Here is a 60,948-nt window from a genome sequence, read left to right as displayed (position 1 = left end):
ATGAATGACCTTGAGTCGTCTGATTTCACTCCATGCTTCATCTCGCATAGTTATGCGAGAGTAACTACAGAATCTGAGAATAAAATTTCAGAAGAGTCTGTATAGGAATTTCTTATGAGGAATATCTGCTGGAAGGTCTTATCAATAATATTACTTTGCCAGGAGAGGTAATCATTCTCTTATATAAGTAAGTGTTTAGATACATTTTGCATCTAGATTCATGCGTGACAAAGTTTTCAAGAATGGTAACACCAGAAGTATACCACGTTATAATTGGTAGCTAAATGATTTCATAATAACCGAGAAGAAAGTGGAAGAAAATTGCTGAAGCTAAAAGTAAATAAGGCATCTGGGATGAGATGATCAATCCAATTATATTAATAAAAGAGCAAAAGACGTAAGCAAACCTTCGGTAATAATTATCAGGCATCTTTTGAAGGGGAGGTTCCTAAAAATTAGAAGTATGCAAATGTGTCTCATATTCACAATGAGGGATCAAACGGTTATATGAGCAATTATAGACCTGTAGGCTTGTCAGCTGTTTCAGAGAGAAAAAAAAATATAACTATTGGTTAAAGAAGCATTGCAGGATCGCCTTAATAGGAATGGAATTATATGAAAATCACAGCATGGGTTTGTAAAGGGAAGATCCTGTCTGACCAATATGATTAACTATAACGCAGTAACAAAAGAAATGGATGTACACAATAATTTTGATATCATACATTTAGATTTCAATAAAGCTTTTGACACCGGTCCACACTGCTATACAAATTAGTGCACTGTTGCACTAGAGGAAAACTACTTCTATAGATAAAGGAATGGTTGAGTGGCAGAAGATAGTGGATGGTTATAAATGGGAAGTGCTCTTCTTGGACTAATGATAGTGGCCTAGTCCTTCAGAGCTTAGTACTTGGCCACTTATTGTTTCATTAACAATATTGATTGAGGCATACCGAGATTATCGTCGAAGTTTACAGATGACACAAAGGCTGAGAAGATACTTAATGAACGCATACTGCTGCAACAATACCTAAAAAATTAGGTAGATGGGCTATGAAGTAGCAAGTTTAACATTGATAAATGCAGGTAATGCATATGGGTGGCAGTAATCTCAAAATAACATACAATTTGGACGGTACTAACTGAAGGTGGTGGAGAGTTAATTGTACAGTCCGACATAAAGTTCTCTGAGAAATGCAGACAAGCTGGTAGGACATCTCATGGGGGTTCTGCTGGAATTTTTTTTTTTCCCAGCAGAGCTGGTAAAATTTCTGATATACAGGAATTTTTGCAGGCATTCTATATAAATAGGAGCCCTCCTTCGCATGTAGCACAGTGGTCATAATCATCTATACCGGATGGAAAAGGTCTGGATTCGAATACAAAACGAGAAATTTTAAGGGCTAAGACCGACTAATCCGTTCTCGAATTAGTCTGCCTTAGCCAACAGCAAAGTGGCGAAAGGATAGCGTCCATTACATTAACAATATACTGATTTCCTATAATCTCAGTTGCTTCGGGAATTTTGAGAAGAGCGATAAGACTGGCCGTTTGCAATTTTTATTTTTTTTAATCTAATTTCTTTTTCTTTTAAATTTATTTTTATATATATATTTTTCTCTTTTCTTTTTTTAAATTTTATTTATTTATTTTTAATATATTTTATTTATTTACTTTTGTGTAATTTTTTTCTTCTATTTTCTTTAGCGGCTAAAGAAATAGAAGAAAGTCTAGGCAACTTTTTTTTTTTTTTTTATTTATCTTATTTTATTTTGTATAATTTTACTTCACCTTCATTTTATTTATTTATTTTATTAGCAATTTACTTTTTTTTTACTTTGTATCTATATATATTTTTATTTTATTTTATTTTTCTTCTTTTTTTTAATATTGTTTTATTTTATTTCATTATTTTCTTAAATTTAATTGTTCTTTTTAATTTTTTATTTTTTTCTACTCTTATCTATAATTTTTTATCTTAGTTTATTTTATTTTACTTTTTTTTTAATTATGATTTTATTTATTAATTTTTTTTCTATGCTGGTACCCTAAGTTTGGATAACTGTGGGTAAGGGATTTGTTGGCACCCACTGGTATAGCACTATCTCCAGTGGGTGCGGGACTTCGCCCTCTTCAGGGCAGACAAGATTGTAATGGTCTATCTCCACTTGGCTAAGGACATATCTAGTTGTGGCCCATCTCCTCGTGGTGTAGACGGGCACCGGACACGCTTTCCAGGAGATCGCCTGCCCTGTGGCAAAGAGGCCAGAAACAACTAAACAACACATAATATACACAAACATAACACTACACGTTTCTGGCCGCTCTACAGAGTTTTGTATTATCACAGAGTAACAGGGCGGAGATGAACTTATGTTCCTGGAGCCGCTATACAGAAGATACTATACATGTCTACATACATGGCCGTTTGCCAGCTTTGTCGCATTAGCATTAGCTTTAGTAGAGGCAGTACCGTATCCAGGAATCATCGTAAGGGGTGGTGGGGGCATGACGACTAGGTTTTTGAGTTTTTTTTTTTTTTTTTTTTAGATAGACCTAGGAACACTTATACGCATACACTTATAGGCATAAGGGGACATATGCTTCCTCTGCTCCCCTGAGTAGAGGCATATGGTGCAAGGAAGCTAGCTTATACAGCACCAGCCATAAAATAAAAAAAAAACAATCAACTTCCCATTTCACCCATCCATTCGCTCCAAAAGTTTGTCCAGTTTTTCCATGAATTTATTCAAGCTATCAACTTCCACAACGTTATCTCTACTGGAAAATTCCTATGAATGCTTAATGAAATCCTTTTCTCTGTCCTATTACAATACTTATCTACAAAGGTAACGAAATGACACCCTGTTCCATCTGATTGAGTTACGTCGGCAGTTTTGGTTTTCTTATTTAATTCATTAGTTTTGTTTAAGGATTGTGTAACAAAATGACTCCCTGTTCTATCTGATTGAGTTACATCGGAAGGTTTTTTTGTTTTTTTTATTTAATTCATTAGTTTTTTGGAATGTGTATGCTTCAACTTTTAATGACAGGTACGTTCATCATATCTTATCGTTACATTGGGGAAATACCATAGAGATTTCTTATGGGTTTACCGAACACACTTTCTAGGAAACGGATTGAAATTTCATTCAAAGCTGTAACACAGGTGACTTCTTACTGCTGAAGAACTGGAAGTATTGCGAAACTTATAAGGTAGTTATAATGTGGTCAAGGACGAATTTATCAAAGTTTGATTTGCTGTTTGAACTCAATAGAGGGCGCTGTAATACAATGTGTTGGTTATGGCAGCTGTAAAAGTTTACGTTCGGACAAGTACAGAGTATCTTAGGTTCTGTGTTCAGAGGTTCTGAAAGCGTTTTGCTTTCAGTGACCAGTACGGTAACATACATAATTTCTGTGTGATTTCTCTATGGAGTTTGTGGTCGGTGGTGTTGCTGCCTGCTGTGCGGGGGTCATCACTAATCCATTGGAGGTAGTGAAAACTCGATTGCAACTGCAAGGTGAACTTCGAAGTCGGGGACATTATGCCGTTTATTATCGTAATGCTTTTCATGCATTTTATGCTGTAGCTAAGTCAGATGGCATTCTTGCTTTACAGAAGGGGCTTGTGCCAGCACTTTGGTATCAGCTGTGTATGAATGGCGTTCGTCTGGGAACGTTTGATTATTTGGAGAAGTGCGGTGTTACTCATGCAAAATATGGAGAGGTTAGCTTTTGGAAAAGTGTAAGCGCTGGAGCATTTGCAGGATGTGTTGGTGCTGTCGTCGGTAGCCCGTTTTATATGGTAAGAATTATTTCATTTCAGGTTAGCTAAGGCACAAATCAAGTAGTATTTTATATCTCTGTACCGGATTATAGTCAATCGATCTTAACACATTTGGTTATTATGAGGACGTCAACCACAATATATGTCAGGGATAGGATTATTCAATCACTCTTTGTATGCGAGTTAAGTTTAATTGCGTTTACATGACTGAATGATTATAAATTTATGAGTGGTGTGGCACCATGCAAAGGTCTTGTTGAACCAAATTTACAGTATTAGTAGTGACAAATGATGCAAGAGAGCTTATGAAGCATCAGCCAAAAAGAAAAAAAAAATTCCCATATCTGTCCATCCTTCCAATGATTTTTCTACTTATCCCTTTACTTCATTCAAACTGCCCACCTCCACAACAGCAGATGGAAGTTTGTGCCAAGAATCAATCACCTGCTGGCTGAAGGCAAACTTCCGTACATCTATCCTGCAGCCATCCTCATAAATCTCATTAACCTTCTCTGCAGCTGTTACAGAGATCTACTTCCTTCCTAAAGTGAGGCATCTAGACCTGCATGGGGTATTCAAGATGTGGCCTAACCATTGGCTTGTACAATGTGATAATCAGCTCCTTATCCCTGCTAGCAGAGTTCCTGTATCTCATTGACAAAACCCCATGAGCTGTCCTGGCACTTGTCTGCACTGCTCAGAGAGAACTTCACATCTGACTGCACAGTTATGTATTTATTAATTTTCAACTGCCATTTTTCAGCCCATCTGCCTAATTTTTCTTCATCTTGTTGCAGTCGCTTACCTTGATTATTGTTATTAACCACCCTGCCAACCTTCATGTCATCTGCAAACTTAGACATTAAGCTTGATATACCTTTATCATTAATAAATATATAAAACTACATTGGACCCATCGCTGAACCCTGGAGGACTCCTTTGTGGACTAATGTTAATAATATTAGTCCACAAAGAGCAGTGTCCATTAATAACCACTCTGTTTTCTTCCACTCGACTAACCCTTTATCTAGAATAGTAACTTGCCCGTAATGCCACACTGCTCCAATTTGTACAGCTGTTTATTATATGCAACAGTGTCAATAGCTTTCCTGAAATCCAAGTATATGATATCGAAATTATTTTTTGCATCCAGTTCTTTTCTTTCTGCATCATAGTATCCAACCAGATTAGTCAGACGAGATCGCACCTTACCAAATCCATGCTGTGCCTGTGCAGAAAGAAGTAATACAAGACCATCTAGACAGGAGTGCAGTTATACTGCACTCCTGTCTAGATTACTTATTTAGCCGATGACTCCATTATTTTCCCTGGAACAGAAACCAAAATAACTGGTCCAGTGGTTTTCAACCTTTTTTTAATAACGGCACCCCTAAGTAATTTATTTCATTTTGCGGCGCCACTACTCAATTTTCTGCCTGTTAGATCCGATTCTCTCTCTGCATATATATATATATATATATATATATATATATATATTACAATAATATTTATTTATAGTTATTACAATAATATAATTATAAAAATTACATTTCATAATACAAATTATATGTATACAGTACATATATAATAAATTTATTCTTTATATAGAGGTACTAAGTAAACATCAATTATAGATCACCACAAAATTAAAAAGATACTGTACGCTTTTTATAATGAAATAAACATATAAATTTTAAAAAATAATAATAAGTTTAGTAACTTAAACCCAAATTACGTGGCACCCTTGGAATGTTGTTGCGGCACCCCGGTTGAAAACCACTGAACTAGTCTGTAATTACTCCTGTCATCTTTTGGACCCCCCCCCCCCGCTTTGTGAAGAGAGAGGAAAAACTCTCTTCACAAAGAAGGATCAAGTTTTAGAATGAATAAAGTTAATTGAGTTTTCTTTTGTAAGGAGAAGATAACTCAGTTAACTTTATTCATTCTAAAACTCTACCCTGTCTCTTTTTTTTTCTCACAAAAATGAATCTGCCAATCATGCACCCATCTTTAGCAACAATAAGATTTTTAAATAAGTGCACATGATGCAACCTAGTGGTCGATGCACAAATGCAGCAGCATTCAGTTCAGTATGGTTTGGTCCCATGGGACTGCTAAATACAGTTGATGATTGTATTTATTAGCCAAATGATTAGTTATAAGCTTCTCTGACTTAGTGATTGTGCCTGAATATAAACAGAACATATATCTCTACCTAACTTCTAATCTTTCTTGATGTAGCAGAATTCTGTTACCACCTTAAGATATAGGTAGTCTGTGGCACTGGTGCACATAATTTTAGAGGACCTGAAAATGAGGTCACTGGACCCTAGATAAACAGTAATTTCATTGTTCTGGAACCTGTGCAACCTTGAGGCTGGAGCAGTTGTGCCACCACACTTTGGTAAATTCGATCATATCTGTAACAGAAAACTTCTGGGAATGCACAGAATTATATTATCACTGAAAATTATTTCTCTTGCACTTTTCTAATATATATATTGGAATTATGTCAAATGACATTTAGATTTAAATATTGGCTAGATTTATATATAACTAGCGGGTTGGCTGGGGTCACTACAAACCTGATGCTCCGAAGTATTACCATAATTTTAAAAAAATAATATATTTATTTATTTATATATATATAAACTGGCCTCCGTAGCCGAGTGGTCAAGAGCGGGAGTGCAGTAGCACATGCTGTTTGAGTAGACCGGGATTTAAGCCTCTGACTGCTAAATACAGTCGGTCTGCCAACCCGCACTGGACCAGCATGGCAGATTATGGTCCATTTCCCTCAGCATGAATTGTTGAGGAGGCTTTCATCCTGCAGTGGGTTGATAAGGGCTGCAGTTTATTTACTGCTGCACTGTGCATTTTGGAGCACTAGACATACGATAACTTTTGTTATTTTCCTTTTTCTGCTTATTTTTGCTTCTTAACAATTGTATATTACTACTATATATATATATATATAGATAGAGAAAATCTTTATTGCAACCTAAGAAAAAGATGGTTACAGAGAATTTAATGTTACAACCGACCTGTCACAGTAGAAGTAGTAATCATTGCTTTATTTTACTTAAATATTGAGTTTAAAATTAATAACAAATATATAAAGTTATGAGATATGTAAATTGCAAAATTATTAAAAGTATTTTGTTCAGAAGAGCACAGTTTTTAAATTGTTTTATTTATAAGAAAACCACACATTCGGAAGTACGTACAGTACATATTAATGTCTGTTCATAATGTTTAGCATTTTTTTTTTTTTTTTTTTTTTTGCTCTGCATTAATACAAAAATTCAGCTTAGTGTAATCAAAAATATGTCATTTCAGATTGTGCCAAGTTAAATTTTAATTATTAATTCTGATTTCATTTTCTTTTTTTTTTTGTCAGTTGAGTGAACCACTTATGGGAGTGTTTCTAGTCTTCAAATCATGAAAAAAAAAAAAAAAAGGAGTAATCCTTTGTTGTTGTCCCCATGCATTTGTTCAATATGAGCATTTTATTTCATCCACAAAAAAAAAGTTAATTGTGATTGTTGGAAAAAAGTTATCAACTTTTTTTGGAAAAAAAGGTGTTTTTTCTTTTGTGTCTGTGTGAAATGGTGCTGATATGCTGTATTAATGCACATCAACAGTTAACGAGAGAGAGAGAGAGAGATCATAATCTTAATCAGAAATGTGGAAAATGTAGAGGGTGAGATATTGAATTTCTACATATTTTTAGAAAACTTTCATGGAGTGTCTCAAATTAATGTCCCCATAATTGTATTTATAATATGGGCTACATAGTGGCATTACTAATTTTCAGTAAAGTTTTTCTTTCATTGTGAACCAGTACATTTTAGATACAAGTTGACCTTGGAAATAATTCATTATACTGAATTTTTTGTCAAAGTTTTTACATTAAAAGGAGTTGTTGTTATTTGGTTTTTAGGAGTATTAGCAACTAAAGCCATATTGCTCTGGGGATATGTGGGGGTCATTCCTTGACCTTTCTGCATCCTCCGTATTTGGTGGCCACGGGCTCGAACCCTGGTTTAATCAAGAAGCGTGTACTAAGCACTGCTGCTCCTGCCCACTTGGCTACGAAGGCGCCATTAAAAAGAGACTTACAAAGCTCTGATAATAAAGGAACTAGTAATATTTTTATTAAAATGGTGTTGTTGTAATGGGATTTCAATGTATAATCATGTCACAAATTTTTTCCTCTGCATTGAAAAAAAATGGGCTTTCAATTTCATGTTGTTGTTTTTTTTTCTAAATGGCTGCTAACCCTGTGCAAATTAGAAATTTATCCTAGTGTGGAATATTGTTCCCACATTTTGCAGTTATCATCCCAGATATTTTCATAAGCTTCCTTACCTTTTGTAGGCCTAGTGGGTGACCTTGAGTTACCCATAGTTTTCCTCCCCGATATAACTTGGCAGTTCTGTTTGATTCCCATTAGTTGCAAAGCTCAACTTAGATGTCGAGGCTGATTATTATTATTAGCAGCCATATGGTACAAGGAAGCCTGAGGCTTATACTGCACTAGCCAAAAAAAATTTCTGAATTACCCCGAGAGAGAAGTAGAAGGGAATCACCAAGAAAGAGAAGAATGATAATATCCAGCTCAGGAGGACCCTGCGTGTGCCAGCCAATCCCATACTCACCAGATGAGAGTCCCTGGGGTTGTTATGATAGACATCCCATCATTCTTGCACATTCTGAGAGTATGCTTCAGGTTCTGTAATGGTGTTCTGAAGTTGCTTTGGATTTATCATCAAGAAATTAATCATAGCATATGGTAACCTGTAACAAGGAGTTTTCTCAGCTTTCCCTAAGGAACTGCCTGCCTTAGAGTCATTTGTTGCTATATCAGATAACTGATGAAATCAGTAAACGAGTTGTACATTTATATTGAGACTCCAGAATTAAATCTGTCATATTTGACACTTGGATCTAGGGATCATATGAAATGAAGGCTTAGCTATCTTTCAGTAATTTAAACATAATAAAATGAAGCCATGCAGCATTGTCACCATACAGCTAATACTAAGGGTTGAAATGGAAAATTTCACATGAAATGCTTTCTAATAAAATATATTTTTTAAACAGGAATCCTTTCAAACAACAAATTTCAGGTAACTTGGTTTCATATTCCATAAATCATGGTGACAGGATTTGTTTATGTGCTAACAAGGTGGTTCCTAAACTTCTGTTGCTCCACTCAGTCAGTACCGTATATGATGTGTTACTTGGCTGGTGCCTCTCTAATTTACTTTGTTTCTGACTAACAGTTATATTTTTTCCTTAAAAGTATTTTAGATTTGTTTGCATAATGCAAACAGGATCTCAGTTATCGGTTGATCCAACCACTGCTCATCTCAGTTGCCCAAATTATTTGCTGTGCGATTCCTTTTGCCTCAAAGGTGGTACTTGTGCATATGTCCCTTCCAATATCCCCTGTCAGAGACTTAGTAATTTGGAATCTCCTCTTTTCGATCTTCTCTGGCTTAAAATCTCTCTACCTCATTCTGTCAAATTCATCTGTTGTCTCTACCGTTCTCCCAACTCCACTAATCACTTGGAGCTCTTTGGCTTCCTCTCTTTGCAACTTGATTTTCTCTGGTCCAACTTTCCTAACAGTGAGGTAATTTTCCTTGGTGATTTTAATGTTCACAAATCCAGGTGGCTTCTGTTTTCTAGTCACACAATTCACTTGTAATTTGCTTGTTTACAATTCTTCAGTTTCATTTTCTGCCTACACCAATGCTCGCAACAATTGTAAAGCAGTTATTAATCAGTCAAAACTAGATTTTGAACAGGCTAAGAGTAGAAAATTTGCTTGTTGCCCTAATGGTAACTGAGCATTCTGATCTCTTGCCAAAGCTATTGGCTGCAACTTTTGCCCACCTCTGTCAAAACCAGATGGTTCTATTGTCACTTCAGCCAAGGATAAAGCTGACCTGCTAGCATATCATTTTTCTTCCAACTTGTGTGTTAATGATCTTGGTAAAAAACCTCCCACCATTCCCAACACTTTCATTCAATGCCTCCTGTGGTCTTCCGTCAAAAGGATGTCAGAAGGATTTTGATGAATCTGGATGCTAAGAATGCTCCAGGTCCTGATGGTATTTCTTCTCTTGTCCTCAAAACCTGCACTCCTGAACTTACTCCTGTTCTTTGCCTCCTTTTTTCACTTTCTTATTCCAGAGGTACTTTTCCTTCTGCTTAGAAATTTACTCATATCCAGCCAGTTCCTAAAAAGGGTGACAAATCCATGCCATCCAATTATTGTCCCATTGAATTTACTTCTACTCTTTCTAAAGTAATGGAGAAATCAATTAACCACCAACTCTTTAAACTATTTAGAAACCTTCCATCTGATCAACGATCGCCAGTATGTATTCCGTCAGTGTCGATCCACTGGTGATATTCTGGCTTATGTTACCCATTTATGGACGAATTCAATGGAAAAGTTTGGTGAAACACAAGCAGTTGCTCTTGACACCTCAAAGGCTTTCGATCGTGTTTGGCATAAAGGTCTTCTAAACAAGCTTCCATCGTATTGTTCGCCAACTTTGTTTTTGTAATTGGTTATCCAGTTTTCTCTCTGACTGCTCACTAAAGGTCATGGTAGATGGCTCTCTATCTTCTAACTTCTCCACTACTGCTTGTGTCCCCCAAGGTTCAGTTCTTTTCCCCTACTCTTTTCCTTTTGTATATTAATGATCTTCCACTAACCAGAAATCCTATCCATAGTTTTGCTGATGATAGCACATTGCATTCCACTTTCCAGTTTGCAAAACCTCACCCTACTCAATCAGCTTCAACTTCTCTAATATCTGCTACCAATTCCTTAAATGCCAATCTCCAGGTAATTCTCCAGTGTGGCAAAGACAACTTAGTTGATTTCAATCCTCCTAAAACTCAGTCCTGTCTTATATCTCACAAAAAGGATTCTTCTGCTCCTACTCTTATCTTTGGTGACACTCTGATTTCTATGCAAGATGATATATCTCTTTTGGGGATTACCCTAACTTCTAATCTCTCTTGGCACAAGCACGTTACTAATATTGCTTCCTCTGCATCTAAAAAACTTGGTTTTCTCTTTCGCTCTTGGTGTTACTTTTCTTCCAAATAGCTGTTCCCTCTGTACAAATCGCAAATCCACCCTACCATAGAATATTGTTTGCATATCTTGACGGTGCTCCCAAAACCTCTATCAGGCTTCTAGATTCCATTCAGAAGAGGGCAGTTAGGTTAATTAATAACTCATCTCTAACAGAGTCTCTCCACTCTCTGTCTCATAGACATACTGTTTCGGCTGCATGCCTTTTCTACAGATACTTCCATGGGCACTGTTCTGAATTGGCTTCTATAATTCCCGCTCTCTCTCTTTCAAAACAATTCAAACACGTGCCGCCACTAGCCAACATCCATTTACTGTCCAACTTCAAACTTACTGAATCACCTTTTCATCTTCTTCATTTATTCATTCAACTGTCAGTTTCTGGAACAACCGTCCTTCATATATATTTCCTGAAAATTACAGTCTACAGAAGTTCAAGTCTAATGTCAACAAATAAATTTTTTCATCTTCTCACCTCCAACCCATGCATGGTACTGAATACTCTAGGTTCTAAATACCTCTCTTACGTGGGGTTTCATAAAAAAAAATAATGCTTTCAAGATTACCATGTTTTGCAGTAGCAAATGAAGGTGTGACCTAGAAAGACAGTTGACATTTTATGGACTTGTATATACGAGATATGGCAGCAAAATGTCTGCACTGGTACATTACAAGGAATACAGAGTGAAAGAACTCAAAAATAGTTTTATATTTATTCAAAGTGTTCACCACCCGATTGAATGCACTTATTATATATTCTAAAAGTTCTGAAAAGAGTCAGCAAAGGTGCACAAAGTGATGATGTTCAGTTTACTGCTTACATTTTTCTTTATACCCTTAACATCCTCAAATCTCTTTCGTTTGAGGGCAGTTTTCACTGTGGAAAAAAGGAAGAAGTCTGCTGATGCTAGATCGGGAGAGTATAGTGGGCGGTTGATCTATAGTTCCATGTTTCATCAGAAATGTCTTCACTAGTGCAGAATGGGTGGGAGCATTGTTGTGCAACAAGAACCAGTTGCCTTTACCTTGAAATTGTGGCCTTATCATCCCCAGAAAATGCTCTTCAGTAGTCGTTGAAGCACCTATACATAGAATGACTCTCTCCTTGAGGTACAAATTCCTTGTAAATTACACCCTGTTTGTTGAAAAACATGATCAGCATAGTCTTGATCTTGCACTTCTGTAAACCAAATGTTGTTGGTCTTGGTGATGAGCTCCGACGCTGTCTGTAGATTGTACTAAAACATCCAACACTCATCTCCAGTAAAAATATACAGTTAGCATTAGTAGAAGCATACAATGCAAGAAAGCAAGCTTATGCAGCATCAGCCAAAAAAAACCAAAAAAAAAACCCCCTCCCATATCACCCCTCCATTCGTTCCAAATGTCTGTCCAGCTCAATCTTAAATTTATTTAGGCTACCAACTTCCACAACAAAAGATGGAAGTCTGTTCCACCAATCAACTACCTGCTGGCTAAAGGCAAATTTCCGCACATCTATTCTATAACTGTCTTTCTTCAATTTGAATTTCTGCCCTCTCAGGTTCTTAATCTGAGCAAGAGGAAGAATCCCATCATCATTCAGCTTGCTCATCCCATTCAAGACCTTATACACCTCAGTCAGATCACCTCACAGGTGCCTACTCTTCAGGCACTACAGTTTACAGAACTTAAGCCTTTCTTGGTAAGAGCACTCCTTTGTTCCCATTACCAATCTTGTTGCCCTTCTTTGTACTTGTTCTAGCAACTCTACATCCTTCCTAAAATGAGGCCTCCAGACCTGTACACTGTACTCTAGGTGTGGCCTGACCATTGCCTTGTATAACGGGATGACCTCCCTGTCCCTGCTAGCAAAATTCCTTTATATCATTGACAAGACTCCACGATCTGCCCTGACAGCCCGTCTGCAGTGCTCAGCGAACTTCATATTTGACTGCACAATTTCCCCCAGGTCTTCTTCACTTTCCACATTCCTGAGTGTAGTACCACACAGTTGGTGCATTTCTCTTGGGTTATTGCTACCAATATGCAGTATGTTGCATTTGTCAATGTTAAACTTCAGTTGCCACTTCTCAGCCCATTTGCACAACTTATCTAGATCCAGTTGGAGTAGCATACTGTCTTTACTGTTGTTAACAACTCTGCCAACCTTTGTATCATCTGCAAACTTGGACATTAAGCTTGATATATCTTCATCAGTATCACTGATAAATATGCAAAACAACAATGGGCCCAACACTGAACCCTGGGGAACTCCACTAAAAACATTTGTCCACGAAGCGAAGCGCAGTGTCCATTGATTACCACACTTTGTCATCTCCCACGCAATCATCCCTTTATCCATTGTAGCAACTTAACCTTAATGCCATACCTTTCCAATTTGTACAGTAGTCTCCCATGTGAAAGAGGAAATTAAATTAAATACAGTTGAGGAAATTAAGATTGTCTTGACAATTCTGAATGAAGTCCACTTGTGATACTTTTAATTGCTTTTGCTCATCTGAGAGTCTGTGTGGCACAAATTTTGCACAGACCTTTCTTTTCCCTAAATCATCACACAGAATTTGATAAATCATCTTCTTATTCATATCCAACTCATCAGCCATCATTCTGAGGGTCAAAAAATGATCTCTTTCCAGTTCCCCAAACTTTTGCAACTCTGTCCTCATTTTGAGAAGTTGACAAACACCATCTTCTTGGGTCATTGCAAACATCTTCACATCCATCTTTGAACCATTATTCCATTCAAACAACTTATTCCAGTACAACTTAAATGTTCATCACCATAAACAGTTTTTAATATTTCATACATTTCTGTTGCAGATTTTTGTGTTTCAAGCAAAATCTAATATTCATTCATTGCTCTATTGCAAAGTTGTGACCCTAAACGTTAACTCTACTAACAAAACTGGATATTGCTTGCAACCTGTCAGCCTACTGGACAATCTCTGTACCACCCATCTTTTGGATAAAGTTTGAGCTACAACATATCACTTCTTTTTATTTTCAAACTCATCAAACATGACTGCAAAATTACTGTTCTCTGAACTTTATTGTCACACCTTTTATATCTTGTTTCCTTACCATTTTAAAATTTTTTCCTTATTTATTGTATTGTCAATCTTATAATTTTTACATTGCATAAATGGAAAAGGAAGTTTTTGTTTCATTTTTGGCATATTTATCGTTCTCTCCATAATCCCCTAATTTCAATGGGACCTTAGTTTTGCCAATTGTGGTTTTGCCATACCACACCATCCACTTTTCAATGGATGGTGAGAGATTAACATAGTTGAGTACATAAGACATTACCTATGCTTATAATGAACCAGAATGGCACCTTTTGTCCATTTAAAGTCCTGGGTAATACTAATACTTGTTAACGGTGGACTTGGAATTTCTGTAGATAGTAATTTTCAGGAAATACATATGGAGGGATTTTGTTCCACAACCTCCCTCCATATTTCTTCCTCCATTTCTCGTGGAGGAAGAAATAATGGGAGTGATCTACTAGAATTGAGAAGTTTGAAGTGCTGAGACCTGATTTTGCTAAGTAATTCTCAAAAACTGTCTAATGCACTATAAATTGATGTGTAAAGACTCCATAAAGAAAAAATGCATCAGAAACACTGCTGGAGACCTGTGCATTAGATATTTTTTTTTATGTAAACCCCGATGCAAAAAAAAAATTGGAATCTATAGTACTTAATGCCATGTGTGGGTTGAAGATTGAGATGTAAAAAAAAATACTTGTTAACAATGAATTTGAATTTCTGTGAATAGTAATTTTCAGGAAATAGATATGGAGGGAGGTTGTTCCAGAAAATGAAAATTGAAGGAATAAATGAGGAAGAAGAAAAGTTCGTTTTGTGAGTTTGAAGTTGGACAGTAGCTGACTTTATTGTGGTACTTGTTTGGAGGGGGGGGAGAGCGAACTAGCAAGCGAGACTTATAGAAGCCAATTCAGAAGAACAGCGGCTGTGGAAGTATCTATAGAAAAGGCATGAAGTAGAAACAGAACATCTCTGAAAAAGAGAGTAGGAGGCTTTGTTAGAGATGGGTCATTAATTAACCTAACTGCCCTCTTTTGAATGGAGTCTAGAAGCCTGAGAGAAGTTTTGGGGGCATCACCCCAGTTTGTTCGTTGTTATTTGGTTTTTAGGAGCATTAGCAACTAAGGCCATATTGCTCCGGGAATATGCGGTGGTCATTCCCTGACCTTTCCGCATCCTCCGTATTTGGTAGTGATGGGCTCAAACACCGGTCTAATCAAGAAGCGTGTGCTACACACTGCTGCTCCTTCCCACCTGGTTACGGAGGCACCCTTGGTGATGGCAGCAGCCATGTGAGCCGGTGCATTGTCTGATAGAAGGTGGACACCTTTGGTTAACATTCCACGCCTTTTCACCTTCAAAGCATCGCATAACTTTTTCAAAAGATTTCTGTAGTATTCTCCAGTAAGTTTTGAACCATGAGGTAGGTAATCTGTCAGGATAACCCCCCTTCTGTCCCAAAACATGGACAACATCACCTTCTTCACAGATGGAGTTATCTTTGCCTTTTTGGGAGGTGGGGAGGAGGTGTGCTTCCACTACTTTGACATGTCTTTAGTCTCCAGATCATACTGGTACGCCCAGCATTTGTCATTTGTCACCAAACGATCAAAAAAAAGTTCTCAGCATCCGCATTACACAAATACAACAAACAGTTGGCAAGAACATTGCATTCAAAGTCATGGCAAGAAAGTCATGTTTCAAAGAGTTCCAAGTGATTAGTGGAGTTGGGAGAATAATAGAGGCAACAAATGAATTTGAGACAATGGGGTAGAGAGATTTTAAGCTAGAGAAGGTCAAAAAGAGGAGATTACAGATTACTAAGTCCATGACAGGGAATATCGGTGCAGACATGTGCATAAGTACCACCATTGAAGTATTAGGAATCATACAGCGAATAATTAGGACAACTGAGATGAGCAGTGGTTGAATCAACTGATAATTTGGATTCTGTAAAAAAAATATACGTGTGTCTCTTGGAAGACTATAAGTGGAAATGATCATCATTGAGATTGAAACTGAATGAATTTTACGAGGTGGTGCATTGGTCCTTGCAAATTCATCAGAAGAAAAGAGCACTTTTAGTTCATTTTTCAATTGAACATAGTCCAAAACTGGTCTGTAGAAACCCTTTAATTTTTCTACAATACCATTAGGAAATGGTTTTTGCATACTGATCGTATCTTTCACTACAAAGTAGTTGAAAAAATTCAAGTTTCAAAAGTGAAGAACATTATTCTTCCATCTCCAGGCAGATGCAGTCGACTATTCTCTGCTAAAACAGCAACTCAGGACACAGCATTGAATTGGATTGCTCTACACAATAGCCAATTTTAACCAAATACTACTAGCAGGTGCTGTTGTTTCAGCACACACCTTACTATGCCTTACTGGCCAGTGTGAAACCATGGGAATCCCTTGGTTTCAAACTAGCCAGTGACATGATGGCACGGCAGGTCAGATTCTTAGCCTTCCTGTAACCTGCTGCGCCATCTGTACATCTGTTTAAAGGACTCAAAGGTGTCCATATTCGGGACTGCACACCCGAGTATCTTAACACGAATGTGATACAATGTTTACCGTATGCAATGCGCCAAACTTTCTCCTCATATGAAAACATGGTATACGGAATTTAATTTTAGACACCATGCGAAACCTTAGGAAAAACTTAGTTTTATTAGGAATAAATCCAAAATATAATATTTGTTACATTGCAGTTGTGTGGGTGTGCACTGCACACATAGTACACCGTAAATATATGCCCCTGACTGTTACCCATATACAGTGCCTTTCATTTGTTAAACTTCAGTTGCCATTTCTCAGCCCATCTGTCTAATTTTTCTAGACCTTGCAGCAGCTTAATTCCTGCCATTAACACTTTGCTGACCTTTGTATCATCTGCAAACTTGGACATTAAGCCTGATATAATATACCTTCATTAATCATTAATAAATACAGAAAAAAACAATGTGTCTATTACCAAACCGTGTGGAACTTCACTAATATTATTAGTCCATAAAGAGTAGTGTCCACTGATAACCACACTGCTCCAGGTTGTACAGCAGTCTTTTATGTGCAGCAGTATCAAAAACTGCTGAAATTGAAGTACATTTTATATGATATCAAAATTATTTTTTCCATCCAGTTCCTTTGTCACTACATCATAATATCCAATGAAATTGGCCAGACAACATCTCCCCTTAACAAACCCATGCTGAGACTGAAAATAACTGCACTCCTGTTTACATGGTCCTGTGTCATTTCTTTAACCAGTGACTCATTATTTTTCCTGGAACAGACATTAAGCTAGCAGTTCTGTAATTATTCATGTCATCCATTGATTCCCCCTTTATGAGTTGGGAGTACGTTCACACATCTCCAGTCCACAGAGACCTCTGCTGAATCCAAAGACTCTCATAATTATGGCTAAGAGTTTGCTGCCTCCCTTAATGTTTTTTATGTTTAACTTGGACAATTTCTCTTCCACTTTCCTTTCGGTTATTACAAAATTGTTTAACTCCCTGTTAGAGTTTGATAAACTTCTGTCATCCACTCCCCCAAAGAATTCCTCATGTTTGAATGTAGATGCAAAATACCAATTCATTTGTCAGCAGCCTGAGCAGGATCATCAACAATTAAACCATCGATATGTAGTGGACCAATGCGATTCACCCCCTTCTAGTGATTACATAAGTAGAAAGAACTAGAATAAGAAAGAACTCTTTTCTGTTTTCTTTGTATCCTTTGCCAAAGATTTCTCATAATCTGCCTTGGCTTGCCCATCCTTTGTTTACTGCAGACTAGTTTATATCTACCATAGGCTTCTGTATTATCTGATAATTTATATGCATCCCATCCATATAAAAAAGCATTGGCTAAGATAGCAAAGAATAGGGACAAGGAATTTTTCATGTATGTGAATACAATGAAAAAGAAAGCTAATCAGATTGGAACCTGGGTGTGGAAAGTCTTAGACAACCCAGCTGATGTTGCAGATGAATTAAACAGGTACTTTGTGTCTATCTTTACTGGAAAAAGACCCTTTGTGCTGAGAAGAGGCTGTGCAAGTATGGCTGAGTCATATGAAATTAACGATTTCGAAATTACAGATGACACTTTGCTAGAAGAACTTTCAAGCATAAGTTCAAATAAGGTTACTGGAGATGATGGCATATACACAGTAATTTTGAAGGAGGCTGCCAGGGAGCGTATTGAACCACAGAGGTTAATTTCGAGGGCAACTTTGGATTGGGTGGGGGAGGGGAATTCCTTTTGATTTGAGACGTGCCAATGTATTGCCAGTACATAAAGGTAGTCTAAGGGTGAAGTTTGTAACCACAGACCAGTTAGCCCAAATTCAGTGGTAGGAAAAATTGTACAGGCACTGATTAAGAGTACAATCCAGGAACATTTAGATAGATATAGCATTCTGAAGGACACACTTACATGGCTTTGTTAAGGGAAAATCGTGTTTAACTAACTTAATAGGCTATTTTGATGCAGTTACTCATGAGCTGGATAAAGGGAACAATTTCAACATAGTTTATTTGGATTTTAGCAAGTCATTTGACTTCGTTCCTCATGAGAGGCTACTGTATAAACTTGAACAGGTTGGGATTATTGGTAAGATTCTAAGATAGATTGCTGGGTAGCTGCTGGAAGAAGGCAGAGGGTTGTGATTAATTAATATTCTTCAGAATGGTGTAATGTCAGGAGTGGGATCCCCCAAGGAGCGGTTCTTGGACCACTGTTGTTTCTCATTTTCATAAATGACATTGATGAAGGGATGGAAGTATATTGACAAAATTTGCTGAAAACTAAAGATTTCTAGAGTTGTTAATGATCAGTGGCAAGCAGCACTTCTTCAGGATGACTTGAACAGACTTTAAAGATGGTCGGAGAAGTGGCAACTGTGTTTTAATGCTACTAAATGCAAGATCTTATACTTGGGGAATAGCAACCCCCCAAATAAATTATACACTTGGTGGGGTTGAATTAAAAAGAGTGGAGGAGGAAAGGGATCTGGGAGTTACAATACGGCAGATATGAAGTTTTCTGAATAGTGTAAACAGGCAGCCAGGAAAGCCCATGGTGTCCTGTCGATGATTTATTGAACATTATCCTGTAGAGATAGGGAGGACAGTGTAAACAACTCATAATCCCACTGTATAAGGCAATTGAAGACCACATTTGGAATACTGCATTAAAGTATGGAGACCTCATTGGAAAAAAGACATTGAGGTTCTTTAAAGGGTCCAAAGATGGGCAACTCGAATGGTGAGATTGGCTAAAGGATGACTGTACAAGGAAAGACTCCGATTATGCGGGCTACAGAGCTTGGTAATTAGGCACCTCAGAGGTGAGGTGATTGAGGTTTATAAGGCTCTGAGAGGGATTAGTAAAATGAATGAAGGTGGAATTTTCACTGTTATAAAGAATTCCAGAACTAGGAACCATAAATTCAAATTACAGGCGTTCAGTTTTAGATTAGATTGTAGGAAGTTTTCTTTTAGCCAGCGAGTTGTTGATTGCTGGAAAAAGTTGCTCTCACAGGTAGTTGAGGCTGATAGTTTAAATAAATTCAGAGGTTGGCTGAATAGTTACCTGTATGAGGAGGGAAACATATAATTTATACTGTCTTATGTATGTGTTTTTTTTTGTTTGTATTTTTTTTTGCCAGTTCAGCAAAAGCCTGTGGCTTCCTTGCACTAATGGTGAATACTATTACTAAGTCAGGATGACATAATTTACTCCCTTGGCTTATTTAGGATGCCCTCATGAAATAATATTAGCATTACTAATATTATTTCATGAAATAGTGCACACAAAAATCCTCATCCAGGTATGATCATTATGTTTTAAATAGGAAAATATTAAATACAGAAAACCAAAAATTAAAATACATTTTATATTAAAAAATACAAGATAATCCTATTCATGATTATTACCAATGTTCTTCACTGGATTCTTTTTTATTTGGATTTTCTGTTTTATAATGAAGTTAAAAAGTGAAGTTGATTTATAATCAGTTGCTATTTGCATAATCACTTTCAATGCAGAGACTTCCCGTGTTTTCTTTGAACATAAAATAGACACAAGATTATATATTCAAAGAAAATATTATTTATAAATTGATATTATGTTGAAGAATTGGAAAAAAATGATAATAAATAAATCTATTGGCACAATCTTCTGAGTATGGAAAGGATCCAGGTTTAAATTCCGTCTTGACAGGATAAACTTCTTTTTTTTTTTTCCCCGTAATGTGGCCAAGCTGGTCAGTCTCAGGTTTTTCATCCAGCAAACCCATGAAGCATACGTTATATTAGCATTAGTTGAGGCATGCAATTCAAGAAAGCAAGCTTATGTGGCATCAGCCAAAAAAAAAAAAACCTCCCATTTCACCCATCCATTAACTTCAAATGCCTGTCTAGCTCAGCCTTAAATTTATTTAAGCTATCAGCTTCCACAACAAAAGGTGGAACTCTGTTCCAGCAATCAACTACCTGCTGGCTAAAGGCAAATTTCTGCACATCTATTCTATAACTGTCTTTCCTCAATTTGAATCTATGCCCCCTCAAGTTCGTAACCCCTTCTAGGCCTTATACACCTCAATCATATCACCTCGCAGTTTCCTAGTCTCCAGGCACTGCAATTTTCAGAACTTAAGCCTGCCTTTCTTGGTAAGAGCATGCCTTTGTTCCCTTCACCAATCTCTACATCCTTCCTAAAATGAGGCCTCCAGACATGTACACAGTACTCAAGATGTGGCCTGACCATTGCCCTGTACAATGGTATAATTGCCTCCTTGTTCCTGCAGCAAAATTCATATATATCATTGACAATCCTCCAAGACCTGCTCCGACAGCCCAGCTGTAGTGCTCAGCGAACTTCATATCTGACTGCACAATTACCTCCAGGTCTAAAATTCTCTACTTCCCAGAGTGTAGTACCACACAGTTGGTACGTTTCTCTTGGATTACTGCTACCCATAAGCAATACTTTGCATTTGTCAATGTTAAACTTCAGTTGACACATCTCAGCCTATTTGCCCAACTGTCTAGATTCTGTTGCAGTAGCATACTGTCTTTACTGTCGTTAACAACCCTACCAACCTTTGTATCATCTGCAAACTTGGGCATTAAGCCTAATATACCTTCATCAGTATCATTGATGAATACACAGAACAACAATGCCGACTGGGCTAGCCAGGTGGGTAAAGTGCCTGCCTGCACTTTACCCAAAGGTCGTGGGTTCGAATCCCACCTTGGGCTTGGATCAGAGTAAAATGCAAAAACTTTGGGAGTTGCATTATGGCCACAGAAGCTGATGCACCAACAACTAACAAAAAAACAACAATGGCTCCAGCAGTGAACCCTGGGGAACTCCACTAATAACATTAGTCCACAAAGAGCAGTGTCATCCCCCACTCAACCATCCCTTTATCCATTGTAGCAACTTGTCCTTAATGCCATACCCCTCAAATTTGTGCAGCAGTCTTCCATGTGCAATAGTATCAAAAGTTTTCCTGAAATCCAAGTAAACGAGGTGGTACCCAAAATGTATTTTTAAAATAAATTAGTCTCACCCTGGGTCTTATTTGCCACCATCACCTTCAAAGTAGTCCCCTTGAGAGTGTAAACACCAATCCCAGCACTTCTCCCATGATTTGAATGCATCTTGAAAGTCATCATCTTCGTCATAGTGTTCTGCACCGCCTTCGATTTGGTTTGGATATCCTCTACATTGTCAAATCTTCGACCCTTCAACTTGATTTTCATTCTTGGGAAAAGGGAGAAATTGCAGGTGGCTAATCTGGCGAATAAGGTGGGTGGGGGATGATTGTCATGTTGTTGGATGCCAAAAAGCTGCACCACAGCAAGAGATGTGTGGGCTGGCACTTTTTCATGATGAAGGACCCAATTCTTTGTATGCCACTTCTCTGCATGTTTCCTGCTGACTTCTTCCCTTAACCACCTCAGAACATTGCAGTAGAACTTTGTGTTGACAGTCTGACCAGGAGGGAAAAATTCCTTATGGATAATCCCGTCAATATCCAAAAAACAGATCAGTATGGACTTCACATTGTTCCTCACTTGTCGGACTTTCTTCAGAAAGTCCGACAAGTGAAGAGAGAGTCCAACAAGATCCCACTGTGAAGTGGGCTCTTCCACTGGGATGACTGTTGCTTGGTTTCTGGGTCATACCCATATATCCAACTCTTGTCACCAGTGACGACTGTAGAAAGGAAGTTTTGATCACTACTGACCCATTCTTGAAGATCTCTGATAACTTCCATGCGATGCTACTTTTGGTCTTTGCTCAGTAACTGTGGCACGAACCTGGCCGCAATCCTTCTCATATTCAGCTCTTCTGACAAAATCCACTGACGTGCCGTATGATAGTCCTACATTACCACAAATGCCATGGATGGTCTGCCTGCGGTCTTCATGGTTCGCTGCCTGAACGTTTGTGGCATTTTCTGCAGTGGCGCTCAATGATGGATGCACAGAGCAATCGTCATCATCATTTGACCTTTTTTAAAATGGTTACACCAGTAGTAGGTCTGCATCTGGCCTAAAGCATTGTCACCAAAAGCTTGTTTCAACTTCTTATGGGTTTCTGCTGCTGTATCGTTAAGAACCTTGATGCAAGCATGTTGCTCTCTCACATCAGCCATCACAAACTACGCAAAACACAACACCAAAGAACTGCACATAAATATTCAATGACTATATCCAGCCCGATGCCACGTGGCACACTGATTCACAAAGGATGTGTGCAGTGTTACCTAGCGCTACAAGTCCGTACTAGATGTGGTTTTCGTGCAACATTCAAATTTCAGGAACTTTTGGGTAGCACCTTGTGTGATATCAAAATTATTTTTTTTTTGATCCAGTTCCTTTGTGACCACATCATAGTATCCAATCAGATTGGTCAGACAAACTATTACTGCAGTCTTGTCTAGATGATCCTGCAATGCTTCTTTAACCAGTAACTCCATTATTTTCCCTGGAACACAATTTGAACTAACAGGTCTATAGTTACTTGTCACCTTTTGAATCCCCTTTGTAAATTATGGATACATTTGCACACCAAGTCCAATTTACAGTCCAAGGGGACCTCCCCTGAGTCCAAGGAAGCTCTCATAATTATGGATATGGGTTTGCTTACTTCCTTTGCTGCTTCTTTTAATGTAACTGGATAGATCCCATCCACCTAAGGTGCCTTCCTTATGTTTAACTTCAATTTCTCCTCCAGCTCTCGGTTATTACAAAATTGCTTAGCTCCCTTTTAGAGTTTGAATACTTGTGGTATTCAAACCTTGAATAGCTCCTCATGTGTGAATGTAGATGCAGAATACTCATTCAATTTATCAGCTATCTGAGCAGGATTATAAATAGTCGAAACATCTATGTTAAGTGGACCAATCTGATTCGTCCCTTTCCTTCTAGAGTTTACATAAGTAAAGAACTCTTTGCTGTTTTTCTTTGCATCCTTAGCCAAAGATTTCTTGTAATCTGGCTTCACCTGCCTAATCTCCTTTTTGACTTGATTACAGACCAGTTTATATCTGCCATAGGCTTCTGTGTTGCCTGATAATTTATATGCATCCCATCCATTTTTCTTCTCTGCCATGAGTCTCATTAATTTATCTGACATCCATTTAGGCCTAAACCTTGAACAGTATTTCTTAGTTATTATGAAAAGCCTAGTAGCCTCCAAGATTAAGTCCCTGAAAGCTTCCCATTTAGAATTCACTGTTGGTAACATCATCAGTTGATCCCACTGTGTAGAATTTAAAAACTGTCTGAGACCACTGTAGTCATCTTTACAAAACTGAAAACCCTTCCCTTTACCCTTTATGGTAGTTACATCTTTAAGTAAATCCCACATCCGTACACTGTCATCACTGTCACCCAGTGGTTCCTTTATCTGCAAATTCTTAATGCATGAATAATCACTGCTGATAATCAGATCAAGAGTATTCCTCCTGTAGAGTATTCCTGTAGAAAACAGTCATCCAATAAATCTATAAACGTCTTTTGTTAGTGTGCAAGTGACCAACCCACAAGTTCCAATCAATATCTGGAAAGTTAAAATCTCCCCATTATAAGACATTCTGATTTACTGGCCCACTCTATTTCTCTGCACAATTGTTCATTATACTCATCAGAGTGATTAGGCCTATAACGCACACCTACTCTCATTATGTCACACCACACTGACTCAACATTGCATTGTCCTCCAATGTCAATTGGATGCACTTCCTTAGATTTTGTGTTTCTTAACTAACAGCATAACCCCTCCTCCCTTCCTGTCTTGTCTATCCTTTCTGTACACATTGTACTCCCCACATTCCAATTCTGCACTGCTTATATTTGACAGATGTAGGATAGATGTGCGGGAAGTTTGCCTTTAGCCAGCGGGTAGGTAGTTGGTTGGTGGAGCAGACTTCCATCCTTTGTTGTGGAAGTTGATAGCCTAAATAAATTTAAGGCTGAGCTGGACAGGTATTTGGAATGAATGGAGGGGTGAAATGGGAGCGTTTTTTTTTTTTTTTTTTGGCTGATGCTGTATAACCTTACTTTCTTGCATCATATGCCTCTACTAATGCTATTGCAGACACAGTACGCTAACACTCCATAACCTTAGTTGTTTTGACAATTAATTTGTGCAACCACTTTTTGAGCATTGTGTTATTTAATCATATACTTTTATATAATATTACTCAATGACATTAATAAAATAGGCAAGAAAAACTCAGCAGAACTTTATTTTAATTCTTCATTGGAATACTATTCATTAAAAAAAAAGAAAACTTTGGATTTTTAACAACCTGACTTTAGGGCTGTATAACCACAACCCATGATAACATGGGAAACACTTCATCCAGGTATCGACTCTCAAAGGTGGAAAAATAGTAATTTTGCTGTCCTCTTTTCATGCAATAAGCAGTGGCATTTTTTGTTTGCTTCCAGACTTTGCAATGGCTTAGCACAGTACTGCTTTTAGTGGCAGTTTTGCAGAAGTGAAACTGCAATACCATAGAGGTGTATAAAGCCTTGAATGGTTTGAGCATGCTCAATACTGATGGGATTCTTCCTCTAGCTCAGAATAATCACCTGAGAGGGCATAAATTCAAATTGAGGAAAGACAGATGTAGGATAGACGTGCGGAAATTTGCCTTTAGCCAGCGGGTGGTTGGTTGGCGGAACAGACTTCCTTCCCTTGTAGTGGAAGTTGATAGCCTAAATAAGTTTAAGGCTCAGCTGGACAGGTATTTTGAACGAACAGAGGGGTGAAGTGGAAGTGGGTTTTTTTTTTTTTTTTTGGCTGATGCTGCATAAGCTTGCTTTCTTGCATCAAATGCTAATGCTAAAAGCCTACCACAACAAAAGGCCCTCACAGGTAGTACATTGAATATAATTGCCATCCTCCCATCAGGTGAAAATGGCCTGAGTTTGAATTCTGTCAATAAAGTAAAGAATTTTTATGGGCTTTTTCACAACAGTGGCTGAGTTGGTCAGTCTCAGGTGAGGGTTGCATGGTTTTTACTTCTCTGGTGACTGGTTTTTCATCCAGCAATATAGACCAAAAAACACATGCAACAGGCATAATATACTGATGCCTCATGACCTTAGTGCTTTGACACTTAACATACACTTAATTGCCCTGTTGCACACTTAACCACCACATAGGTTCCTGGAAATTCGGAGAACTTGACTTTTTTGTTTTGGCATGCTTGTTGAAGAGTGTTGAAGGATTGGAAAACAGTTGCTTGGTCTGACAAGTCAAAGTTCCTGATGCATCAAAGTGATGGAAGGCTCAGAATTTGGCAAAAACAACATGAATCCATAAACCCGTCATGTCTGACGACTACTGTGCAAGGTGGTGAGGGCAGTGTTATGGTGTGGGGAATGTTTTCTTGGTACACATTGGGTCCATTGATACCTATAGATTCACGTCTTTTTAATACTGTCAGACTGCTATGGGTAGTACATTGATTTTAATCTCATCCCAATGTTCCTGAGAAGTAGTTTGTAAATCAGGAGTAATTTTTCCCATAAATATAATTATGTAATGAAAGGATGCATGCCAAAAAAAAAAATGGTGTCTCTGGTTAGTATTACAATGTCAGATAATTCTGGGAAGCCATTGGTTGATGTATTCTTTATGCAGTTTATATATTCTAACCTTTATTATTCTTTTTTATACACAGTGCATCATTATATTCTAGTGGAAATAACATGCATTATACAATATACAGACAGTATAACATCATGAATCTGGCATCCTCAGAAACATGGGACTTTCTGGATTTTTGATTTTTCTGGTTTTTTGTAGGTTATGCATATTATGCTATATGCATATTACTAAATCTAAACACTCCTAAGTATTCAGGAGTAACTTTTTATTTTTATTAGAAAATGCAATAGCTGTGATCTCTTCACAGAATGATAGTTGCCAGCATTAAAGGCAGTGGAGAATGAAAAAGAATGGGAGTAATTGTGCAGTGGGATATGTAGTTCTCTGTGGAGTGCAAACAGGCTGCCAGGGGAGTTCATGGGGTTTTGTCAATATTATACACAAATTTTTCCAGCAGGAATAAGGAGGTGATTATTCCATTGTATAAGGCAATGGTTAGGCCACATCTTGCTTGAGTATTGTGTACAGGTCTGGAAACCTCATATTAGAAAGAACATAGATCTGTTGGATTAGGTGCAGAGAAGAGTAGCAAAAGGATACTCTTACCAGGAAAGGCTTCAGGTTTGCAAATTGTAGCATCTGAAGACTAGGCACCTGCAAGATCTGATTAAGGTATTTAAGGCCTTGAATGGATTGAGTAAGCTCAGTGCTGATTGGAATCCTTCATCTTGCTCAGACTGAACATTAGGGGGCATAAATTTAAACTGAGGAAGAATGTGTGGAAATTTGTCTTCAGCCAGAGGATGGTCGATTGTTGGAACAAACTCCTATCTGGTGGTGTAGAGGTGAGTAGTTTGAGTAAATTCATGAAAGAACTAGATAAACTGTTAGAGGGGATTGACAGGTGAAATGCAGGGCTTCCTTATCTTAATTCAGTTATTTTTGTTACAGGTAAAAACCCAACTTCAGGCCAAATCAACAGGCACCCTTGCAGTAGGTTATCAACACCAGCACCACACCATGACAGAAGCTCTTCGGTCTGTTTGTGCCCAACACGGTCCTTTAGCATTGTGGCGTGGTGTTAGTGCAGCAATGGTTCGAGTAACGTGTGGTTCTGCTGCTCAGCTGTCAACATTTTCGAAAGCAAAGGCTTTTATGGAGAAAACAGAAGTAAGTTTATTGATAATTGGAACTAGTATCAAGTGATTACTTATTTTAATGAAATACAGAAGTTGGTTTTTTTTTTCCATGTAGCGTTTTTGTAGTCATTGAAATTGAGAAACTTGCTTAGTTATTTATTCACATTTTAAATGTCTGACTTAGTAGTCTTGTATTTATCAAAGGTAACTCTTAAGAAACATACCATCCAACTCTATGTAACCTTGTTTTTATAGGACTGTATTCACTTATACATTGGAATGTTGTTTTCACTGACAAGAGTCCAAATGGCATAGCTAGCATTGTAAATATGATTACTGTTCTTTTTACACAACACGGAAATACACTATGGCTGAGTTATACAGTCTCATGAGTGAATGTCTTTGCTCTTGGAAACTGGCTTTTCATCCCTCAAACAGACAAACCGGAATACAGACAATTTGCTGAGGTCTAATGGCTTAGAAGTCTTGCAACTAAATCTAAACAGTCCAATCCAACTCACAGACAAGATATATTGTAGGTTATTGTTACTAATAAAATTTAAGGACTGTAAGCTTCAAGCTATAATTAAATTCAGACTATGACATAAATGGTGCAATTGTATAATTTATGTGCAGTTGCATAAATTCTGCATAGCAAGAATTTAAAAAACAAACCAAAGTTTGTAAATAAGGCATAATTATACATCTCAGTAATTCTAATTATTAATGACATTGATGAAGGCATATCAAGCTTAATGCTACTGCAGCAAGATCGAGACAAACTGAGATGGGCTGAGAAGTGGCAATTGAAGTTTAACCTCAACAAATTCAAGGTAGCACACATGGGTAGCAGTCTTCCCAAAATAACATATTAGCTATGAGGTACAACACTGGGAATAGTAGAGAATGAAAAAGACTTGGGGGTAATTGTGTAGTCAGATGTGAAGTTATTTGAGTAGTATAGATAGACTGCCAGAATAACTTGTGGAGTTTTAACAATGATATACAGGAATTTTTCCAACAGGGATAAGGAGGTGATTATTCCATTGTATAAGGTAGTGGTTTTCAACCGGGGTGCCGCAACAACATTCTTGGTGTGCCATGTAATTTACGTTTAAGTTACTTAAAGTTATTATTATTTTTTTTTTTAATTTGTATATTTATTTCATTATAAAAAGGTGTACAGCATCCATTGTACCGTATTTTAATTTTGTGGTGATCTATAATTGATCTTTATTTAGTACCTCTATATAAACAATAAATTATTATATAGGTATATATTAAAAGGTCACAAACCACTGTGTTAGGTATTTCTTTTGGCCTAGGGGTGCCGTGAAAAAATTACTGGGAAACTAAGGGCGCCGAGAAAGTTTGGGAACCTCTGGTATAAGGCAATGGTTAGGCCACATCTTGAATGCTACATATAGGTCTGGAAATCTGATTTTAAGAAGGATGTTGATCTGTTGGAACAGATAATACTTGTCTTGAAACACAAACAAAAACTTGACCTTTTTTTTTTTTTTTTGCTGTGCATGTAGCTTGATTCCCATCACCAACTATAGGAATTTCTGAAGTTCTCTTCAAGTGGCAATGTAGTTAGCTAGTCTCAGTCAGAGGGAGTAGAGCCTCCAGAATTCCAGGTTTTTCAGCCCACGCAACATGCAAATTGACCTATGATCACACACTTCTACAGACAAAAATGCATACATAGGTATGAGTGACAAGTTCCAGCACTGTTAAAATAATAATATAAATTTGCTGTCACTACTTGCTATCTGAACAGTCATTGTGATTACCATGTAGAAACACTTCACTTTATATGTATATAAATTCACACAGCTTCTTTATTTGCCAATAATTAAGAGGATTACATATATCAATAGCTATAATGAAAAAATGCTAACTTCCACGTATCAGAAAGTAAAAGTACTCTGTGTTCCGTATGTGAACACAGGCTCTACTCTACCTTGAGTTCATTATGCTAAGCACTTTCCTTTCTTTATTTGCACACATCTCCACTTGTCTCTACAGGAAAGGATGATGCTACTGATTTATACAGATTCATAAAAGATTGTTTTGGTGGTTGAATATTGATTGTCATTCTAGTAAATCAATCAACAATATGAAGAAACTATAGAACTATATCTGTGTAAAATTAAACAGAAGTAACCAAAAGCATCAATACTGAATGTCACTTTAAATTGCATAACGTGCTGAAATTTCAGCAATTTTTGACAATCTCACATTCATTTCTTTCTTTAAGCTGGATAATCATATATAACTGAAAAGTGAATGATATAATATGAATAAACTTGAAAATGAAGTTATAAGGGTGACTGCACAAGTTTTTGCAATCATATAATTTTATTAATACTCAGATTACGTACTTCGAATTTTTAGTTTCTAAAACTATTCACTCTTAGCATCTATATGAATTTTCAACCTTCTCAACCAACTATAAAAGCAGTTTGACCAGTCTTCTTTAGAATTCATGTTTATTCTATTGATGAAAGCCCAAAATGCTTCTTCATCTCTCTCAATTTTTTTTTACTTTGAGTAGAATTTTGACTTTTGGGAATAAAAAGAAATCACAAAGCACTAAGTCTGGAGATTAATGTGGATGGGTGACTAATTGGATACCAGAAGTGGCTAAAAAGTCTAATGTCAGAGCTGAAGTGTGAGCTCTCACATTTTGCCATGGTGAAGCAAGATCCCTTTAACTTGTCTGTTCGGTCTATTTTGAATAATTTTTTCAAACACTTTAGGAAGACATTAGCAGTATACCGTTCACTGTTGACAGTTGTTCAATTTTCTAGCTTTACAGTTTCTAAAAATCCACTTTTTTCTGAAGAACAAACTTCCAGCACTTCTGGCTCAGCAAACTTTCTTGGGTGGATGGGTTATTTGAGAATACAAAACAGTTGTTTGTTACTTTGTTTCTGGATCAAAATTGTATATCTAAGTTTTCAAAAATATAAACAGCCTTGGATTTGCCTTTATCAAAATTTTTAAGCATGAAATGGCACCATTTGACACAAGCAACTTTTTGATCATCATTCAGACTGTGAGACACCCATCTGCTAACAAGCTGTTTGTTTGTTTGTTATTTGGTTTTTAGGAGCATTAGCAGCTAAGGCCATATTGCTCTGGGAATATGCGGTGGTCATTCCCTGACCTTTCCGCATCCTCTGTATTTGGTGGTGACGGGCTCAAACCCCAGTCTAATCAAGAAGCGTGTGCTACGCACTGCTGCTCCTTCCCACATGGCTACGGAGGTGCCTGCTAACAAGCATCCCGTACTTTAAATGATCATTAATGATGGCATTAATTGCTGCCGATCCAATTCCCACATCTTTCTCTAACTGTGGATATTAGCATTAGTAGAGGCATGCAATTCAAGAAAGCAAGCTTATGCAGCATCAGCCAAAAAAAAAAAAAAAAAAAAAAAAAAACCTCCCATTTCACCCCTCCATTCGTTCCAAATGTCTGCCCATCTCAGCCTTAAATTTATTTAGGCTATCAACTTCCACAACAAAAGATGGAAGTCTGTCCAACCAATCAACCACCTGCTGGCTAAAGGGAAAAAATTTCTGCACATCTATTCTGCAACTGTCTTTCCTCATTTTGAATCTATGCCCCCTCAGGGTTCTTAATCTGAGCAAGAGGAAGAATCCCATCACCATTCAGCTTGCTCAACCCATTGAAGGCCTTATACACCTCAATCAGATCACCACTTTTAAGTGCCTACTCTCCAGGTGCTGCAATTTGCAGAACTTAAGCCTTTCTTGGTAAGAGCCAATTGTTCCCCTCACCAATCTTGTTGCCCTTCTTTGTACTCGTTCTAGCAACTCTACATCCTAAAATGAGGCCTCCAGACCTGTACACAGTACTCCAGGTGTGGCCTGACCATTGCCTTGTACAACAAATATGTAATTATTCGATCTTCTGTCAGTAAAAATCTCACCAGCTCAATTTTTTCAGGCATGGCAGCTGTTGGCCTCCCTGAGTGAAGTTTATCTTCAAAATTGGTTTTTCCAAATTTAAATTCATTGTACTAATTAAAAACTGTTCTAATTGTGATGGTGCTTGATCCCCTAAAGTATTCACTAACCTCTCATGGAATTCTTTAACATTTAGATTCAATTAATCTCTCATTTTGGCTTACCAATCTTTAAAAAAAATAAACACCTTGTCAACAAAATTGCACCCTCCAGTGGTAACTACTTGGATTTTGATGAAACTTGGCATTTAGGGTAAATAGAGAATGTAGATTTTAATGGTACTATTTAAATTTATTATTTAACATTGATTGCAAAACGTTTTGGTGTGATTCTTGTAATTAAAATATGTAGTGGTTGCTTTCCTTCTAAATACAGAAGGAAGTATTGAAGAGATACATAAAAATTTTATAGTTGGATAATGGATATTATTTTTGCTGTTTATATTCAAAGTTCTTTTAACATTGTTGAATATTATAATTTTATAGCAGGATTTGTAATAACATAATGCTAGTTTCTTTAATTATTTTTATTATTTTTTATTTTTTTTGTTGTTGTATGACTAATCTATGTATAGAAAAAGAAAAAACCACTCCCTGAATACAGCAAAACTTTAACGAAATAAAAAATATCATTTAATTGAATTATATCATAATGGGCCAGAAAAAAATTGTAAATTTCTTAATTTTTAAATCTGAATATGACTTAGTAAGATTATTAACTTTATGAAAATTTTTCTTACAGATATTTCCTCATGATAGCTGGCTTAATGCTTTAGCAGCCAGCATGCTTAGTGGTGTGATTGTTGTGGCTTGCATGACTCCATTTGATGTTATTTCTACACGTCTTTATAACCAGGGTGTTGATGCCCAGGGAAGAGGACTCCTCTATGTTGGTATGACAGACTGTTTATTAAAAATTTTTCAAACAGAAGGACTGATAGGTTTTTATAAAGGCTGTACAGCTAATCTTTTGCGACTGGGCCCTCATACTGTGTTAAGTCTTGTATTCTGGAATGAATTACGTAAATTTCGCCACTTATACGAACAAGAAAAACTTGCAATTCAAAACATATGAAAGTTAATATGTGATGGATTCTTATTGTGGCTGTGGTGTTTTCAGCATACACATACATTACTGAAGCATAAATGTACAGAGATTATGTGTTATTATGTATTAGACTAGATAAAATTCTAAAACTGTGACATTTGATATATGCAGAAGAATTAGGTTTATTCTTCCTTAACAAACTAAACTTAACTATACCAATATCTAAATATTGGGTCACTCACAAGAATAGTCCAAGATTTAGAAATTTCTTATCACATAAATTTTTGAAGATTAACCCATACTCATACCATTTTAAAAACTCTAAATTAAGGACTCAGTGAATTATATAATTCTCTGGTTCTTACATTTGTTTGTTTCAATTTAAAAAATATATAATTAAAAATATGCATCTTTTCTAAAGGTAAGAAAAACAGACTTGTCTTTTAGATTTAATTTAACTCCAGAATATTTTGAAAATTGTTCTTATAGGCGAGCCCAAATCTCAGAGGGGAAAAAAAAAAAAAAAAACTTCCCCTTTTTCTCTCAGGTTTAAAACAAGTGACCTGTTGTGAATAAATGAGCACCTTCCAACAAATTTTGTTGATAAGAACTTTCAATATTTAAGATAAGTTAGTGGTTAAGAACTTCTAAAAAAGTTAAGTCTTGTGACAATCATATTGCTGCATTAGTTGTTTGTGTAATAAAATTGACCTTCAAAATGATTTAATGCAAACTTCAATTTATGTTATATGGATTTCAGTACATTCAGTGAAATATACTTAATTCATATATACACCAAATTCATGCATTATTGTTTATATAAACTGTCTAGAATACTATTTTAGCTCTCTTTTTTGTCCTGCTTTATAGACTTGGAGTGAAACTAACTTGTAACATAACTACTTATGATGCATTAGTAATTTTGGACAATTAAATTTAAAAATTAAAGTTAGTGACTAAATAGCTGCTAAAAAATATTTGGCTATTGTTATTTTAGTGACATTACACATTAGTCATACAGACTAGAAATTATAAAATGCAGTCATTTATTTCTTTTTTATTAATCTGTAAAACATTTTCTCAAAATAAATTAGATAATTTTATTTTTTGATAAAAATGTACTTGAAAGCTTTTTATGACTTAAACAGACTTTGTATATAAAGGATTTTTTTTAATCAGGTTTATTACTGAAGAAAAACCTTTCTCTTTTTATAAATGTTTCCATAAAAATGTAAATATTTGTTTTAAGAAATAATCAGTCAAAAATTTGATTTCACCTTAAAGAAGTGTTTTTCATCTTTTAATGTTGATTTATGATCATCAGACAAAATGAGTCATAAATGTAACTTAATATGAAAGTATTTTTTTTTTCTCATAATCATTTCTTGGTGAAAGTTTTGATAATTAAATATGGAGTAGGATATGATAGAAAATTTGAAAGTCCTGTCCTTACAGTATTCAATTTTTTTTTTTTTTTTTATTGGATTCACCTCAGTTTTTTGACTGCATTAAATATAAATATATAATAATTAATTTTATCTTTGTTGATTGACTAATGTGAAATGTTCGCTTATAATAAAGAACTAAATTTGTATTCCTATATATATATATATTAAAATAGTTTAGGGACTTAGAGCTTTTGCAAAGAGATTATTAACTTGGGATGCTAATTTTAGTCCTTAATTTGCCTATCTATGAAAATTTAAGTCTCTGTAAGATAAGTTGATTTTTTATTTTAAAAATTCAATCTACAATAGTGATATTCCTTATGATAAGTTTAACTTTTATGTATGTATATATTGAATCTAACTGCTCATAGTTTTAGTTCATGAATATTACATGATATTATAAGTTTTTTTTTTTTTTTTTTTATAATTTAGACCTTTTCTCCTTCTCATTATTTCTTTGTAAATATTTTATTTTATGTATATAGTATTCATTTTTATGTAAATCTTTTCATTTATTATGGTTTTATTTCATGAAGGATAAGCATGCTAATTTCAAATTGCAAGAAATGCATGTTCATCTCACTGAGATTACCTTGAAATGAGAAGCTATGTTCTAAAAATAACATATTCTTCTAAATGGATTAGATCACGTTTATTTGTATAAATATTATTTTTCATTTTTTCACAACTTATATACATAAGTTGTATGCATTATTCCATTCAAACACACGTCTGCTTATTTTCAGTTAAATTATGAATATGGTATAATTCCTTTACACTTTACTGAGAAAATTTAATCTTTACAGATTATTTGAATTAGTTTTAATATTAAATATAGCTACCAGTTCTGTGTTGAGCAAGTAAGTGTAATGCTAAAACCATTTTACAGTATAGATAAATCATGTTTTTGAAAAATACTGAAATTTTTCAAATGCCTTGAAATACTTTCAAATGCTTTACTTTTATTGACTGACTTTTACATTTACTCAACTTACTTTATCAACATTCAAGAAGTAGATGGATGAATTATTTATACATGTAAATGAAACAACAACATTGATAATAACTGATTTTACCATAACTGTTCATGGGTATATTCATGTGAGTTTTAAAATTTCAAAATCATTCTTAATTCTCTAAAATGACATTCAACCAGGATTTGCATGAATTTTAATTGGTTGATCAATTCTAGTATATTCATCTTGAAACTTGATTTAAAAAATCAGCATCAGTAATTTTTAATAAACAAAACAAAAAAAATATATCAAATGCTGTTGACAGACATTTTAAAGTGGTACAGTGATGTGAACTGTGCTCTAAATTTAGACCAATTTATGCTGAAATATATCCATGTACTCTGCTGTAAAGTTAAGATCATTTTATACTGAAACGTGTCTTACCAGAATTTCTGCAGAGCCATTTCTTTATTCTCCTTAACAAGAGATACTTGCATCTTTAAATATTGGAAGATGGAGCTTGGTTGATTTTACTCATAAGAACTAGTATTTAATTGTACTATTAAAAGTGCAAATATATCTTCTTTGCTCATGATGCTTAAGTGCCATAGCAAAGTCTGCCATAAAATTATATAACAAACTCTCTCTGTCAATTTTTTTTTAATGTTTCAAGATCCAATTTCAGAAATATTAAATTAATTGAAAATGATTACATGTAGAAAGATAAAACACAAGTAATGCAAGGAATACCAATGAGGAGTAGTGGTACATTTGTTATCACAAGTTGATAATGATTATGGTTTACCATGTTGTTTCAAAAGTTGAGATTATGGCACAGAACATTATTTCATTGCAGATATTCTCAGGAAGGTTATGAGATTTTTAAAGATATAATAAATCTGTATAAATATTTACATTTGTTTATATTTTTGTAAATAAAAATATAAATACAATGTTGAATTTTGTTGTTGAACATTAAGATCTGAGTTTTTATATATACCTGCAACTGCTAACCAGCTTGTTGATGATCTTTCTTTTACTGGATGCTTCTGTAATGCACAGAATGTACTCTTGAAATTGTTTTTGTATCATATTGTATATATTTGAAATACATGCATTTCCATTTTTCTTTATAAAAGACATATGGGAAAAGTCTTATTTTTTTAATATGAGTGTGTATGCTGAAACCATGCCAGTTACACATTCCAGTTAACATGCATCTATTATATATGGCATGGTAACCATAGTCCACCATTTTATACAAGGCTTATCATGGTAGTAATTAAAGTGCCTGTTAAGAAAATTTAGAGAAATAATAGGATTTTATATTTAAAAGGAATTCAATTTAGAGTTTCTGAATAGAAATTATGATTTTGAGGACTGCAGATTTTAGTAGAAACTTCTTTAATAACATCTTAATCAGGAAATTATGGTGGTATTCGGATATATTCTTTGGATGATCTGTGCAGGTTTCAGATCGGTACCACATCATCATTTATATAGAATTTTAATGCAACTATAAATCTAGAGTTGAAACAGCAAGTTTTTATGCATTACTTATACATATTCAGTGATATTTTTTTCACTGTTTTGATGATGATACTTTGAATTTAGTTGAAGTGTTAAGGTGGAAACAGGGGTTGCATTTTGCCTTAATATAGCCATGGTCCAATTATTTTTTTTACATCTAATATTGTTTTATGGAGGTTCATGGTGAGGAATTAAGTATACATTTTTTAAAAATAATTCCTCGACTTTTTTTTCAAAGATGTTTTATGAATCTTTGAGTAAACTTTATACATATTTGAGATATTGAAATCTCATTATAAAAGAAACATTTTATTTTGAAAGCATGGATTATATTTTGCTATTTTACTTTTAAGATGGAAATAGTCATTTTAATGATTTATCAAATTATATGTATATATACATATATATAGTGTATATGAATACTTTACACTTTATAGATTAATAAAGTATTGCTACTGTTTGATGTTTTTATGGTTTGTAATTCTTTCTCTTTGTGTGCATTTTATTACTACATGCTCATAACACTTCATTATCCTAACATCTCAAGATTATATATGATGTATGCTGCTTATTGTAATCAGTGTTTCAGTGTATGTTATCACTTTTTTTGCCTTAACACAGTTTTTGCATGTGCAGTAGCAATAATTACATAACATCTCAATTTGTTCTTGAATTCTGACACGTTGCTTGATGTAATTCATATGGTTGTTGGTGCCATTACTTCAGGTAAGAAAGTACTTTATCTGTACGTACTGGTGTGACTATTTTATAGTAGAGCATTAACCCTTTTCAAATTCTTGATTTTAATATTTTCTCTATTTGTTTTTAAGGGTTGGTGTGGATTTCCATAAACATTATGACAGTTTCATTTTTATGGAGTCAAAAGTGGACAATCAGATTAAAATATTTTGTGTTGCTTCGTTTTAATGTTTTTTTCTGCCCTTCCACCTTTTTATGTACATGTTTCAACTCTGCAACAGTAAACAATGCTGAACGCCTGCATTCTTGTTTCTTTAGTTATTGTTTTTAATTGGTTGTTATCAATTAAGCAAAGTCCCTAAGTGATCACAACAAGCAGCATCCACTGTATATGCTATATAAAATTATGTGTACATATAATTAAGTAACTTGGTGGATTTACTGACGTTAACCCTCTCTGCAGCTGTTTGGTTTGTGGTGAGGATGGCTGACAAACAATGGTAAGAGCATTGGGATACTGATTTGCTAAAAAAGACAAACATGCCCTTTGAGAAGTGCTAGCTTGCTTTCATAGTCTAGTAATGTAACTCAAGAAAGTAGTATAGTAATAGCCATATAGTGCAAAGAAGCCACAGGCTTTTGCTGCACTGTCTGGGGAAAAAAAAAAAAACTGAGTAGATAAGAAAATACAAATTATTTGCTTCCCTCACTGGATAGGTAGTATAGTAATCCAGTAGCTATCCAGTTGACCTTTGAATTTATTCAAACTGTCAGTCTCAACTACCTGAGAAGGCAACCCCTTCCTGCAATCACTGAACCACTGGCTAAAAGAAAACTTCCTACAATCTAGTCTAAACCATTTCCCCTGTAATTTGAATTTATGCCTCAGAGTTCTGGAATTCTCTATAACAGTGAAGATTCCACCTTCATTCATTTTACTAACCCCTCTCAGAGTCTTTATCTCAATCAAGTCACCTCTAAGGTGCTTGGTTGGCAAGCTCTGTAGCCCACATAATCAGAATCTTTCCTCATTCCTGTACTTTAAGCCCTGTTATGTCAGCTAATTTGTGAGTGATGAGGTCAAGACCTGTGGTATTATCTCTGATATGCTGGTACAAATAATAAACTTTTTTATTTAGAAAATTTTGTCCCCGGATGACTTCAATCCTAGGCAGATTAAAGTCATCCATAATAAGGCATTCGTGCTTGCTTGCCCATGCCATTTGCCTGTAAAGACTCTCATCATATTCTTCACAATTGTCTGGTCTGTAGATTACTCCAACCCTCATTATAGTAATGTTACCGTAAGATGAATTTAGTCAAGGATTGGAACTTTGTTTCAATAAGTATAATCTTCAGTTGCTCTCTATTTGGATTTGAGGCACAGACCCATACAGACAAATAAATATAGTGTGTGTGTGTGTGTGTGTGTGTGTGTGTGTGTGTGTGTGTGTGTGTGTGTGTGTGTAGGAATTTTTGTGACATAAAAGAAACTGTTATTAAAGAGATTGACTTAAAAGAAAGTTCATTGCCATCTAATGTTTGGAAAGATTTTATATGAAGACTGTTGCTTGAGGTACTTATCTTAATTGAAATACAATGAACCAGTACTTCACACATCATATGGGTTCATTCTCTGTACTTGAGAACTAGTAAACTCCGTTACTTGTTATCTAGTGCAGCAGTTCCCAAACGTTTTTTAGTCACGGAACATTTTTCATCTCACAATATATTTACAGAGCATTTATATATTTACAGAACAGAAGTTTAGCGGGAGCCAAAGAATTTTTTGCTAATATTTTAGCATATGATGCACTGTGCGTCAGGAGCATCTTTATTTCCGATACATGTAAAGCCGAAATTCAAATAACTGTCATCATACTTTCGTTTTGGTCTTTTATTTTGTTTTTTCACTTCGGATTTTTGGGGAACAAAAGACTGTGATTGTTCATCCTCACTTTGAAGTGTGACAATATTGTGTTCGTTTTCCTTGACCACAGTTGCGATACTCGGAAGTACTTGCTTCTCGTTTTAAAGTTCCTTTTTTCAACCACAAATCCATGGTCATTTTTTTAATTATAATATTTCGAAATACTGATAATTATCAAAAAAAAATGTATACAAGGAAGTAAGTTAGTTATGATATCCCTTTCCCCTCTCCTTCAACCCACATACTCCAGGCTAAATTGCATATGAATGGCATATTAGATCACTACATTGCTACTTTTTCATAGATGTCATTACCTATACGCATACTTCTCTATGCAAAAGTCCACCAAAATAAAGTGTTCTGTGGTCTATTTGATTATTATGCCAGTATATTAATAACCGAAAAAAAATAATGTTAAAAATTATAATAATATAAAAGTGGTGTATGCTACAAATATGCAAAATTTATTTGTTTTATTTTATTTTTTTAATTATTAATTATGATTTTTCACGGAACACAGTTTGGGAAACGCTGATCTAGTGTATCAGCGTTTCCCAAACTGTGTTCCACTATTAAGCTCCACTATTATTTACAATGTGCTGGCTGGCGCGCCAAATTTGTAAGTGCCGGCTTTTGTAAATTTATCTATAGTGAGAATTCTTACTTTAATTTTTAATAAGGTAACACAAGTTAACTTTTGGGCCGCTGACTGTGTCAGTAAGTTCAGGATCATCTATAATCTTTTGCTAGAGAAAGAATGAGACAATGAACAAAACTTCTGAAAAACTTAATAAGTTTAATTAAATAACAAACAGATTTACACAAGTATACATCTACAACTCTTCCTATTTCGGAAGTTTCTCTAAAGTGATTACAACAATTTAGAATATTCACTTTACTAAATCAATTTACAATCTCACTAATGGTTTCTTGCTATCTCAAACTTATTAGTCCAACAATTCCTTACGCTAATAAACCAGTAGTAATTTATGACTCCAGAATGCCCTTCCTGTTCAAATAGTAGGATTAGAAATAATATCAAACAGTACTTTACAGTGAGCTATATAATTCAATGTTTTAGGATCAGCGCTTTGACCTTCCCATACCTTTTGTGACGACGTATTCATCTACTATCCGGCTTCTAAATTCCATTCTTCCTCTAGCTTCTAACACGAGACCTCTTGACTGCCCCGAACCCAAGTATCTGAATAACCCTTCTCCTTGGCTGGGAATTTCTCCTTTGTAGAAATTCAGCAAACAGCTTGCCACTTTCCGACTAACTAACTCCAATAACTTCACGGACACTCTTTGTAAGACCTGACTACTTAAGAACTCTTCCTCACTAATTATCGCTGCTATCATCAATGATAAAAGGAATGGCAGGGTTGAAGTAAGTAACCGCATTAACTCTGTTACTACCTCTCACTAACCCTCCCGTCTTCTTATCTGTTACCTCACCACTACTCGGCCAACAATATTCTTAACTACAACACAACACTTCTCCGACACTAATCCTACTCTCCTCACCTCTCCATTCCAACACTCTTTTAACGCTCCTCACCTCTCCATTCCAACACTCCTTTAATGCTCTCTATTCCTTCTGAAATCTATCCTTATATATGCCGTAGATTTCCCGGCATACCTAGAGCCCTTAACCGACCTCCGCCCTTTTGATAGAATCGTCCATCGAAATTTGTATGATGTAGTAGCGTTCGTCCCCCCTAGTGGTTTTTTTTTTTTATATATATATAGTAAGCCCTTGGCTTGCAGTATCACGCAGGTATTTTCATGATAAAATAGCTGACTTATCTTCAGAGTTGAAGCATTTATACATGCTTACACTAGATAACAGTTTTGTTTGCCAGTCAAATAGAACTGTTTTTCAATTGGACTTGAAAGACCGAGAGCCTAAGAGGTCTTATCTACCCTGTCAGCCATGGCTTTGAAAGGGGCCTAAATGTTTATCATTTGTTCAATAAAACTTTTAAATATTAAATAACTTTTTATTTTTAAAATGATTTTTCATATTTAAATCTCTTACTAATTAATAACATACTCCCAAAAGTTGTCTGATATTTTAAGTTTTAAATATCATGGCCTATCATTCTTTTAAAAGCTCTCTATTTAAAAAAAATCGATAAAGCTTTATTTTTAAAGCCTTACCTTTCTGACTGTTTTTTACATTTCTCTATTTATGTTAATGAAGGTGGTAGTAGTAGCACAGGATTATGCAGTTAAAATGCAACCCATTTTGCAATAGTCCAATTCAAAATGAGACCAAGTTTGTAATATAACAATATTTTATTAAACAGAAATACTGAATTTAAACCTAAACTGTTAAGAATGCACTATCTTGCCTGTATAGACACGAATTTGCTCTTTTTTGTGTGTTTGCAGCTTTACAATAAATATATTCACCAGTGGCACAAAAGTAGTCCTCTTGGTTTTTCTTCAGTGTTTTTCTTATTGTTGAAGTTCAATGCACCCATACAGTAAAAATTATTAGAGGTGCCAGATCTAAGCTAGCCATAAACCTTTTAAACTAAGGCAGTCAGAAAAAACCTCCTTGACTATATAAACTGATGTAAGAGTGGTTTGTACAGTCTCTTCATCTTGTGGGAACAAGCAGTTCAACTTTAAATTACTCTGGTCATAAAAAAACAGCTACAATTGCAGCTTAACAAGAGTATAAATAGAGTAGGCCAGTAAATCAGAATGTCTTATAATGGGGAATTTTAACTTCCCAGATATTGGCTGGAACTTGTGGAATGGTCACTCGCACATTAGCAAGACTTTTGTGGATTTACTGGATGATTGTTTTCTACAGCAGCATGTTCGAGAGGCAACCAGAGGGTGTAGTATTCTTGATCTGATTATCAGCAGTGATTATTCATGCATTGAGAATTTGCAGTTAAAGGAACCACTAGGTGGCAGTGATTGCAGTATGCTGATTTACTTAAAGATGTAACTACTGTCAGGGGTAAAGAGAAGGGTTTTTGCTTTCATAAAGGTGATTACAGTGGTCTCAAACAGTTTTTAAATTCTATAAAGTGGGACCAACTGATATTACCATCAGCAAATCCTAAATGGGAAGCATTCAAGGAATTAATCTTGGAAGCTACTAGACTTTTCATACCAACTAAGAAATACCATTCTAAGGTTTAGGCCCAAATGGATGTCAGATAAACTAATAAGACTCGTTGCGGAGAAGAAAAATGCACGGGATGCATATAAATTATCAGGCGACACACAAGCCTATGGTAGATATAAGCTAGCCTAATCAAGCCACAAAGGGGGTTAGGCAGATTATGAGAAATCTTTGGCAAAGGATGCAAAGAAAAACAGCAAAGAGTTCTTTACTTATGTAAACTCTAGAAGGAAAGGGATGAATCAGATTGGTCCACTTAACATAGATGGGTTGACCATTGATGATCATGCTCAGGTAGCTGATAAACTGAATGAGTATTTTGCATTTACATTCACACATGAGGAATTCTAAGAAGTGGAGGACAGAATCTTGTTGAACTCTGACAGATGAATGAGCTGAATGATTTTGTAATAACTGAGAGCAAAGTGGAGGAGAAATTGTTATAGTTGAACATAAGAAATGCACCTCAGGTGGATGGAATCTATCCAGTTATATTAAATGATGCAGCAAACAAAGTAAGCAAACCCTTAACCATAATTATGAGAGTATCCTTGGATGCAGGGGAGGTCCCCACGGACTGGACAAGTGCAAATGTATCTCTAATTCACAAAGGGTGACACGAGTAATTACAGACCTGTTAGTTTAACTTCTGTCCTGAAAAAAATAACGGAGCCACTGGTTAAAGAAGCATTGCAGGATCATCTAGAAAAGACTGCAGTCATAATTCAGACACAGCATGGGTTTATTAAGGGGAAATCTTATCTGACCAATTTTATTGGATACTATGATGTGGTCACAAAGGAACTGGATGCAAAAAATAATTTTGATATCGAATACTTGGATTTCAGGAAAGCTTTCGATACTGTTGCACATGGAAGACTACTGTACAAATTGGAGCAGTATGGAATTAAAGGCAAGTTGCTACAGTGGATAAAGGGATGATTGAGAAGGAGAAGACAGAGTGGTAATCTGTGGACACTGTTCTTCGTGGACTGATGTTATTGGTGGAGTCCCTCAGGGTTCAGTGTTGGGCCCGTTGTTTTGTATGTTTATCAGTTATATTGATGAAGGTATATCAGGCTTAATGTGGAAGTCTGCTGATGATACAAAGATTGGCAGGGTTATTAATGACAGTATGCTACTGCAACAGGATCTAGAAAAGTTGGGGAAGTGGGCTGAGAAATGGAAACTGAAGTTTAACATTAACAAATGCAAAGTACTGCAAATGAGTAGCAGTAACCCCATAGAATGTACCAACTGTGTGGTACTACACTCGGGTGAGTGGAGAACATAAATTACCTGGGGGTAACTGTGTAGTCATATATGAAGTTTTCTGAGCAATGCAGACAGGCCGCCAGAGCAGGTTAATGGGGTCTTGTCAATGAATTACAGGAATTTTCTAGCATGGATAAGGAGGTGATTATCCCTTTGTATAAGGCAATAGTCAGGCCACACCTTGATTACTGCATACACGTCTGGAGGCCTCATTTTAGGAAGGATGTAGAGTTGCTAGAATGAATACAGAGAACAGCACTTAGACTGGCGAGGGGAACAGAGGGTACTCTTACAAAAAAAGGCTTAAGTTTTGCAAATTACAGTGTCTGGAGACTAGGCACCTGCGAGGTTATCTGCTTGAGATGTATAAGGCCTTGAATGGTTTGAGCAGGCACAATGCTGATTGGATACTTCCTCTTGATCAGATTACAAACCTTAGGGGGCATAAACTCAAATTGAGGAAAGACAGTTTTAGAACAGATGTACAGAAATTTGCCTTTAGCCAGTGGGTAGTTGATTGCTGGAACGAACTTCGATTTGTCATTGTGGAAGGTGAGAGCTTAAATAAATTCAAGGAAGAAGTAGGAAAACGTTTGGAATGAATGGATGGGTGAAGTGGGAAGTTTTTTTTCTTTTGCTGATGCTGTATAGGCTTGCTTTCTTGCATCATATGCTAATAAATAAGTTTTTTTATTTATTTCATTAATGTTTTGTATCTTCTGAATAATTCAATACAAATTCATTCATATTTATGTCAAAGTACTGGTAATTACATAAAGGCAAATTGCTTTTTTCTTGAATTAAAAAGAAAATGTGCCTATATAATTCCCCCCCCCCCCACGTTTTTAAAGCAGGCCTTGCCAACCCAAATCATTCTGCCAAACACCCTTGACAAACTACAATTTTCCACGGTTCACATATAAAATATAACAATCTTTTAAAAACAAAATAATCAAATGCCATAAAAATTTATTTTATTCATTCATTTTTATTATATATCTATATCAATAAGATATTTGCCATTCTTTGTGATCGCTCAATTTTTTAAAATCTACTTCAATATTGGTAGTTTCACATCTTAATTGATTTTCCAGATTTTCATCTGTTATTGAAGCTCAAGATTTACTTTTAATAAATTTCATTTTTGAAAAGAAAGTTTCACAAACATAGTGGATCCAAAGATGCTCACAATTTTTTGTGCAACAAATCTAAATTTGGGATACTTTTCCACTGTCACATACACAGATGAGCCAAAACATTATGACCAGCAAGTCGTTATGCAGATCTGAGCAACTGCAGGTGAACTACAGCGCTTGTGCAAGTAGGGACACAGTATAAGAAACACCTGATACTGAGATACATTAATCAGTGTTACTCTTGTTCTTCAGATGGGAAAGGCAGCGGACTTAAGCGAGTTTGACAAAGGCCAAATTAAAATGGCCAGGCAACTGGGTCAGAGCGAGCATATCCGAAATGGCATGGCTGGTGGGGTGCTTACAGTCAGCCATGGTTAGTACCTACTGAAAGTGGTCCAAGGAGGGAAAACCCATGAACTGCCAGCAAGGTGTTGGACGACCATGGCACATCGATGCTCAAGGTGAGCGAAGGCTTTCCTGGATGGTACATGGCAACAGAAGGGCAACTGTGGCACAACTAGCTGGTAATTGGAATGCTGGTGACAAGAGTAATGTGACACAACACAGAGCACATCAAACCCTGCTGAAAATGGGGCTGCATAGCCGCAGGCTGCTCAGAGTGCCATACTAACCACGGTTCACCCGAAACAGCGCCTACATTGAAGAAGGTCATCTGGTCTGATGGATCACGTTTCCTGTTACACCATGTGGAAGGCCGGGTACGTGTGTGTGTCGTTTACCTGGGGAAGTGATGGTGCCTGGATGCACCGTGGGATGAAAACAAGCCAGTGGCAGCAGTGTCATGCTTTGGGCAATGTTCTGCTGGGATACCCTGGGTCCAGTCATCCATGTGCCAAGCACTCTAACGTCTACCAGGTACACCCTTTCGTGGCAACGGTCTTCCTCTCTGGCAGTGCCATCTTTCAGCAGGATAATGTGCCATGCCATGCCAGACCGCCTGAATTGTTCAAGACTGGTTTTCAGAACATGAGGAAGACTTCCAGGTATTGCTCTGGCCTCCAAATTCCCCAGACATCAATCCCATCACACATCTATGGTTTGTGTTGGAACAGCAACTCCAATCTGCAGCATCTCAACCATGGACCTTACAGGAGTTAAAGGATCTGCTGGTTACGTGTTGGTACCAGATACCACAAGACACATTTAGAAATCTTGTAGCGTCCATGCCTTGCCGGTACAAGCTGTTTTGGCTGCATGTGGAGGACCAACATCATATTAGGTAGGTGATCATAATGTTTTGGCTCATCGGTGTACCTGTTGATTTTTGATGTTGTGGCGTGAATGTGTTTTAATTGATTGTTGCACTATAAATCAATTACTTCCATCTGCAGAGTTTCCAGTTCGAAGAAGGGAAGGAGTGGTGTGGATTCAAGTACAGCTGGTCTAGTATTATATTTCCTGTTATTTATCATGCCTAGTGCAGCTAGTGAATGATTTCCCACTGATGTAGTCAATAGTATAAAAATCACCTGGTGGGCCGGCCGCATGTGGCCTGCAATGCATGGGTTGGCCAGATCTGTTTTAAAGCATCCTGAAAGGATTTTTAAAAAATATAAGTAGTGATTATAGTGTATATATATTAAATTTAATAGTTTAATTTCTCATAGTTCTCTTTAAATAAATTAATATCTTCGTATAACAAAATAAAAAAAAATTATAAAATTAATATCAATTTATGAATAAATTAAGTTTATTCATAAACTTAAACAATTTAAATGGTTTTAACAATGTCATTTTTATAATTAAATGTTTTGTTTATAATTCCGCACTACCACAGAGGTTAGAGGAGTTTACATGTATAATTAATCATTTTAACAAGAATACAAACATTGGAAATTTAGCAGTTATGTGGACCTGAACAGCAGTCAACTACACTCCTGCATTTATCACTCAGCTACATCAGGACTCTTGAAGAGTGAAAGGTCAATGTTAAAATTGTTATTAATTTAATAGGTGGTTTAATAATATGTAATGGCATACCATTCTGGAAAAAGTTGAGCTCAGCATTTAAGTCTTATTCCTTCTTGGTGGAATGTGCCAACAGAATTAATTATTCTGAAGCAGTAGAAGAACCAGGCCTAGGTACCTTGGACAGCGTCCCACGGTCCGTATTTCACAGTGGCCTGCAAAGCTGACTAAAATTGCAGGAGTGTGAAATTGAAAGCCACTGTGATGAAATTATTATTTTTATTACTATTTTACCACAATAAGATTAACAATTATAATAATCATAACACATTTGTTGAAGTGTATTTTGCACCTCTGAAGTGGTTAAATAATTATTAGGAGAGATATATCTTCAAATCACCTTGTTACTTCCTATTGTTCCTTTGCTCACCTCAGTTGACCCCTCCTAGGAACTTTCTTCAATCACCAGTGTACACTGTAAACTCCCAAAAATTTATAGAGAAGAAGCATTTTATTTCTGAATTTTTTTTCAAAAATTTTAAAAATTTCTGAGATAATTCTGTCTCATTCATTAAGTCAATTGTTCTGAATGCATTTTCCTGTATAAACTTATAAATTTTGATTGGTTCCTGAGAAGTAGCTCACAAAAACCTATTTAAACCATAATGTAGCTAAAATCAGGGCCCATTTAAGCATTCTTGGTGCCCAGTGCAAAAAACAACATTGAAAATCCCTAGGCTGCCCAAATACACTGTCCAGTCAAAACATTATGGCCACCTACCTAATACTAGATATGTCTCCATCTTGCTACCAGCAGTATCACCACATAATAGGGCATGGACTCTGAAGGTTGTACCACATCGCCAGGATTGCATCTCGTAGATCTGTGATAATCCATGGTGGAGGATCCAGACACTGAATCAATCAATCAATCAATCCATATAATTCAAGGGATGTTCTAGGGGATTTATATCTGGCAAATTTCACTGTCAAGGTGACAGTCACTTTCATGTTTAAGCAAATCACTTTGTGCAATCCTGGCAACATGGCAGGATCCACTATTCTGCTGGAAAGCACCTTTGCCATCCAGAAATACAGTCACCATGAAGTATCCTCCCCTTTTGCAATCCTCACTTAAAAGATGGCACTAGCTAAAATACTATATAGTTGCAATGAACAGTAGTAGAAAATAGTACCATTGAAATTAACAAAATAAAAAGTCACAAAAATGAGAAAAATATAGCACTGTTATAACACAGTTTTTACTTTCCTTGAATCGAGTATTAGGATAGAAATTTCATACCAGACTGATAAAAGTGCTTAAAAGTGCTTTGAAATCATAATTATTTTATAACTTGTTAGAAGGTTATGTGGTTGGCTATTGCTATTCTGAAACATGATTAGTGACCAATTGATAAATGGACTTTTCATACATATTTTTAATTGTTATAGGACAAAAGTTGCCCTACAACAATTAAATCTAATAAAATAGCATAAATGCAGGGGTGAAACTAACATGCTGCTAGGTTTGCCACCGCAGGGAGGTTCTGATGGTTGGCTGATATGTTTGTTAAAGATCACGGATACATTAAGGGATCTGACTGGGAGGGGTGGGGGGAATTTATACTTTCATTTCTGCATAGGCAGACAACCTTTCTTGCCATGGGGTTAGTCTCTTCTTGTTCCACTGCTGTCTTGGAGTGTAAGGAAGCACACGATTAATACATAATTAGGAAATGTCAACATCACATAATTTATGAAAGGTTGGGTCCTTGCTTGTAACTGCTTTGTTAAAATATATTGGAAAGGATTCAATATTTTTATAGGTTTCAGATATAGTAAACTGAAAGCTCACTTTAAAGTTGGCCCAGCAAATTATTTGCCTTTAAGAAACTTTTTAAAATTATAAATTCTAATACAGACTGAATCAGTGATCCACTAATTAAGATAAGTCTTAATTGGTTAGAGATATGCAGTAGTTGTCTGAACAACCAGGATTTCTACAAAATGGATATTTTTGAATTTGGATTTTATATAAAAGTGTTGAAAAAATAAGCATATCGTTTTTGGACACATGCTGAATAGGTAGGCTCTTAATTATAAAGGGAAAAAAGAAAATGACTTTTTAAATGATCACTTCAGAAGGAGGAAACCAGAAATAAAAGGTAAGTTATTATTGATAATTGCGTCATGAGGATATAGTCGGCACTTAGATTCTACAGTTACAATAAATCAAAGGGAATTTACTCTGAAACAGTGGATGAATGAGGGTGGAAAAGAAGACAGACTGTGTACCTTGAAGGATCTCAACATTTATGGGTTTTTTCAAGAAAGGGAATTTTTTCTTTTGTCTTCAGTAGGTTAGTCAGAGTGCTGAGTCATATTCAAATAAAAGTCAACTATAAGTAATTAATCGTGCATTAGTCTGTTTTTTTCTGAGAGGGCTGTAAACCATACAAGACTAACCCATGAGTTTCATAAAGTTAACAAAATTGGTCAATCGCTGATTTACATTTTTCAAAGCTGAAGGAAAATATGCTAATATTTTCCTTTAGCTTCAGACACATTACTTGAAGTGCAGTGACTGGGATATAAGCCCTGGCTTCATGCCATGAAGCATTTTGTAAAGTGGTGGGACTTGCGTGTACCTTTGTACCTCACCATAAAAATCATTTGTTTATATCTGTGAATCCTCTGTTTAAATAGTCAAAAATATATTACTAAAAGCATTTATTTGGCAATATTTTTTTTTGTCTACAGGTTAATAGTGCAGATTTTTTGTTGCAAGCATTTATTTTGTGCATTTTCTAATTTTTTCTGGAAGTGAGAAGGTGTGTGTTAAGCTCCAAAACAATTAAAATTGAGGCATCAGTATATTGAGTAATTGTGCGTGCATTCTCAAGACTGTTGCTGTTTTCTGGATGAAAAATCCGAATATATGGGAGGAAAACTCATGCAGCTCTTCGCCCCAAACCAACCAACTCAGTCGTTTTTTTTTTTTTTTGTAAAAAAAAAAAAAAAAAATACTCAACAATGTCGGACAACCCGCAAACTAATAGCGCGAGGTAGTTCACAGTTTCAACATCACAGTCAGGGCTGGAGCTAGTATTTTTTCCAACCCTGTGCAGAAATTTATTTTGCTCCCTTGTAGACGTTGACGTCTCTGTGCTCTGTTTAATAGGCTGGCCGTGGGGAATTATTAAATATTATTATAATAAAAATTTTGATCAGCGCCCCCCAGATGTTGACACCCCTATGCTCTGCTTATCATGTTCCGCTGGCTCTGATCACAGTCTCAACATTACTTATTAAATTGGACCTAATAAACGGAACTGTTAGGTATTTCTTTTGGCCTAGGGGTGCCGTGAAAAAATTGCTGAGGCACTAAGCTCTGTGAACCGAGAAAGTTTGGGAACCTCTGGGTTAAAAGAAAGAGAAATAGAAAGTTGAGAAGTTGGAAGCGAATTAAGAAGACGTAAAATGAAAGTGGTCATCCAATAGAAAGGGGCCATATTTCGTGGATAACGGTACTGTTACCAGTACATAATCTCAATTCTAGATTGTCATGCTTAATTCTGACACGTTGAGACTATTAAAGTACAAATAGCTTAATCATGATTATCATACATTTCTGTGTTAGTCCATCCTAGTGCTAGACGATGACACAAGAAAAATATGGTTTAGAGGAACAAACGAGGGTGTGAAAACGGATATTTTATGTGATATAATTGCATTGTATCACATAAAATTTCCCATTACATTTGTTATTTGCACATATGGCAACTTTCTACTACAACATATTGGCAATTTCCGTTCCACAAACTGCTTTCAGGAAACGAAAAATTGCAAAAAGTACTGTTACAGTGGCGTAACGAAGTGGTTTTGGACGGTTTGGGGGTTACCTCAATCGTTCCATTGCTTTGACAAATAAAATCCTTTCCTTTTTAAAGTGAAGCATTATTAAAGGGGAAAAAAATGCAGCAAACGATGCATTTGCCATTTAAAACTTTTAACATACCAGCGTAAAAATATTAAAGCCATAAAAATAAATAAATAAAAATGCGTAAATAAAATTACGATAAAATCGCTTAGTTCTTATGTTTATATCAGCGTGTATTAATCAAAATTTCAAAAAAACTACTTACATTTTATTTTCTTCTACAGCTTGGTGTTAAAATAATCACCGCAACCCCCGTTATATCGAGGTTGCGCTGTATGTGTTAATAATAAATATTTAAATAATAAACATTTAAATACTTAATTGTTCGTTGTAAAAATGTACCAATATTTGGGAGGACAAAATTTCGATCTCCATGATGAATTCTAGTTAATGCCTATAGTTACAGGCATACGTAGGAAATGGAAGGAAAGCAGTTGAATTCAGTGCAGTAATTGATTAACTGATTTATTCATTGTAATATAATGCAGTATATGGACACAGCTTCCATAACTACAGAGCATGAAAACAACTATACGTTTTTATACATTCATATTTACAGCTGTTTGATATTTTTAAGAGACAGTGCAATCAGTATCTTAGGTTATATTGTCCCAGCGTATAATGTTTGCACAGATGTGTATTTATTGACCGAGTTTGGCAGAACGTATTCTCTCCACCTGAGAACTGTCAATGTATTGTGTCTAGAAATACAGAGGGAGGCAGGGAAACGGGAGATTTTAAAAACTCAATAATTAAATAAAGAATTTATATTTTTAAAACTACAAATATGCCAATCTTATAGTGCAGCATGCCATTTATTTTTTGAAGAGGATATTCTCGTAGTGACCTCTTCCATGCGTATCCCATGAAGTGGTGTAGCATGTCCAAAGGAATTCTACCAATTCATTCACGATTAATTTGTTTCAGTTATTTAATATTTTGTGGACTAGTGAATACATCTTGCATTTTAAGTGTTCCCATAACAAAAAAAAAAAAAAAATCACATACTGACCGATAAAATTGGTCTAACCGATAAAACACTAACACATACGTACAGATCCATGAAATTAGTTATTCCAAAATTACAGATGAATGATTATTGAAAAAACTTTCGAACATAAAGGCAAGTAAGGCTCCTGGAGTTGATGCCATATATACTGATTTTGAGGACGGGCAGTCAGACAATGTATGGAAGCATTGAGTTTAATTTTGAGGGCATCATTGGACATTGAAAATATTCCTTTGGGTTGGAAAAGTACCAACGTATCACCAATACATAAAGGCAGGTCTAAGAGCGAAGTCAATAACTGCAGACCGGTTAGTCTGACTTCAGTGTTTGGAGAATCTTAAAGGCAATGATTAAGATTGCAATCCAGGGACATTGAGATAGATATGGCATTCTGAATAACACACAACATGGTTTTGTTAAGGGAAAATTATGTTTAAGTAACTTGTTAGGCTGTTTTGATCAGTTACTCACGAACTGGATGTAGGGAATAATTTCAACATAGTTTATTTGGATTTTACTGCCACATTTCAAACAGTCTCTGTATATGAAACACGAGGGGATTACTGGAAAAATTTTAAGATGAATTCCTGGGTGGTTGCAGGGCAGAAGCAGTGGGTTGTGATTAATGGATATTCTTCATATTGGTGTAAAGTAAAAAGTAGGGTCCCCCTAAGGATCGGTTCTTTGACCACTGTTGTTTCTGATTTCCATAAACGACATCGACGATGGGACATAAGGCTTGATGTCAAAATTTGCAGACGATGTAAAGATTGGTAGAATAATTAATGAACAGCGCTCCTTTGGAATGACTTGAACAGGCTGCAAGAATGGTCAGAAAAGTGGCAGCTATGTTTTAATGAAGCAAAGTGCAAGGCCTTACACTTGGAGAATTGCAACCCCAAAATAAATTATACATTTGGGTTGAATTAATAACAGCAGAGGAAGAAAGGGATTTGCGAGTTATAGTACCGTTAGATATGAAATTTTGTGAGAGTGTAAACAGGCAGCCAGGAAAGCTCATGGTGTCGTATCGATAATTAGCCAAACATCCTGAAGGAATAGAAGGTCGTAGTCCCAATATACACTGAGTGATCGCTGAATTATGACCACCTACGTAATACTCTGTAGGTCCACCTTTTGCCCTCAGTACAGCAGCTATCTGACGTGCCATTGATTCAACAAGGTGTGGGAAGTGTTTGGGAAGTATGGCCAACCAAGCTGTGTGTGTGTTATGCGGCTAGCAATGCAGCTATGGAAGTGATTGGTGTATCCAGACGCCTGATATGCCTTTCCATAGTGTCCCACAAGTGCTTGATAGGATTGATATCGTGGAAGTTTGACGGCCAATCGATATGCTGGAAGATAGAACTGTGTTCCTCAAATCATTTCTGCACAAGTGCCTGGTGGCTCGACGCATTGTCATCTTGGAAGACACCATCGCCATTCGGGAAAAAGCGAAACATAGCGGGGTGTATACAGTCGGCAAGCAGTTGACGATAGCGGAGACCAGTGATATGTTGTTCCACATGAATAAATTTCATGTTTATACTCTGGGACGACCAAATGGTCAGAGGAGTTCACAAGATAGACAGAATACATGAAACAGAGCACCTTATTCAGCAGTCACGGGCTTGAACCCCGGTCACTGAAGGCATGTTAACTTTTCACCCGTGCACTTGACCACTCGGCTACTGCACCACGGGTACAAGTTCCTGCCAGCGAAACATGCTCCACACCATACAACCGCCTCCACCGGCCTGCACTTTTGATACCATGCATGACGGATGAAGAGCTTCATGTTGTTGATGCCAAATCCGTACACGACCATCCAAGGTATGGGTAAATAACGTGACTCATCCGACCAGCACACCTTCTCCCAGTCTTCTAACGTCTAACTGGCATGCTCTTTGCACCAGGCAAGTCTTTTACGCCGATGAACCTTGGTTAGGAGAGGATGCCGTAGGGGTCGTCTCCTGGTATAGCCCATACATGCGAGCGTGCGACGCATGGTTATGCCAGATATTGTTCCGGGTTGGCCCCATGTTGTATTGGGTAGTCAACTCTTCAACAGTGCTGCACCTATTCGCCTGTATGAGTCGTCGGACCCGGCGCTCATCTCTAACATCAACCTTCCACTGACCTTTGCAATTTTCCCGTCGGGTCGTTGTTTGACCATTTTGACACCAGTCCTGGTACACTTTAACAACAGCGGTTCTCGAACACCCCACCAGTTCGGTCATTTGGGAAATCGAAGTATCAGCTCGTCGAGCTCCCACAATCTGTCCTTTATCAAAGTCCAATAAATCCTTCCTTTTACCCATCACACTCAGAATTTTACTATTTACTGAACCACTGACACGTTATCTATGCTACATAGATCGGTTAACTGCGCACTTTCGTACATCACGTGGTCGCATTCAGTTTTCATAGGGGTGGTCATAATTTAGTGATCACTTAGTGTATAAGGCAATTGTAAAATCACATTTGTACTGTGATTCTGTGTGGAATATTGTGTTCAAGTCCTTGCAAGGGTCCAAAGACGGGTAATACGCATGGTGTGGTCGACAAAAAGAAGAACATATGAGAAAAACACCGATTATGTGGGTTACACAGCATGGAAGACAAGCACCTCAGATGAGACGTGACTGAGTTTTATAAGGCTCTGAGATGGGTTAGTAAAATGAATGAAGGCGAAATTTTCACTGTTATAGAAAATTCCGAAACTCAGAGGCATAAATTCAAATTACTGGCTAAAATAAAATTTAATACAATGTAGTTTAAACATCTTCCCCTGTAATTTCATTCATTGCTGGAACAAGATACCGTTGCAAGTAATTGAGGCTGAACAGTTCCAATAAATTCAAAGGTCAATTGGATAATTTACCTATGCGAGGAGGGAGACAAATCATTTGTATTTTCTCATGTACTCTTTTTTTTTTTTTTTTTTTTTTTTTTTCCGACCAGTGCAGCAAAAGCCTGTGGCTTCCTTTCACGATATGGCTGTTACTACACTGCTTGACAAAATTAACAGAACACGTAGAAAACGTGGTGACAAAATTGGGTACAGTTCTGTTCTCTGATGAGTCCCGTTTTAGACTACAAACAGATTCTAGACGTTATTTCACCTGGAACAACGAGGAATCCGGTATCATCCCTCCAATGTCAAAGAAAGGGGTACTTGCGATGGAGGTGGCGTTTTTGTTTGGGGAGGAATAATGATTAACGACCGTAACGGTTTCTTCATGTTTTGATAGGGGTGCCGTAACTGCGCAAAATTACCGAGAATAGATCCTCGAACCATATATGCAACGATTTTTAGGGGTGCAGCTGGCCTAGATTTTCTTTTCATGCACGACAATGCCACTGCGCAGAGAGCTCAAGTGGTGGAGGAATATCTTGAAACAGAAGATATTCAAAGACTACCATGACCAGCACGATCACTAGACTTAAATCCGATGGAACATGTGTGGGACGCCCTTGGGCGTCGAATTGCACGCCGACAGCGATCTCCTCACTTTGTGTGCTAAGGTCTGTGCTGGTGGAAGAATGGTGTTTGTTCCCACAGAATCTTATAGGCATCCTTATATCGAGCATGGTTCACTGCTGTCAGGCCTGTTTAGCCGTTGGAGCAGATCCTACGCCATACTGATGTCATGTGACCATATTTTCGAGCATCTTGTATCGTCTTCTCTAATGTTGATATTGATTGATATTGATTCCTATACAACACATAAAAATGTCTCTTAAATATGTGCTAAGTTTCTCGCTCTATGGTACATCACCGTACCAAATTTTGTCCCATGTTTTCTACGTGTTCTTTTAATTTTGTTGAATGGCATATTACTATTATTATTACAAACACGCATTTGCGTTTAGCATGGTGGTTATGAGTATTGAATTCAAATTCCATCTTCAATGAAAGGATTTTTTTTTTTTTTTTATCTCGGCCGATTTAGCTGGTATCGTATCCTACGACCGTTGGATGTTTTTTTTTCTGTCTTGAAATTTCGTTTCTCATTCTCAAAATAGACAAACTAAGAAAGTAATAAGCTCAATTTACAGATACAATATATAGATGTCTTATGCCCTCAGTTCAGTATCTTTGGTCAAATGCTAGAAAAGCTCCACCATAGACATTTTAATATTTAGGGAACTGTTTTGATAGCGTAGTTGCAAGGGTGGCTACCCTTGGTAGCCACCCTTGTTTTTGTAATTTTAAAAAGAATAGAAATAACTTCTTAAAGGTCTTGAATATTTGAATGAATTGATGTATTTATAATTCTTTAATTTAACTTGGGTTGCAAAATTTTGGTTGTAATTTTCTTAATAGAACTTTGAAACCGTCTTATTTTGACGTCATCAGGAAAATTTCCACTCCTTTAACTCGTTCAGCGCCCTATTTCGTGATTGACGTCACGACGTTTCAAAGGCGCTAGTCTTCTTGAAATTGGCTAATGGTGACCCTATTCAATTTTGTGGAATGCATAAAGTCCACTCGTAATTTTCTGGAATAATAATGGGTAAAAAAAAGAAAAGTAAAGCAAAGAAGAAAAACGCCTGTTTAAAATTGCATTTCACAAAAGTTGGTTATAGTAATTAAACTTACAAATCACAACAGCACACATTTCTGCAAGAAACGCAACTGAAACAATAAATTTTCGAAATCTTTCTTGTCTAGTAGCGGTTTTCAAAATCTAACAAACTACGTATATTCAGAAAAACAGGCTGACAATTAAGTGAAAGATAACGTTAAAAAACATCAGTTATACAACCCCAGGGGTTCACATCTGGTGAGTATGGGCTTGGTACACCCAGAGTCCTGAGCTGAATATCATCATTCTTCTCTTTCTTGGTGATTCCCTTTTGACTCTCTCGCTCTCTCTCAGGGTAACGCGGAATTTTTTTTTTAACTGGTGCAGCATAAGCTTCAGGCTTCCTTGCATCATATAGCTAGCTAATAATAATAATAATAATAATACTCCAAAAGTAATAACACTTCTCCACCAAAGCATCCTCTCCTAGCTTGGCCAGTTCATTGTAAATTGGAACTCGCCACTTTCTGAAGAGAAAAAGACATACCACACAAAGGTATAAATTATTCTGTTAACTTTCTTCGTTCCCTCGCGAGTTAGCATAGTTGGTAGAATCGCCATCCACACACGTTGGTAGAAACTCCCCACACTGGGTAGAAAAGACCTGAGTTCGAATCCCGTCTATAAGTTGAGGAATTTTTTGTGCCTTTTTCACAACATGACTGAGTTAGTTGGTCTATGACAATGACTGTTCATGCTGATAACGCGATTCTGGTACTGAAGGCAGTTCATCGAATATCACGTGTAGTTAGTTGGTCTAACTCAGCCACGTCAGGCTACTGTTGCACGGCCTTTTCTCTTGGAAACTCGGATTTTTCGTCCAGCAAATAGACCACATACGCAATTTGCATACATAATATATACGTGACAGCATAGCCTAAAACCCTACAACAAACAAAAAAAATCAAAATCTTTTGATCAGATTATGACAACACTTTAAGAAGATAATCGTTTTAATGAGTCGTAATAATGCAGAAAGACCAGAAGAATTTCCATCTGAGCTTACAGTTATGCAGATGGGTTTATGAACAGCGAAATATGAATGTCAGTAATCCATGCAGCCATACCTAAATGGGGTGTGTTGTCTGTGAGTACAGGCGTGACAGTGACTCTTCATGCTGACAAACGCAACTCTAGTACTGAAGGCAGCTCATCGACTATTACTTGTATTTCTTGTCTTAGATCATAATATAGAGACTTCATCCATTGAAATAAAAGAAGTCAATTCGCATGGGCATTTCCCAAAGAACTAAGCTATGTTTCCAATCCATGGCGATCATTGAATACGTGTGGCCCGATTGACTCTGTACCATACATTTACTGAAAACCGCGTTGAAATTGACTTCAACTGTTACTTTACAATGATCGTATCTATCCATTCATTCGCAATTAAACCGGTGTTGATATGACCTTTTTAAAATCGCACAAGGAATCAATCTGAAGTCTGGCAGATTCCTCCTAGGATATCCCTTATATTTTAAAAATATGCAAAATATAAATATTATAATAATAATCAATAATCATAGAAACAATATAATAATCATAGTAATTAATATAAATGTTATAATTGCACTACTGTATATAAAATAAACCAGTAAAATAAAGCAACGATTATATCGGGAAAGCTACCCGAACCGAAGTTGTCCAAAGAGTGAGTACTGTATTTGTTATTTGTAACTTACTACAATTCAACTTGCAAGGTTTACTGAAAAATTCCATCTTGTGTTTGTAAGAAATGTTTTGAAGAGAATCTGTTGACGTAATGGAGTTTTGTTCATTTTAAATTTTCGAGAAAGTTAATGCAGAAGTGATTCTCAGTCATCTAACTAGTTACAACTGGAATTATCTGCAGAAAAAAGCCAGCGGAAGCTTTAAAAATGGTCACTCAGGAGCTATAGCAAACAGCATCAGAAGGAGCAACAAAAGAAATCAAAATTTCTGAGAGGACAAGTTAAACACCCACAACTAAAAGTAAATTTCCTCAGCAAGCAGAAACTGTACAGAAAATGGCAAATAACTGGTCATCCTGCCAATCATATTCGTTACAAGAAGGTAAGAGTAATATTTCATTAAACCAAAAAGACACTGCAATATTGTTCATAACAAATTAAAGCAAACAAAAAGAATGACTATCAATAGAAATAGCACGGAGCATGTGACTGAATACATTTTCAGGAATGGGCTAATAGCTCTTTTGTTGCCCCCACCCCCGGACCGAATCAGTTGCAGTCAACTGAAAATAGGAACAAAATTTTGGACCTGAAAGACTTAAGTATAGGAAAGGATTGAAGACAATCAACTATCTGCGCAATATGGCCACTGTTGGATCAGTTGTAACAGATTGTGCTGCCATCTTCCGGAAGCAACGTGTTTCATTTGAGTAATGTACAGCATATACAGTACTGAAAAACGTAGTTGAAAAAAGCATAAATAGAATTTCCGTATGTTTTAGCATGGAGAAGTTAGTCAAAAATACAAAAGTCTCTTAAGAATATTACATGAAATGCCATAAACGTGAACTATACTGAATAAAACTTAATTTAAATAATATGAAATCAGTAAAATAAGGCGGTTGAATTTTAAAATGAGATCACTATTGTGATCTCACTTTTGATAAGATCACAGCAGGGATGAGATTTTTTAACAATCATTCAAATCTTATTCGAATGGGTTGTAAAATAAATAATAAAGCATACTCAGGGGCGTACCGTCACATGGGTGAAAGGGGTGCACTGGGCGACAACTTTCAAGGGGCGCCTGAAAACCTGAAACTTACACACACGTATGAAGAAAAGTTTAAAGGGAACATCAAATTGCGATTGGCTCCCGGGTGCCACACACCCTAGGAAGGTCCATGAGCATACTGCCTAAAGGGGACCGTTCGTCAATCTCGAGGGGGATAGAATTTATAGTTTTGCTACTGCTGCCAATGGTAATGTCTTTCGCGCTGAGGCCGCGTCCACTCATCCACTCAGGGCTGCTGAGCGGTCGAAATAATGCCCCCCAGATAACAATATACACCTGTACATTGTCAATAGCAAAACTGTGGATTTTTTTTTTTTTTTATACTTTATTAACAACACAAAACAAGGTAAATTATTTACAAAGAATCAAAACATATGAACGTTCATAATTCGACGAACATTGTTTATTTTTTTATGATGAGGTTTACTCTCTTAACAAGTATATTTGAAAAATCATTAATGACGTGTCATAATCTAACGGTACTGCAGTCTTGGGGTACCGTATGTGGACACGAATCCACACAATACAAGATCGAATCCGTAGATTGCGACAACAAGTGCACGGTCCCTTATTATATTAAGTCAAGATTGAAAATGTTGCTTCTCACTTTGGTTAAAGGAATACAATTGAGATGTTCAGTTTCTTTTCAGGTTATAGAAGTTACAAAGAAGAACGTACCACAGATAATCTGTTGCCTATAAATTTTGCCCCCCTTCCTGGAAGATTGCCGAACGGCCACTCACGTGATGTTTAACAATCATACCAAACCAACCGTCCGTCCGTCCCCCTGACTATATGATCTCTCTTGTCAGTTGGCGAACCTGGTGGTGTGGTAGTTTCTCCGGTGTCTGCTGTGGTAAATCGATTGCAATTAAATAGTAATAATGAAGTTGTCCGTAAAAGTTTAGACACGATCTGTCACTACTGGCCACAGTTGCAGGAAGGATTACTAAAAATACTCAAAGAAACGATTGAGGAAATATCAGTTAAAATTATTCTTGTTAATATACTATTCCAGCGTAAAAATCGACATTTATTTATTTATTTTTTTGCCTTAAAAAATTATACAGCTTTTTCGAGTTCATATTGTTGTGTATCCAAAAAGGTGTACTGGAATTTTATACGGGCTGAGGAAGGTTTAAAGAAACTACAGTGACTTGGTGGACGGCAAGAATTTATGGCTTCCAAAAAAGTGGGAAGCCTGAAATGTCCTTTTAATTAATTATTCGAGAAATCAAGATTCAGATAGTTTCCTCCAGTTTTCAAGATAATATAGGACTTAAGTTTGATGGACATCATAATGCTGAGGCATACTCAAAGACAGCAGTACTATTAATTTATTTTTATTAAAATTTATTGCATGACAATAAATTTTAATAGTACTCTTTAAGTATCGTAAAAGTTTCTCTTAAGAATAACCAAAATTATTCAAGCATGTGCTTGGAAGATGTGAGAACTTAAATCAGCACATGAGCAACGGATCCCCAAATCTTTGTAATATGAAGTAATTTGATTATTTATTTTATAAATAAAATATAGAACATGTTTTATGATATTCGGCGTACATAAATGGGCTGTTATCCTTACGTTAATTATAATAAATTTGTTCTTTAAACCATTATTGTCTATCCGTGCATACTAAACCTATGGACTGATCTTAAATGGCACAACCATTAAGGTGCTTATTAGCCGTAAAAAGTTTGGCATCATTAACATATGTTAATATTTGGGAATTATTATCTAGAGCACTAACGAAATCATTAAAGTAAAATGCTAAAAAAAAAAAAAAAAAAAAATGTATACGCGAGGATCCCACAGATACTCATGCAAATTCCAAACCAAAATGGAGAAAACTTGTCCTCTGCAAAGCTATTAACCTGGCTCAAGTAAGCCCAACCACTCCTGTTGATACGAACTTTATGAAGAAATATGGGGCCAGAGTCAAAAGCGTGTGCAATATCCGTATATACATTGTGTCCACTCAGTGCCGGACCAAAAGGATATATATATATATATTTGTTATGATTTGTAAAATTTGGCGCCCCTTAAAGAATGCCGCCCAGGGAAAGGGCCCTGCTAGCCCGTGCCTTAATCCGGCACTGTGTACACTTGTAGATTTTGGTCTTCAAGAATAAATTAAAAGTTAATAAATTGGTCACTTTCGATTGCTGTGGCAAAATCCATGGTGGATATCATAAAGAATCTATGTTCAACTTCCATCAACTACTCAACAACCAAAATCTTGATGATCCTCGATGAAAAGCCCGATAAGCCCCTGGATCGAGGCTGTCCCCATCTTTTTAAT

At 36.3% G+C, this 60,948-nt stretch overlaps 1 protein-coding gene across 1 annotated transcript; it reads left to right on the top strand.

Annotated features, from left to right (window-relative positions):
* The first annotated feature begins 3,345 nt into the window (after positions 1-3,345).
* LOC150076123 (solute carrier family 25 member 35-like) lies at positions 3,346-32,599 on the top strand. The gene is made up of 3 exons (XM_090388023.1): positions 3,346-3,811; positions 27,071-27,289; positions 32,001-32,599. The coding sequence occupies exons 1-3, from the start codon at positions 3,437-3,439 to the stop codon at positions 32,331-32,333; spliced, it is 927 nt and encodes a 308-aa protein (XP_090244149.1). The 5' UTR covers positions 3,346-3,436; the 3' UTR covers positions 32,334-32,599.
* The last annotated feature ends 28,349 nt before the right edge of the window (positions 32,600-60,948 follow it).

The sequence above is a fragment of the Mastigoproctus giganteus genome, chromosome 13 (genome assembly GCF_048544385.1).
Source record: "Mastigoproctus giganteus isolate SK-2022 chromosome 13, ASM4854438v1, whole genome shotgun sequence".
NCBI lineage: Eukaryota > Metazoa > Arthropoda > Arachnida > Uropygi > Thelyphonidae > Mastigoproctus > Mastigoproctus giganteus.
The sequence above is the reverse complement of the archived record's forward strand: the minus strand, read 5'-3'. Positions and strand labels throughout refer to the sequence as shown.

What these genes read in the sequence shown, in the direction of transcription:
- LOC150076123 (XM_090388023.1), top strand. Translation starts at nt 3,437, where the DNA reads ATGGAGTTTGTGGTCGGTGGTGTTGCTGCCTGCTGTGCGGGGGTCATC. An exon ending in TCGGTAGCCCGTTTTATATG is followed by an intron (nt 3,812 to 27,070) that starts GTAAGAATTATT and finishes TTTTTGTTACAG; the next exon opens with GTAAAAACCCAACTTCAGGC. An exon ending in CTTTTATGGAGAAAACAGAA is followed by an intron (nt 27,290 to 32,000) that starts GTAAGTTTATTG and finishes TTTTTCTTACAG; the next exon opens with ATATTTCCTCATGATAGCTG.